The sequence below is a fragment of the Corvus hawaiiensis genome, chromosome 6, assembly GCF_020740725.1.
Source record: "Corvus hawaiiensis isolate bCorHaw1 chromosome 6, bCorHaw1.pri.cur, whole genome shotgun sequence".
NCBI classification, from domain to species: Eukaryota; Metazoa; Chordata; class Aves; order Passeriformes; family Corvidae; genus Corvus; species Corvus hawaiiensis.
Window position 1 is genome coordinate 39,705,514 of NC_063218.1, and position 60,948 is coordinate 39,766,461.

General features: G+C 48.8%; 1 protein-coding gene across 3 annotated transcripts; it reads left to right on the plus strand.

Moving 5' to 3' along the window:
• The first annotated feature begins 11,798 nt into the window (after nt 1-11,798).
• Nucleotides 11,799-57,033, plus strand: CREB3L1 (cAMP responsive element binding protein 3 like 1). Of its 3 annotated transcripts, none has more exons than XM_048308032.1 (12): nt 11,799-11,981; nt 35,922-36,150; nt 40,703-40,863; nt 42,432-42,510; nt 43,422-43,582; nt 44,225-44,374; nt 45,159-45,217; nt 47,065-47,133; nt 49,435-49,534; nt 53,550-53,664; nt 54,123-54,366; nt 54,765-57,033. In XM_048308032.1, the coding sequence occupies exons 1-12, from the start codon at nt 11,874-11,876 to the stop codon at nt 54,799-54,801; spliced, it is 1,512 nt and encodes a 503-aa protein (XP_048163989.1). In that variant the 5' UTR covers nt 11,799-11,873; the 3' UTR covers nt 54,802-57,033. The 3 variants fall into 3 exon arrangements, with proteins under 3 accessions (XP_048163989.1, XP_048163987.1, XP_048163988.1); XM_048308030.1 differs by having other exon boundaries at nt 11,800-11,981; nt 53,550-53,670; XM_048308031.1 differs by having other exon boundaries at nt 11,800-11,981; nt 43,425-43,582; nt 53,550-53,670.
• Nucleotides 57,034-60,948: the final 3,915 nt, after the last annotated feature.

Consider the following 60,948-nt stretch of genomic DNA (forward strand, 5'->3'; position numbering starts at 1 on the left):
CAGACCGGTCCTTGCTTCAGCTCATCATCCTCAAACAAGATGCTCATCTCTCCTGAAGAGATTTCATGCGTTTTATGAAGGTTTTCAAAATTTGATGGAACTGCTAGTTGAACAGCAACATGGACAGATGACACCTGTCCTACATGTGTTTCACTGTGAACACATCTTTGCAGTTGTGATTGCCTACCCCTGTCCTAGGCTTGTTTGCCTCTAGGCCCTCAGAGCACTTCTGAGTTGCTTCTCTGTCTCTTCTGTTTGTAAAATGTTTAACATCTGTGAGCATTTACAGGAAAGTTCCAAGTTTCACGCCATATTTGAAAGTTGCTGGTTTGTTGGGTTTCTGGTTTAGGTAGTGGTTCCAAGAATAAGTACTTAGTTGTAGCTCTGAGGAAGAGGGACTTTTACTGTCTCTGTAGTGAAATGACATTTGTTGATAGGAAGAACTGACCTTCCAGGAAAAGATGTTGCTGAGGAAAGAGAGGAAGCCAAGTGTCTTCTCCTTGGAGCACATGGATTTCCCCCTCCTGAGTGCACTTGTGACCCTCACAACTGTCTCCCCTACTGTTTGCTCTGTCTGCTTCTTTCTCTTTCTTCTTTTCCTCTCTCCCCAACCACACCCACTATTTAACCATTTAGATATAAAAATAAAAAATAAGAAAACCACCCAACCCACTAGACAGAGGGTTTGCTAAAGAAGGGTAATTTTAAAAGCAAGTCTTTGAGGTCAGTGTGTAATTGTACCATTGGGACTATGTGATCTGAGACAAAAATAGTCCACTGGGTATCTGGTCAAGAAGGAGAGGATGGCAGCCTGCAGCGAGGGAAGAGTGACTTACATGGGATTGACCAGGCAGCAAAAAACCAGGCAAAACTACTTGCTGGCACCAGAATTAATATTTGTGTAGAATAGTGCAAAATATTCTGTCTGTGATGGGATCATTACAGCTGCTGTTCGGGTCACAGCCTCCCTTGGTCTGTGCCACGAGGCACTGGGTATTTCATGGAAATGTAATGGTCATCCACACAAATAAAGGTATGATGTGAAGTATATTTATTATATTAACTTGCTCATGAGGAACATTTCTGGTTTGATGTGGAGTTTAGGGTGCTGAGGTTTTTTAACAGTTCTCTATTTTCAAACCCCTGCTTCAGGTACTTTATGAAAACCTGAATTCTGCAAAAGGTTCATAGGACTGTAAGCCATGCCCTTGGAATAAAGAAGGATGTTTTCACCCCTATAAATATCAGTTCCTGTCTTTGCAGTTCCTTCTCAGTTATAAGTGACAGCAGTAAGTTATGTGGGCCATTCATATAATGTATTTTACCAGTATTTCCTTTAGTGCACTTTAAAGGAAGAAGTGAGCCTGCTAAGTGCCCAAATATCTCTGCTGTCTGCTAGCCCTGAGAGTACAATACAGGGGGTAGGAGGACCACACTACAGTGCTTTGTTTTGTTTATCATTCTGGCAGAGACAGTGGCAGCCCCCATCACTTGGAAATAATGATGCTAATTCTCATACTGGGGCAAAACACCAACTATTTACAGAGAACCATGATTTTCCTGGCTTCAGAGGCAGCCTGGTGACACCAAGCAGACTTTCATCTCTGTCATTCCTAAGACTGAGTTACTTTCACACTATCCCAGATAAAAGCACCATAAAAATCAGTTTTATTGTGAAAGAAGTTAAATTTAAGAGGAGGGAGCAATCCTGTGAATTGATGCCAGTGGCTGGGGGTATAGAGCTTTACCTGAATTGATGCCATTTGTGTTTCCACTCCAAGGTGCCCAGCCATGAACTCTCCAAGATTTCACTGCAGTTCAATATTTTCCTTTCTCAAACCACTGTCTGTTCATGAAAGGATTTATTTTTAATCAGAGACCAGTGCTGGTTGCAGGGGTCTTTACTTGGTGACCTTCAATTCTGTTTCTAGGAGGAGACAGTGGGTTGCAGTACCTTCTTGCTGTGGCTGTCTCTGGGCCAGCCGTTCCCAGAACAGATGCCACTGATTCAGGAGGTCTTGCTGCCTCCCCTTTATTTAAGTCCTGATTACACAGCTCCGCCAGGATCCATTGCTGTTGTAAACCACTTTCAAGGGATAAGCAATTTAGGGTTTGGAGTCATTGTAGACCAGCCCTGGAGACCTCATGCAATTGTTTTTCATCCCTCTTATACCCACAGTTCTGCTAGATTAGAATTACTGCACAATCCAGACACTTTCTGACTTGAATTTGAGTTGGGAAAGACACACAAAACAAAGTTTGTGTTGCAAATTAGGTTTCTCAGATTTCAGTGATTTATCATGGTAATGTGGCTTAATCTATGCAATCATAGAAACATTTCACAAGTTCAAACTCTTCTGATGCTATTAACTTCCCCAGTGTGGCAGGGTGCGGTGACTGTAGGAGGTAAGGTTAATTTCAAATCATCTGTGGTAGAAAAAAGACATGGCACCCCACATGGGGAAGCATTAAAGCTACAGAATGAGGATTAAGCTAGAAAACATTCCCCAGTCCTAGTGATCTATTTGAGAAGACTGGATTCTTGGCTCAATTGTTTTGTGCCCCTGTACAAGTCCAACAGGGTATATGCTGCCTCTTAGTGCAGCTCAGGTCAGTGGGACAGCACTCAAACACCTTCCTGTGTGCGTTGTGCTTGCTCACAAGCCAAACCAAAAACTGTAATTCAGAGCTAACTCAATGGGGGTGATGTAAAAATAATATGATTAAAACCAGTAAATGATGGTTTCCTAGGTTTGCCCGCCTATGTCGGAGCCAGCGGGGTGCATTTTCAACCAGTTCCCTGCAACTGTCAGAACTCACCTAACAGCAGGGAAAGCAAGAAGCTTCCATGTTCCCAGGACTTCAGGTGCCCAGGCTTTGAGAAAACTGCTAAATCTTCTGAGATACTCGGAGAAAGAAAGATCTGGGAATACTGTTAGCCCTGGTTGCCATACAAACCAGAATCTCTCATTTCTCTAGTCCATCTTTTCCTAGAAGAACTGGCTGCTCGCAGCTTGGATGGGTGGTCTCTTCAATGAGTAAAAAACTGGCTGCATGGCCAGGCCCAGACAGTTGTGGTGAATGGAGCTAAATCCATTTGGCAGCTGGTTTCTAGTAGTGTTCCGCAGGGCTCAGTTTTCGGGCTGGTCCTGTTTAACATCTTTATTGATGACTTCAACATTGGGATTGACAGCACTCTCAGTAAATTTGTAGACGACGCTAAGTTGTGTGGGAGTGTTGATCTGCTCAAGGGTAGGAAGGCTCTGCAGAGGGATCTGGACAGGCTCAATCAATAGACTGAGGACAACTGCATGAGGTTCAATAAGGCAAAGTCCCAGGTCCTGCACTTGGGTCACAACAACCCCAGGCAGCACTACAGGCTGGGGGAAGAGGCTGGAAAACTGCCCAGCAGAAAAGGACCTGGGAGTGCTGGTCAGCAGTGGCTGAACGTGATCCAGTGTGTGCGTCCAGCTGGCCAAGGAGGCCAATGGCATCTGGCCTGTATCAAGAATAGTGTAGCCAGCAGAACAAGGGCGGTGATCACCCCCCTGTACTCGGCACTGGTGAGGTCACACCTCGAGTGCTGCATTCAGTTTTGAGCCTCTCACTTTAAAAATGATATTGAGTTGCTGGAGCATGTCCAGGTGGGGACTGATCTCTTCTACCATGCCTGCAGTGAAAGAACCAGAGGAAATGGCCTTAAATTGAGAATGAGAAGATTCAGATTAAGAATTAGAAAAAAATTTTTCACTGTTAGGGTGGTCAGACATTGGAATAGGTTGCCCAGGGAAGTGGTGAAATCACCATCCCTGAAGGTGTTTAAGAGACATCTGGATCTATGCTGGGTGATATGATTTAGTGGTTTAAGGGTTACAGTGGTACTGCTGGTTGGATGTTTGGACTTGGTGATGTTAAAGGTCTCTTCCAACTTTGATGATTGTATGATCAGTGGATGTTAGAGATGCACAGGTGCAGAGCCACGGGCAGGGAGTTCTTGAGCACTTCAAAGACCCTCTTTCTTAGTGATGCTGCCTTTGGCCATGTTTCATGCTTCATGTTTGGGGCTGCTGCTATACTCAAGGTTTTGATTAATCAAAAGCTGTTACAGGAAATGGCAGCAGCAAAGGGACCTGCTCAGTATGCCAAGGAGACACAGGTGCTCTAGGACAGAGGACCCAGGGCCTCTACTGCCTTGCCTTGCCTTGGCTAACATATCTACCCCACAGTCAGCTACAGAAACCACGTCTCCCAGTTCTGTTTCCTTGCTGGGCATCTCTCTAGCAAGCATGAGGGATTTGCTCAGTGGGGCTTATGGAAGGCAGCTGATAATTTTTATTTCTTTATTTCAGATCTCAATCCATGCATGAAGAGCATGCCACACTTGGCAGCAGCTGTATGAGACTTGTTGATCCAGGTAATCCCTCCCCTCCTTTTTGCAAGTTTAGAAAGTCACACTAGGGGCAACTTCATTCACCAGGGCTTCCCCCAAAGTAGTTCTTGCTCAGCAAGAGGGAAGTTAGTTGGCCCAGAGGCTGGGAGAGAAGCAAGGCCAGCTCCCAAGAACAACTGCATGCCCAAGTGGTGTAGACAGGTCCAGCCTCACTTGGCTTTCCTGCATCCAGCCCCAGCTCCATGCACCGCTTGGGCAGGGAGAGGAGGGCAGAGGAGTTCGCTGCCGAGAGTGACATGTCTGTGTGTGCCTGACAGCATCTGTTGCCGTGGCAATGCGTATTTGAGCCTGAGCCAAGCTGCATCTTCCCTGAAGTTGTGAATTGAGCTTAGCTTTATTTATTTAAAGGAACCATAACAAGTGAAAGAAAGACAAGAGACACATTAAAAATCCCGTTGCACAGGACGTAGCCAAATGAGTCAGAGGCACTGCAGGCTTTAATCAGCCCACCTGACGTCAAACCTCTCCATCAGAGGAAAGTGCCGCCTGGAAATGTCAACATGCCCAAATGGAAAGGCCAGAAGGTAAATCTTTTCCTGTGCTCACTCACTGAGTAGAAAAGAACAATTAAAATTCAGCCAGTTCCCTAGACACATCTTAATAGCACTCTGATTGAACATTTTTCTCCTCCCGGTCCTCTCCCATCCCTGCTGTTAGCTGCCCGGGGACAAGGCCTATTGGTTTGAAGGATCTTTCTAATGTAGCATCAAACCCCAGATCCTGCAAGAACAAGGTGTTACCACCACCAACAAAAAAGGGCTCTGTAGGAAAATTTTGTCACTGAAGTGACCTCTCCCACAAACACTGCATTTGCTATGCCATGATAGTGGTTCTCAGTTTCACACATGTGAATGCCCAGGGGTAAAAAGAGCAACCTAGCTTGGACTTATGCCACTTGCCAACAGAAAGTTGGAATGAGGAAAAAAAGCAGCAGGAATGAGACCATTTTTTTGCCAGAGGTGTCAGCCCCCTGAGGGTAGGTCAACACCAACCCTGACAGATGCACCACAGCAATAGGAAACAGTCATGGGCTGTAACAGATGCATGATCTACTGGGAAGGAAAACCCTCTTGCATCCTTTCTAACAAAACTCAAACTTCGGGCCCCTGTGATACACAAAAGGTGAAAGGAGCCCCCAGCTTTGAATACCAGGAGCCTGTTCTTGAGTGTATATCCTAAGCTAGATGCGCAAAAGGCAGAAGGGTCAGCCAAGGACACCTAAAGCTTTATCTGCCCCTTTGACAAACATCAAGCTAGGAAGCCTAGGGAAACCATCCATTCCGAGCCCAGTGGTGTTTGCCAGGGGTGACAAAGGGACACATGCAGACATCGGGGAAAACAAGCACCCAGAGAAGGAGGAAGGAAGGAAGAATGTAAATGCAAACCACACCACTTTAAAAGCAGGGCAGCATTCCAGTTCCTCCAAAGTGCTCCCCACACCCAGCACTGTACAGCAGCCAACCTGGTGGGCTTCTGATCTTCCCAAATCACTTAACACTTTTCCCTTTTATTTTTGTCCTAAATGTGTTTTGCTTTGGTGGCTGATCCTGGCTACGTGCCTGAGATGTTACACTGGGGTTGCTTTTCTCTAGGAGATGTCTGTAATGAAGGTTTCTTCCACCGTGTTCTCTTCCCCCGTAGTGAAAGTCTGTAATTACCACTGAGGGGTGAGGCAGACGGCACTGAAACAATGTCATTTGAATGGGGGTGAGACATGCCTGAATTGCTGGGTTGTGCTTTTCTCCTCACAGGACTTCTTGTGGATCTGGACCTTGCTTTTAACCCTTGGTAGTACAGGGAACATCATCCCCCCACTCCCCTGAGCAGCCTGTGTGTGCTGTATCTGCTTGGTTCTGACCAGGGCAGATTCTGTTGGATGTAGCCAAGATGAGAGTGTCCAACTTCTCCACCATGCTTGAGGGGTCAAGTGGCACAAATCCACATGGATTGCCCTCTAGTCATCGTGTGGGTAACTGGGAGTTTGGAGTTGACTCTATGTGGCACATACAGTGTGTCAAAGCAGAGTTGTTGCCGTCCCTTGCCCTGACTCATCCAGTCCTGTTCCAGCAGCTCTTCAGCTGCCTCCTGTACCAAAGCCATTTGCTTCCCACTCCTTGATGCAAGGTGCCTTCTTGGGGTAAAATTCAGTCAGAGTGTGCAGCTCTTCATCCTTCCTAGGGAAAGATTTGAGTTGTAGGAAATGGTTAGGAGAAATGTGGGAATACATCCCCCTAAGAATATATCTTCAGGTTGTCTCCTGTGAAGCCTGCTTGGGTCCCTTTTGCAAGCAGGTCTTGCAACCATGAAGGCTAGAAGCCTAGTAAATAAAAAGCAGTGCATAGGAAACAGAGGCAGCCACCCTCTTCTGCTGTCCTGCAGCTTCCCATTCACACAGTGTCTTCAAATGCTAACAAATTGCTGGAAGGAGATGCCCTCGTACTGAAGTTACTCTTCACCCAGTCAGCCTGAAAGTTGTCTGATTCCCCAGGGAGATTGCCAGCCTATGCTCTTTCTGAGGTATAGAGCAGGAAGGGGAGATTGCATGTGACAAGGCAAAGGAACATTCTTAGCCTGCCATGAAGAAGTGAAGGAATTACAAAGAGAGTTTTCCTCCTGTATCAGTTACTTCCAAAGTGGTGAGTTTTCAGTTCTCATCTTTTGTTATAGTACCCATTTACTATCTGGGGACTTCGCTTTCTGACATACTGGCAGAAAGACATACAGCCACAGGCAGCTCAGCCACATTCCCAGGAGTTTAAAGGGGTTCTGTGAAGGGATGTTCCTAGGGTCCAGTGTCTTTTATTCAAGACTTTCTTCTTCCTAGGTCTTTCCTCCTTCCTTGCCTGTCACTCGCTCCTTGTTTGCAAGGCTGATTTAAATCTATCCAAGGGCCCCAAGTTTACCTCAGAAAGAATAATAATTGCAGTGCTGAGCTCTGTGGCTTCCCTTTCATTCCCCACATAGCATTAGGGTGCTCACTGAAACCACAGCATTCATGGATCCTTGCCATATGCAAACATGCAATTAATACACTCTTCACTTTCCCCTCTACTTCCTAAGCAAGATGGAGGGAAAAAAGCACAAGTTGTGCTGCACATTTCCTTATGACACACATACGTGTGTCTGCACTTTTCTGCAGTGCTCCGGCATGGCTCACACCTACCTGGATTTGGTGGTCATTGATGAAATGTGTCTGCTTGCAGGTAGACATTTAATTTGATGTGCTATGTATCCACATACAAACCAACATGCAGAACACAATTCATTCCCTCTTTTTAGCTGTGGCAGCAGATCTATGAACACTCTGATTTCACAGGTGTTACCCCCTTCTGTTTTTAGCAGGGAGCTGCAATGGGTGTGATCTCCTCCCTGAGAGCTGGCTCTCCTCCCTGTCCCACTGCTGCTTGCTGGTGGTGGGAGCAGTGTGCTGGGTACCTGGCTGGGAGCACACACAGGATGAGGAAGGAAATGGAAAGCAGCTGAAGCTGGCTGGAGGGAGAAGTGTGTGTGCAAGAGAGAGAGTTTAAACCAGCCGCTGGAGGGAAATTGAAAGGGAGACAGATTTCCTGGATGAGGCAGGGCTGTGGATCAGAGGGCAAAGAAAAGCTCCAGCAATTGCAAGTCCTTCCTCAAAAGTTACCTTTTACTAGAGAATGTTTTGCTGTATCACTCCCTATCTTGACTTTTTCCTGGGTTTTTAATTGTCCCCATAAAAACCTAAATGAAGAAATCACAGCCCAAGGGTTAGATATGTAACTGCTTGTGCCCCCACACGACCTGATTCCTAAGAGCCTGTCTGGGGACTGTAGTACCTCTTCTCTGAACTAGGCTGAAAGTCCCATTTTCATCCTCACCGTGTTCTCAGTGGGCCTTCAGGAGCAGAGGGGACCTACAACGCAGTACTTGCTCCCTCTGTCCATGGTGCACAAAACAGTGAGCAAAACCACACCAAAGCAATATATGGAGAAGTAATCACATCCAGGAAAAATACAAAGTGAAATGAAGGCAGGACTGTTGCAAAGAGCTACTGAAGGGCCAAAGTATGGAGCCTGCTTGACTCCAGAAAACCTTCATGGCTAGGAAGATAGCTTGTGGCAGAAACTGTCTATTCCATCCACATGAACACCAACACTGGAAAAATAAACAGGACAAATGGTATCTTTCACAGACACTAAGTAAAAGCTTGTCTTTGGTGGCAGTCTTAAAGAGTCAGCCTGACCACCAAAGCAAAGCAGTTCTAACAGCATGAATCATTCCCAAACCAGCTGTCCAGGCTGCAAACACTAGGCAGATAACCCCTCCTGTAACAACAGAGCCTGCATGCAGCAGACCAAAAATCACTGACATTTCACCCTACATTCCTCAAGAAACACTCATCCTCAAAGAGCCTGTGAAACCTCCTGGCACAGTCCTGGGTTGGGGAACCAAAAGCTTCAGCTTGGCATGTTGCAGAATGGCCTGAATTGCTGTCCACATGTTCAAGCCCAGGGCCTGCTTACCTCGTCTTGTGTGTCTTGCTCACAACAATGCAGGATGAAGGCAAAGCAAATGCAAAGCAGTATGATGAGAGACTTGCAGTTCTCACTCCATGGGCATAAGGGCAAGCAGTGGAAGCAGGACCAGGCAGAATGGAGCACAGGAGAGCAGGATCCCTTTCTTATGAGAAATAGACTGATGATTCACTTCTCAGCAGTGATAAAATTAGCTTGGTTGATCATATATGTGCATTTGCAGTACCAAATATTGTGAGGCCAGGAAGCCTTACCTGTTGTCAGTTTGACTTGTTCAGCCTGAACATACTTGATTGCTATTTCAATCTCCTGCTGTAATGAGATTGCACATAAATCTAAGTATAAAATCAGAGAAAACTGGGCTGAAAAGGAATTTGAACGATCATGTAATTCAGTCCCTGGCCCAAGGCTGCTTCCTGCTCTGCTGTATCCATGTCCCAAGAGATGGCTGCAGAACCTGGTTTTAAAGATGCTCTAGTAAGGGTGATGCACTGTTCAAGTGTTGCAAGTGCTGCAGTTGCCAGGCCTCTGCTTCAGCAGTGACGCTCAGCCTGTCCTTTTCTCCCCTCACTGCAGGCACCCCTGGCCAGCTGCAGCAGCTGAATTTTCTGAATTGCAATCACCTCCCCTCACCCATCAACAATTTACCTGTTTCCAGGTCTCTTCTGGAACACAAAACTGCTTGCCTACAAAATACCTCTCCTTTTTGGCTCCAGAGGGTCAGCAGCAACACTCTCTGACTACCTAGGTGACATTTCCATTGCCTTAAGTGAACTGCGCTCATGTCTGACAAAAGCAAAGTGTCCATTTCAAAACTCTACACAAGTGCTAGGGATGGGGGTCCCCATCAGAGCTCTCCAAGATGGGACAGAGCAGCTCTCCAGTTCAACACCAAAACAGGATATTTCTTATGATTCTTTCTTGCCTGCAAAGATGCAGCAGTGATAGGCGGAGAAGCTGCATCCAGGCAGTTACGCTCAGTACTAAAAGCACTGAATAGAAGCAGCGTTTCAGACCAGGCAATTTCATTTATTTTCTGAGATATTTTAATCTTCAGAATGGATTTCACAGCTCCTGTCCAACTGTGCCAAAGCATTTTCCCTTCAGAGAACAGACAAACAAGTGAGGTTTACTTTGCTTGACCTTTTCTGATGACACTGCCACCCATGCTGTGCAAACCGTCACTGACACCATCTGAGCTTCCTCAGCCTGAGGAATAAATACAGTGTGTGTCCTGAGAAGAGGCTTCCTTGTGTTAGCTTGGGCGAGGCACTGAACCAGAAACTCTTGGTTTCACCAGCGAGTCTTCATAGTTAGGGCAGCGATATCCAGGTTTGGTTAGTGGCAGGAGGTGAAGCTACCCCTGCTGTAGCTCTGTCCATGCTCTGTGACCCTGAGCTGTCACTCCATTGCAGGACTTAGTCCATCTACTCCTTGCAGCTGAGAACCCTGCTGACTGGGATGTTAAAGGAAAGATGTCTTACCCCTTGCTTGGAGACAGGTTTACTTCTTGCTGAAGGGTCTGGACATATTTCTTCTTCCTATCTTACAGTGGCAAAGGTTTTTGTGTTTTCCCCTTTAAACCCACTGGCATCCACATTAACAGAGAGGTTTCTTTACCATTCAGGAAGTAGGAACAGCATTATTTTCTCAGCACAACTCCATCCTGGCTGAATTTATGTCTCTGACCTTTTACCCAAAGGCTCTTTACACTTGACTGAAACATAAGGTAAAAGTAAATGTAACTGAAAGAGCTCATTGTGTGTGTAAGTATAAAGGCTTTTGTGTGCAGGATGTGGCTGCTTGTGCAACCAGTAGCCAAAGAGCACCTTGGGTTGTGCTGTTAGTTCTGACACCCATGGAGAAAGTGGAGCAAGAACCTGGATGGATGAAAACCCCGTGTCCATTTCAAGCACAGGCTCCAGACAGCTCCAAATCAGCACTTTTTTGCCAGGACCCTCACAGCTGGCAACTTCCAGCCAGGTTTCCTCCAGGAGAGATGCACTGCTGTCTTTGGGGTTTTTTTCTCCAGATGCTTGTGACCAAGAAAGCCCCTCCTTGGAGCTGGGGCTCCAGTCTGTTCTCTGGGGAGCCATGAAAGCAGGGACAGATTAATAAAACACCACGACTTCTTCAACGGGATTATTATAAGTGGTTTTCCTGAGTATTGGTTGGAGTAATGATCAGAGAAGACAGGGAGATCCGTAATCCTATTTATCTTAAACCATATAATCTTCCTGAAGCCCTTAAATGGTGCCCAACTCTTTAATTACAGAGTAGCCACATGTGCTGCTGCAGACAGGCCTACCTGAAAGCCCGCTGCGGGGAGTGGGGGCAAGGAGGCCTCCCTACCGGCTGCCCTTCAGGCTCCGACCCCGCGGAATGCCCATCTTTCCCGGCGCTGCTCCCCGAGGGATGCAGAGGAGCCACCAAAGCCGGGCGGCCGGCTGCTGGAAGGAGGATTTGTTCAGTTCGTCAAACTGACACGGCTCTGCCGGGGACCAGCAGCGCCCTCGGGTCCCTCCGCAGCGCCGGGAAGAGCGAGGGAGCCCCGGGCAGCCCCGAGCAGCCGCCGACCTCGCCCCCCCCCCGCCCCCCCCCGCGCTGCGAGGGCTGCCCGGGAGGCGGGGGCGCTGCCTCGAAGGGGTGTCTGCGCGGGAAGTCCCGCCCCGGCGGCTCCCGGAGAGCGGCGGGGGCGTGCCGCGGCCGCCCGCCGGCCCCTCGGCAGCGGGGCACTGACAGCCGCCTCGAGCGGCACCGGCGCGGCGCTCCGCTCCCGTGCCCGCCCGGCGGTCGCTGCCGCCCCGCCGCCCATGGACCGCCGCCGCCGGGGGGCGGGCGGGAGCGTGCGGCCGCAGTGAGCCCGGCCGGCCGAGCGCGGGGGGCGGCCGAGCCCCGGCGCCGCGGGCACCATGGACAGTATCCTGGAGCCCTTCCCCGCCGAGCGGCTCTTCCCCGCCGCCGGCACCGGCTTCCTCGACTTCGGCGACTTCAGCGAGGCGGACTTCCTCAGCAATGTGGTAAGGGACCGCCGGCAGCACCCCAGCTCCGGCGGGCCGGCGCCTGCAGCGGGGACGGGACACGGCGGCGGGCTCTCCTCGGTCCCCGCCCCGCCCCGCCTGCCCCGGGGTGCCCCGGAGATGCTGGTGGCCGGGTGCCCGCCATCGCACACGGCCAGCGCCCCCCTGAACCGGCCCTGCCGCTGTTGCCCCGAGGAGACCCTGCCGGGGAATCTCAGGGCTGTTCTGCACTACGGTTTTATGAGCCTGATGGCTGGGGAGACGTGTGCGGTGCCAGGCGGGGACTGTAGACCTGCCGTGTGTGAGCTCGGGAAGCACCGGAGGCACGGCCGGTTGCCGTCGGGAGAGCCTTGGGCTCAGTGCCTCCACTCTCCTTTGCCTATAACTTTTCCTCTGAGTGGTATTTGGGAGATGAAGCATCTGCCGCTTGGCGCTTAGGCTGGGCTGATTTACTTTGGAGAGAAGGGTGAGGGGGAAGAGTGACTTGGGAGGAAAATGTGTTGCCAGTCTCAAGAAACCAAAGGGGCATTGTTCACCTCTAGGGAAACTGCCCAGCCTCTCCCGGGAGTCAGGCGAGTCCTCAGTCCAGCAGCTCTCCCTGAGAGCAAGCACAGACTCTTTGCTCTACAAGCCCGAGCTTTCTATGGGAGTTTGTGCTGCGGATCCTGCAGCCCCTCTGCCAGGCAGGACCCAGCCCTGAAGCTGAAGTGGGAAGGGCCCTACCCCAGAGGTGGTTTGGAGCGAGGGTATCCGGCGCTGGGCAGCGGGGCACTGCCCGAACGCGAGGCTCTGCCGGCCTCTGAGCGGCTGCAGCCGTGGGACAGTGTGCCTGCCCCGGACAGAGATCTGAACAATGGCTTGTTACTCCCCTTTCACAGTACTGGCACCTCCCGCGTTCCCGGTGTAGCATTGTGAGCGTCTCTGAGGACTACCCTTGCAGTGGGAGCATGGAACAGGGAGAGGGTGAATCCAGTTACGCTTTGCTACGCAAAAGATATCTAAAGCCTTTTATGCTGCCTCCTTTGTGAGGAAGACAGTAGAGATGCAAAATTTGCATAAATATTAAGTGCACTGCACCAAGCAGAGGCACACATAGTCTGGAAAAGAGATTATGCAGGCAGCCCCATCTCTCAGAGATCTTGCCAGCTCCTAATTTCTGAGATACCACTGTGCCTCAAGGACTGATTCCACTGGGCTCTACCAGAGGCAACAGAGTCCTGCAGTGTTCAGGCAGACCTTCCAATGGCACATCACCCCAAGACTGAGCGCTCGCCTTGCCTGCCCATATCTGGGAGACCTGTTGCTAGGAGTTTTGTGCTTTCCCTAATTCTGTACACATCCAGTGTGGATGAAGCTATGCTGGTAGGAAGTGCTTTATGCCAAGATCATTTATTCCTTTACCAAAATGAAAATAGTATGTATTGGCACCAGCCCCTTTACCCAGATGCAACATGGGCTGCAGTCAGAAGTCAGGGAACCCCTAACCTATATAGGTGATACCTTTTAATAGTTAAACACAACTTCTGCCTGCAAGCAGACCCTGTGAAAAAGAAGCTTTTATGTAAGAGTGCCATCTGGTGCCACCTGCCAGGACAGTGTGTTTAAAGTGTGTGGTGGCCATGGGCAGGCTGGCTCTGTCCTGCCTCGTTTAAATGGCTTTTCTGCTTGGAGAGCTGCTTCTGGAGGCAGCTTGCCCTTGTCTTCTCATTAACTACGTTGCAGTGACTCAGGCATCGTTGTGCTTAGCTGAGAGCAGAAAGGCTCTTTTTTAAAGGCTTTTTTTTTTTCCCTGTGGATTTTTTCCCCAACTGCCAGCACCACAAACTTCTGCTGGAGTGAGAGAGTCAAGCTGAAACCTTCTTTTCCTGCAGATGATACATATAAGAGATTCTGTAGCCACTTCTCGCCTACCAAACCTGTTGCTGGTACAAGAGCCAGAACATAATACATCAACCCTCTTTGTTCTCGCTCTGCATGACAATGGGGAGGATGGAAGAAATGCACTTGGATTTTCTTATAAAATCCAGCAAATCTCCTGGGATCTTGAAATGCGTGGAGAAGTTCGTTTTACATAGAACTGTGCAAAGCATCACCGTGCACAATAGCTCACAAAGTTGCCAGTGCCTTTGCTTCAAAGATTGGCAAACTTTTCCAGATATTGTTCAGCAGGCATTTTTCTTAAAAACAGGCCAGGAATTTTGGCCATAAAATGTCAGTATGGAACTTTTCCTGAGTATGATTTCCTCTTTTCAGAAAGGAAGGAGAAAGAAGAGATGGATGAACCTTACTGCAGGGTCTGTGCTCCTTTGGGGCAAGAATTGCCTGTGTCTACTCTCTTTTCCTCAACCTTGACAGTCCTAATGAGTCATCTTGGTCTTTAAAAAATGGTTCTCTGTATTGTTCATCTGAAGCTGTGACAAAGAATTAATTAAAGCGCATCTGTAGATGCATCTTTGTAAAGGTCTGTGTGCTTGCAACAGAAAAAAAATTGAAGTGTGGGGGCTGCCATTCAGAGACATTTGCCCAGGTTGTAGGAATAGGTTGACAGAAACCTCATGAAATTCGGCAAAAACAAATCCTGACTCCTGCCCTGGGATGGATGGATGGATGGATGGATGGATGGATGGATGGATAGATGGATGGATGTACTGAGCCACCAGGGGTCATGGGCCACTGGTGCGCCCTGGTAGCAAAGGCAGCTAGGAGCAGGAATGAGGTGGTGGATAGACACAGGGAAGTGATTATCCCCTTTTTCTTGAGAATCATAAAACTGTGTCTGAGATACAGTGTCCAGTTATGGGCTGCCTGATACCAGAAAGACATGATAAATCTGAGTGCATCAAGGGGATTGTCACCAAGGTAACTGGGAGATGGGTAATTTCTCCTGTGAGGAGTAGCTGAGGGAGTTGGACTTCCTCAGCTGGAGAAGAGGCAGCTCCAGGAGGACCTAGGAGAAGCCTACCTGCACAGCTGAGGAAGTTACTGAGAAGATGGAGCCAGGGTCTTTCATAAGTGCATGGCAGGAGGGTGAGTGGTCATAAATTGGAACGGGGGAGGTTTAGACTGGGTATAAGGAACTAATTTATCACTGTGAGGATTTGGGGGGTTTTTTGAAAATCTTACAGGAGTGGTATCTGCTTGTTGATTGGAGGGAAAATCTCCAAAGGACACAAAATGCCTCTCTTCACTTAGCTTCTGCTAACCAGGCTTACACAGGATGGCTGCTAACAGCACTGTCAGTCTCCTTTTGCTCAAGAGGCCACATACTGCTCTTGAACTTAGGCAACTTTGCTCATCTTTTTTTCCCAGAAGGACCTACCATACATGAAGCTAATCCTTCATGCAGTGCCTGTTTATCAATTTCACCCATTTGAGTCCTGCCCAGTCCACCATTTCTGATCATTTCTGCAAGCAGCCATCTACTTGCTTACGGTCTCTTACAACTACACTCAGAGAGCTCTTACTTTCTCGTTCAGCTCTTATCAGTGCTGTGAAACTCTTCAAAAGACTTATCTTTTGAGTCAGATTCACCACTGTGCTTCACTGGGTTTGTGACACTGGTGTCAGAATGAAGCCAGAATAAACCAACCAAACAGGAGTCATGTGTTTCTTTTTAACCCAGTAGCCCAGTGGGTTTGTTTCTTCCCTCTGTTTCTGTGTTTTATAGTGCAAAAAAGACCTTCAAAGATGACTTCTGATATTTACATAAACACAGCTTTATTTTGACTCTGTGCTTTTCAAAGCATATACTTCACCTCCTTCAAGAGACATGAAGGCAAGAAAATAACCCGCATGCTTGCTCAGGTCTCCACTGTTAGAAGCTGCAGAATGGCTGTTCAGGCTGCCTCAGGAGAGCTAACCCAGCTCCTCTGGGGAATGCACAGTAACACACTCTTTTACTGTGTGATCCTGTATGCCCAGGCAATATGACAGTTGGCATTTTCTGGAGCCTACAAAGGGACAGCAGAAGGGGAGAAGAACTGCTTGTCTCTGAGGTTTGCTCCTTGAGTGCAAACTGGATGTTGGGCTTACTGTGTGCTCTTTCCTTCAATATGTCCTGGCCTGCAGGAGGAAGAGAGTGGCAGAACTGTATGTAGAGAGCTGGCTGAGAGTGGTGCTGGTGAAACTCATAGGGGAAGCTTCCCCTGAAGATGAAGAGAGGCTATTTACCATGGATGACTGTCACACTCACAGGAAGCCTGTACACACTTTTATTCCTCTTATGCCTACTACAGGGACATAAATAGCACTTAAGTGGTGCTTAGGTGTTGGACTGACCTTTGGTTTGAGTGAGTTCCATGCTCTGTAAACTCCCTCTCACCATCTCAGTGCACAGTGAGGATGGAGAGCTCAGGCAGATTTGGTCACCCACTTCATATCCCTTGCAGTTGCTAGACAGGGGAGCTCTGCTGTAACGGGAGGCTGGGTCTCCAGGACTGATGGTAAATCTCTCATTGGGACACATGCAGCAAGCATTTTGGCCCTCTATTCCCATGCCTGGTAAAATTTGGTCAGTAACACATTTATGGTTAGTCTGCCAAGTACTGGATATGGAGAAGCTATTTTCTTTAAATTTTAGTTGGAACTTGCCAGCCAGATTCCTGTAGGGTCTGGAGCAGAGACCTGATAGGGCCATCAGACCTGTCCTGATGGAAATGAATCCTAAGACAGTAGTTCCCATGTCTTTCTATGTCATTAGTCTCTTTGGATCCATCTCATGGTTTCTCCACTTCATGTCCCCGCTGCTCCTTACTGTCTCATGGTGGGACTTACACTTGCAGAAGTGCTAGCAGCAGGATGAAACCAGAGCTGAACATGGGTCCATGGGTCTCTGAGTCTGGGTCTCTGAGCATCATCGCCACCAGGAAAAATGTTTCCCTTTTGGTAACAAAGAGGGAAAGAGACTTGAACTTCATTTAGAAGACTCTAGGTCAATACTTTGTCCAGAGACTGTGGATCATTTGTGTGTCTTACCTGCCAGGAAATTTATAAACATTTGGGATACTCTTCCTAAATAAACACATTCATCTGTTGGACAACTGCCTGCATGTGCTGGGAACCCATTGTCCTAAGTTATCATCTCAGCCAAAGTGGTAGAACCCGTTAACTGTGCTCTTGGGCCAGAACTAGGACAGAGGCTGCAACTTAGAGCAGGAGTGCAGGAAGGCATATGTCTAAAACAGGGTTAATCACTGGAGACAGAGCCATCATCTTGGTGGGGAGAAGCAGGAAGGTCTTTAGTGAAGTGCTTGCAGAGTAAACAAAGGGAGGGTTTGGCAGGAGATGGAAGTACATCTGTGCACACAGTCCATTCCCACCGAGGGAGGGTGTCAGCAGCACCAGCTGGGAGTGCTGGGGTTTTGTACTGCTCAGGCCATGTCTGCCAGGTGATCCTCATCCCCTCTGGCATAAGGCAGCCATTCAATGCCACCACCACTTTCAGAGAAGGACAAACCTGGGGTCTCATTTGTATAGATCAGACTGTAGAAAACCTCTAAGGTCCACTGTACCTCCTCCTGGTACCAGTACAAGTGGCCAAGCTTGTTCTGTATGGTGGCTTCAGAAGTGGTGGCTCCTGAACTTAATGAAATGTGTTGTGTTCATCAATGCAAAATGTCTTCTGCTACCCAGAAGCTCATCTGATACTGCACTGGTCCATCCCATGCTGCTCTGGTCTCATCCATGACTGGTGCTGTGCTGGTCCCATTGGTGCTGTACTGTTCTGCTAAAGCCTGAAATGGAGCTGTCTCTGGTAGAGCAGGGATTAGGAAAGAAGAGCATTTTCTGAAGCAACCCCTTAAAGGGGAATTTAGAACTAGGGATTTCATAGCCACAGTTGTAGCTGAGCTATTTAAAATATGGCCAGGCTGACACTTCTGTGACTTACTGCTGTGTTTCCTCTGAGAAACATTATTCCTGTGCTTGCTCCCTTTTTCTCTAAGCATTTCTCCATAGGTTTTAAGGTAGTATTTAATTAGCATTTATTAATTACTTATTTACTATTTAAAGAATTCTCAGTGTTAAAGGAAGCAAATGAAAATCCTTAACTCTCTGGAGCTGTCTCTGGGACAGTCACGTGGGAGATTCTCTGCGCATAACCACAGGCAGGAATGTTCTTGATACAGCAATTTGATTCTCAAGACTCACTTGTACCAGTGCATTTCAAGGAAGGGATGAGTCAACCCACTAAAGCTTATGCATCCTTGTCCAGTTGTGGACAGACTGTAAGAAACCAGATGGTTCACAAAAGCCAGTTGGTGACTGTCCTTGCTGCAGAGTTACAGGAAAACAGGTAAGGCAGCAGCAATGAAGCAAACCATTACAGCTCACCTAAGAAATGCCCAAAACCTGTCTCTTGGCCTAATTTGGCTCAGAGATTTCTCAGGGAAATTCCAGGTCTGTGCAGCAAGGTACAATGCAGTCACCTATGCTTCACAGGCAACCTTGTGGCCAGCATTGTTCTTCTTCAGGAGGAGCCAAGTGTGTTAGGTCCTCAACTTCGAGCCAGTCTTAGTCCTGGGATTACTACATCCTAACAATCCCAGCTTTCTGCCAGGGACTGTATTTACACATCTGAACTGCTGGGACTTCAAGTCTCCGCATGGGAGATGAGAAGTGAGAACAAGGGTGGAACCAAAGCCACGTTTCTCAGCTGATCCCCATGCTGGCACCATCTTTGTCCCACTGCAGCAGGTGACTTCTGTGCGAGCACCCTCAATGTAGTTTGGTATCCTCTGACTGAAATCATCGATCCAGTTTTCAGCCTGGCACTAGGACAGAGTAGGTGCTTGCATGGAGCTCTTCTCTTACTTTTTCCTCTATCTGGAGCTTAACTTGTGTTGTAAGTTGCTAGGTGTTTCCTTGGGTTGGTGTCTGCATGTTTTGCAACGTTCCTCAGAGCAGAAATAGCTGAAAGGTTGTGAAGAGCCAAGGGCATGGCCAGAGTGGCAGGGGACTGCAGGTAGCATGCTGAAAGGCAGGCTGTGTCTTTCAACCCAGTTGTTCCCTGCAGCTGCCATGCAGTATTTACATCTATCTAACTTATTTCCAGCTGCTCAAGAAAACAAATTTTACTTCTGCTTTCCTGTAGGGTTACATCATTCAAAGTTTTCCTTTCCTGTAGTTTCCTGAGCTGACGTGAACACTCCAGCCTTATCCTCTCACCCACCCCTTTATGACTTCTTTACCTACCTTCTTTTCTCTTTCTTTGTATCTCTCCTTTGACTTTTAGTTTCTTAAACCTGTCCAGGGCTATCTGCCTTTGAAATCATGTGGTGCTGCTCTGGTCTGGTCTGTGTCCAAGTGATAGATGCTTGACACTGATCTTGAGACATTGATTAGCCAGAACAAGATCTCATGAAGGTTAGAAGTGCACATATTGACAAACTCTTTCACTCCTTTCTTTCTTGTCCTATTTTATCTTCTCACTTTCTAAGACTGCTGAAATTCCCCGTACAGCACTATGCAAGGCTATTCTCCCTGAAACTAGTATGTAATCTAAACCAGTACTGGAGTAATTACTACCATCTTTAGAGCTCAAAGGTGATGCCTTATGTGAGGTCATTTATTACGATCACTGTTCAGGCTGTTCCAGAGGAAATTCACCCCTGACTACCTCAGCGAAGTTGCTTTTGGCTTCTTTACACTGTGACTTTGTCTTGATTAGGAAAAATGTTCATTTAGGTCAGTCTGGCTGACCTGATTAGCAAAGCCTGCTCAAAATGCAGTTAGCATTTTTTCTAGAATAGATGCAAAACATACTGCATTCAGCTGAGCAATCTGTGTCAGGAGTTCCCCTGCAACAGGAATGTCAGGGCTCCCTTGGGAGGAACCTGGCAGCTAAGGCTGGAGGAATACTACAACTTGGGCCTGACACCGTGTTACACAGGAGGGAACTGGATGCTACACTGGTTGTGGACATTCCTGTTGGATTGTCAGCATCCCTCCTGCAGGTGAGCTTTCTTAGACCAATGCCCAAACAACATCCCCCATGCTGACTCCCCACCAGAGTGTCATGGGGTCACTGGCTCCTCCTCTCAATGGCATGGCATGTCCAGGGGGAGCATTGTAGCTCAAGAATAACCCATCTCTGCTGTTCGAGGCACAGGGGATCCACCATGAGAACCTGCTCCTGGCTCTGCAATATTTGCAGCCCTCTTTCTACTTGGAGGAGAGCTGTCCCTTCCAGAAGAGAAAGAGGTAGAGGGAGACCAGGATGAAGAAGAGGACCCAGTTCCAGAGCCTCAAGAGTTAATTGTTGCATGCCAGAGCAGCTTGATGTTAAATGAGTCTGATAAATTCATGACAGTTGAAGGAAGGAGCTGGGCAGGTGCTTTTGGCTAAGCTTACTGCTATCCCAGGGGGAGGGACTGCAAGCCAGGCAGCTCAGGGAGGAGGAAACCAGCTCTGACATTTGTAAAGACTGTTGATGGAAGGTTTCTTTCAAAGACTTTTCAGTCTCTCAATCTGAGAGTTCTTTGCCTAGGGACTGCTGGAAATGTGGCTCGTCTTTCCAAGCAAATGTGGCAGACTCTCTGAGTTGATGAGGTGCTGTTGAGCCACAAATACTGAATTGCCAATTGAATGATGTTGGGTTTGTTTTTGTTATGTTGTTCCTGTCTTTATGGACAGTGGTGCAGTGAGGTTGTTGGGAATGGGAGAACTGTATTTTAGTCTCAGCTCTGCCAGTTTCTTAGTATGTGATCCTCAGGGTGTCACTTGCAGTGATGCAGCTTTTGCTCACTGTAAAAAACTGCACATCCTTATTCTTACTGAAAAGGAGCAGTGTCATCAATGGGTGAAGCAGATTAACAAAAACTAAGACTGGAGTGAAGTTTTGCTAGTAAGTATCTGCCAGGAAAGGTTCATAGGAGCTATTACTTTGCTTCCCTGATTGGACTCTTTTTGAATGACTTTGCAGCTATACATGATATTTGCCACATTTTCAGTTTAGCTGATCTATTCTCCACTGAAATCCCAGCTACCCTTCACCCCTCTCCTGTTCCTTATCCCTGTGGACTGCACGTGTCTCACTCTGACCTCAGATACTTCAAGCTAATCCAGAGTAATCTTTCTGTGTCAGTATGAATGACTGTTGGTCAGCAACAGGATTTAAACTAAAGTACTTTTGGCCCATGCTGTTGCTGGCTTGACCACTGTGGGCCTTACTGAAAACCAAACAATTTGTGCTTTATAAATCCAGTGAATGGGCTGTACTCATACCTCATCCTCCACTGTACAACCAAATCCTGGCTTGGGCACAAAACCCATCTTCTCCCTCAGTTTGGTGCAACTTGCTGAGAGCACCCTGTTACATTTTTGCCCCAAACTGCTGCATGGTCAGTGCTGGGCTGAGTTCCCAGGCTCCCAAACTATGTCTCTGCTGGTCTGTAAATGAGAAGGAGGTAACAAGCTGAAAATACCAGAATGTCATGGCTTTGTCAGTCACTAGCAGGACATTCAAGACCCATATCAGTCCCTCCTGCTGCTCAGTGCATGGTTTTGCACTTTCCCTTTCTTTGGAGGTGCCTTTTCTTTGCAGTAACTCTGTCTGGCCTGTTGTAAAGTTAGGATCACCATCATCCATTGGGAAGAGTGATGCAGAGGTTGCTTTTCCATCCTCTGATGCTTACCTCCTGCTCTTCAGGTTTTGTCAAATATAGTTGGCAGCAATCCAGCAGCTGGATTAGCAGTAATTAATGAGCAAATGGCCTGCAGCCCTTTTTCAGACCTGGCAAAGCACATACCTTTCTCTTTTTTCTTACATAGTTTTGAGCCCTTTTTTATCATGCTGGGAGAGAGCTGAGTAGCAGCAGATGCTGCTCTGGTCAATACTGGGGCTGAACAGACGCTGCTGCACTCCTTTCTTTGCTTATAATTAATACCAGGATGGCAGGTAGAGGCTGCTAGCTAGGACAGCAAAACTTCTTTCTCCCTCCCCTTGTAGCTGCAGCCATTGCGAGCAGTCAGTGGCAGCTGTAGGCAGCTGGGGTGAGCTGCAGCAGAGCAGGAGCAATGCTGATTTCTTAATTTTCTTGCATGCTTCAGGCTCCAGGGGAACAGCCCTTGCAGCCTCCTCCTTTGTGACCTGGAGCTGAAGTCCCAGGTGTGGTGAAGGCACACATTACTGTGTCAAGCCCAGCAGCTACACAGTGTGGTGAGGTCACCCAGCAGCCTTGATACCTACAAGTAAGTGCCAGAGACCCATGTCCAGACCAGTTGCCCATCCACTAGTCTCAGATGGTTTTCTGATATTTGATGAAATTGAATTACACAGAGTTGTCAGAGGATTTATTTACTTACTCTGGGAAAGGGAAGAGTGAAGGACGCCAGAAGGGATGGAGAATAGGGAAAGAAAGAGGGAAGAAAAACCAAAGACGAGAGAGGTAGCTATGCAGTTAGCATTCCTGAGCCATCTGGACCTGTTGGCATGGCCCCATCTGGACGGGCTCACGTGTTCATCCACTGCATGATGTAATCTTCATTGTCCAGCATTTAATTTTTCTCCTTGTGCTGGATGGCCTCATATCTAGTGCACGTCTGGAGCGGGCATTTTGATTTCCTGTTGCTATTTGTGGACTTTTCCTGGCTGATCTTCAAGAGCAGCTCAGGCGGTTTGCATTCCTCAGGCAGAAGCAGCAATGCCACCCTGCCGGTGGGAGTGGAGGCCAGCTGCAGCCAGCCTGCCAGCCTGGGAGAGGCAGCCCCACATGGGGAGCCAGCTGTGGTTTGCACCGTGCTGCAGCTGGAGAGAGAGTGACACCTCTGCCTGGTGCTTGGACCGTGGCAGCTGAGCTCCGGAGCTGGCTCAGCCTTCAACACCAGCACAGAGAGGGCTGGCAGGACCACTGTTCCCGGATGCTGGTGGGCTTCCCTGCCCTGCTGGATCTTGCAGCAGAACAGGAGGAAGGAGAGTTTTACTTGACCCAAGACCTATCCTTCCCTTTGGTAGATGTGAGTAAAAAGCAACTGATGATCTCAGTCCCTCTTCTTTACAAATGCCAGCACCAGAGAATACCAGGCCTCTCGGCTGCCCTGTGAAGCAGGCGGGCTTCCCAGCACATAGGAAGGGAGGCTGGGAAGGACCTGGTCTGACATTGCCAAGTGCCCACTCTTGATAGTGGAAGGCCTGTCATCTCCTTCCCTCCGTCACTCAGTGCCATTTGCAGTAGGCAGTGCAGTCTAGTCAGAAGGATTCAGTCAGGTTCCCACCATGTTCTGTGGGAGACAGCCATGCCTCACCAAGATGAGCCATCTCTTTTTTTCTTGTGAAAATGAAGAAATGAAGAAGATTTGTATGTCTGCCTCCATAAGAGCACACTATTTGAAGGTCTTTAAGTCACAGGAGCCACATAGGAGCCAAACAGCCTTCTTCACTACATAAACTCAATGTGTAGAGGGGCAAACAGTTGAGCCATAGGTCCCCTCCTGCTTTTAGAATCAGAGCAATTCCCATCCTCCTGCATGGTTGGGAAAGTCTGAGATGCTCAGAGGATGAAGATGGGATTTTTCTACTATGTACCACTGCTGCAAGCAAACCTCAAACCCAGCAATATGAGGCCTGCTTCAGATTATGCCATTCTCCACTCTGACTCAATATGTGGGTAGCCGTGTGATGATACATTAGGCAACAGTTTGACCTGAGCATCCAGTACTCCCTCCCTCACAATGCCTCATCCTGCCCACATGCCTGCCTCCCTTAGCTTTGTTTCCTCCAGGGGCTTGGGAATGGGGAAATTGAGTGCAGTGACCCCCAGGGAGCAAAATTATTTTCAGTGGAGAATCCTACTGCCTGGTTCAGAAGTCGTCTTGTTTGCATGCGAAGGGAGCGGGACTTTGCTTTCATAATAACCCAGGGACAGCCTGTCCACCAGGGATGGACTCCCTGGAACCACAGAGCTGAGCTTTTCCACCCAGCTCAGCTCTGTTGAGTGAGAGAGTAGCTCTGGAAAACGATGGCCTCTTTTAAAACCAATTGGCAAAACTCTTGCATCTCTCCTGGGAACTGGCCAGGGATTCTGAGTCACTGCTTGAGTGGGTTGTGGCCAAGGTAGTCGTACCCAAGATATTAAGTGAGAGAGGAGAGATCCACCCAGGAGTGCCAGCAGAAATAGTCATGACCGTAATTAATAATAATATAATGATGAAAAGATTCAGAAATGCACTGCCCACTCCAAAAATAAAGTTTGAGGACAACTCAAATGTTGTAAAGAAAAGAGAGGAAAGAGCCGAGAAAGACCGCCAAAGCCTGCATGTCAGCTGCAATGCAAGGAGTCCCGTCCAGCTGGCCTGGGTTCAAAGAGCTCCTATTGTCCAACTGCATTTCCAAGACACCATTCAAAACTTTCAGAAAATGAACCCAATATGCAGGGTGAGATTTATCACACAATAAAGGCAAGCCAGATGTGTGCACCCTTTCGGAGAGAGGAGGAAGGCGAAGGAGGAGCGAAGCAGGGGAGTATCAAGCAGCAGAGGCATGAGGGAAGGGTTGGCATGAGAAGGCCTGGTGCTGTGAGGATCCAGGCAGGAGCAGGGGACTGCATCTGTGCTGGGACACATACTGGGCACTTGTGAAGGGTTTCCTGTATATCGAGAACACCATACTTGGGAAAATTCACTTAGCATCAAGGTTAAGGGACAAAAGGGGAAGATCTCACTGACGCTTTTTTTCTTTTGTTGCACATAAAACCATGATGGATACTCAGAGGTTGGTTCTTGTCCTGAATTCTATATCTGCAAAATAAGGCCCGGTCTGAAAGGATGTCCAGAAGCCAAACCACTGTAGATTTTATCTTGATTTTCTAAGGCTCACAGTCTTCATTATCGCTTTGCAGCACTGGCCACCATGGCAGGGCTGTAACTTCTTTTCCCACAGGAATCACTCACTTCCACCTGTGATTTGATTATGTTAAAATCTATTTAACATAATCAAATAATAATAAAAGCAATTAATTACACAGAAAGATAATTTAATCTTTGAATATGCTGCTAACATGGAGTTACATGACTACAACCTCCCATCATTAGATAGCTCCTCAACTTCTCCCTGCTTGCAGAACAGCCCAGCAGTGGATGTGGTATGGCCATGCCATAACACACTCCATAGATTAAAAGGTGACTTGGATTTGTTCTCAGGAAAATCTCTGGTAGCGAGGACTTGTTCATCCAAGAGCAAAAAGCCTGAGAAAACATTTTGGAGGCTTAAGCTAGAAAGTCCCTCTTTGCAATGACTCATTTGTTTGGTGACTGTATTTCTCGTCTACAACAGTTGGTTGTTTTTTGGTTGTTTTTGGGTTTTTTTTTGAAAGGGCTGGATTTATCTGGAGCCTTTAAACTGAGCTCAGTTGCAGATGACAAATTTGAAGCAGGAGGCTCTCAGCTCTGTAAGGAACCATATTTGATTACCAGAGTGGTTCCTCTAAGCCCTAAAACCCATGAGGCCATCCATCATCTCCCTTGTCCAGGGATGTCCAGAAAATGGATTCCCAAATCCACCAGCTTCTGCAGAGACCACTCCAACGTTGGGGTGCAGATGTCTGCTTGATCTAAGACACAGGAGCTTTCACAGCAGGAGTTCAAGGCATAATAGGTTTCCTGGCTTCAAAGGAGCATGGGATCTTTGCTTCTCAGAAGCTTCTGACATTACTTGGTACATGATACCATGCATCTTCACATTTCAACTTCTTTTTACCGGTTACAGGGTCCTCGACTGCTGGGTCTTGTTGTGGAGAAGTCCAGCCTGAAGAAGGGATAGCTGGAGAGCCAGGTTTTGGGAAAGGGTTTTCATAGGCTTCCTTTTCTCCTTCAGCTGTGATTTTCATCCCATGGTTGAAGCGACTGCCTGATCTCTGACCAGTCAGATATCCATCCTTATCTTTGGAAATGCAGGCCTTTCACCCCTGGTTCACCAGCATCACATCTTCATTCTACCCCGGGATGGTGTTAATCCAGGCTACCCCAGTAGTGATGAACAGTCTGAGAGGTGTTACTGCTCTTTGCAGCCTAGGAAGGATTTCCCCATTCTCAAGAGACTCTGGTTTTTGCAGCTCCACTGCTGAGGTAAAAATGATACTCTCAGCATTGGACCTCAAGTTTAATTTCCTATCTGCTGCTTAGGGCACAGATTTTCCACTGAAATATTGGCAGAAGGTCAGAAATCTACATTCCAAGTTGAATTGCTTTGAAAACTGTCCTGGTGCAGGACCCTGTTCAGTCTGCTGCTTGCAAAACCCAACTCTTGCCCAGCCTGGCCACTGAAGAGAGTCCCAGCTCTTGCTCTCTCAAGATTTTGCATGAAAATCCCTCACATCCTTATGTAACAAATCAGCTGGCCCAGACTTAGTTGCTCTGTTAAATGCCCTTTACAAAGGCCCAGGGAATGAAAGCCACCAGTAACATTTGATATTAGCTACATGCCTCAGCTTTTGGACTTGAACAGAGTACAGCTCTTCCTCTTTCAAGGCCTGCTTTTCTTTATCAGTCTCCAGGGACCTGCCAGGGGACAAAATGTGAATTATCTCTGATTTTGCTCTCTGAGCACTAAAGAGAAACAGTTTCAATGAGACAAATGAAGATGATTGTAAAGATAATTCAGACCTTTCCTCCTTTTCTGGTTATCTCCCAAAGCAGATTTCCTCTATCTCCCAGTGTGCCTTTCTTATTTCCTTCTTGCAAGATGCAGAAAAAAAGGCCCATAATGGCATGGGGCTGACAAGCTGTGTAAGAGCAGAGATCTGCCAACTCTGGCAGCTTCAACTCCATACTTGGCAGGGCCAGAAGCTTCCAAAAAAGATGGAAGAAATGGTGGAGTGGCATTTATTCCAGTTTATTTTGGTTCTTGAATAAATGTTCCCATCCCACTGAGTGGTGACTGGCTTGAGCAGTTGCACCTCTCTAATTTATTTTTAATTGTATTGAATGTTCATGCTGCATTTCATGTCTTTTGGTGATACTGTGACATGGTTTCACATCAGCATGGCAGTATAGTTCACAGAGAGTCACAGAGTATAAACCAGTATTTTCTTTAATTTGCCCTGCCTGCTCTCACTCCGTGCATCCCTTGCCATTAAGCAGAATTTTTCTCTAAACTTCCCAGGCAGACATACCACACACAGTTAAATCCATGTAGGCTTTTCCAGGGTAGATGCACCTCTAGATTTGCAGGGCTGGGCTAGGGATGCATCCCTTGGTTGTACAGACATGGCTATGGACACCCAGTTGTGTTCTGGCTGCTGTGCCTCTGTGGGGATTGAGGAGCGGTGGATGGGCTCTGCAAAGGGCACGCCTGGGTGGAGGCGGATCAGGTTAACATAGCAGACAGGGCCTTCCCAAAAATGATGGATTATATTTTCACACATAAGGACATAAAGTTCACATGAGCTCCCACCCCCAGATGCTACAGCAGCTGAAAGCCCTGTCATGATGTGGAGTTAGGGTGTCACTGGGAGCCTGCTCAAACGCAGCTGAGGCTGCCATGTTCACACAAACAGGCAAAGCACCAATCCAGCCAAGACAGCAGAGATCTGGGGACAGAGATGACAATACAGCTTCTCTCTCTAAGGGCTACTGCTCATGTGAAGTCTCTGCCTGGAGACTGACCTTGGCTTGGGAAGGAGCAAAGAAGAGGAAGGGACCCCTGCCAGTTTGCCCAGGGATACCTGCATTCCCATGGAGAACAGCTCCTACGCATCTCTGTTTGAACACAGCCCAGCTGCCACCACAATGGCTTAGAAATAAGGGCGGCTTTGTTTTGTAGCAAGCAGGTGTCTTCAGTTCTGCAAGCTCAAAAGAAGCCTAGAAGGACAAGTTTTTTATTTACCTTTCACAGACTCCTAGAAATTTACCCCAAATCTTCTGCCAAATCAGGGTTAAGAGCAGCCGATCCAAATGTTTCATCCCGAGAGGGTTGTGTCCAGTTCTGTGTATGGTTTAAGTCCTGCTCTAATTTTTTTTTTTTATCAGAGTCAGCTGCAAGGCAGTTGTAAGCCAAAGGAAATTTGGGACATTCATTGCATATGTAGCATACACACAGCAAAAGCATGCTGAAAAGCAGAGGCATTCCTTTTTATCCTCCAGAGTGCCACTGCTTGGAGAAGAGGTGCTCCTACCTCTGCAGAGTCAGCTAGTCTCATGCCAGGCAAACCATGTACTGTAGCTGCTTTCCACCCCAGGCCAGTGCAGCCCGTTTTGCCCAAGGGGAGGGTGCTATTTCCCCCTCCTCCCTGGTACATGCGTATCTGCTCTGAACCTGGCACCCACAGGGTGGGAGGGCACACAATAGCCACACCGCTGTGGGCACGCTGCGATACCACTTGTCTTGTGAATCGCCTCAGCCTGGGTTCTGTGCTGTTTCACAGTCGTTCCCCTTGCAGGGCACTTCCAATTTCTCCTCCATCACCACTGCCCGTGGTGCTGTGTGCCGGCTGCTAATCCCATTCATGCTGAACACGCTAGTGCCAGGTGTGGAGACACCAGTGTCCATGACTTTAGCAGCACTCAAGTCCTCCGTTGGGGCCGCTGGGAAACCCAGTCACAGGCTAGCAGATTTCAACTTTCCACATACCTTTTACTCCCTTCTGTTTATTCTTTTAGGGGCAGAAGCATTGAAGTTAGACTTAACTCACGCTCTCTCCCTGCGCCTGGTGCCTCCCAAGATTCTCCCCAGTGAACGGCAGGCTTGTGAACTCTGAGCTGGATATTACATGGCTGCAATCTCGGCCACGGAATTTCCATGCGGTCTGTGTTGTGCACATGCTTTTTAACAACATCACCCGCTCCGTCAGCTGATGGCTTTGTCCCCCCTGCCGGGGTTGTAGGGCAGGACGGGGGGAAACCACGAAGCCTTGCTTGCCTGCCAGGGAGGTTGCGGCAAGCCGCGGGAGCCGTGTGTGCCGAGGGGCTGTGGCGATGTCCCCGGGGCGCTCCCCTTCACGGCATCCCGGCCCGAGCGGGACCGGCCCGCGCCGCTCCGTCCTAACCCTGCACTCCTCCCGCGCGCCGCGCCGCTGGCAGCCGCCTCCTATTGGCCGCCTCCCGGCGGCGCGGGCCAATGGGCGGCCGCGGCTGCCGGCCGTTGGCAGCGCGCCGCGGCGACCGTTAAACCGCCGCCGCCGTCCCCGCGCGGCCCGGGCAGCCCGCGCGCAGCCTGAGGGGCTACGGCTCCTCGGCCGCCGCTCCCCCGCCGCCCGCGCCGCTGCTGCGCCCGGCCTGGGCCCCGCGCCCGCCATCGCCCTCCCCCGGCTGTGCCTTGAGCCGCCGACGGTCCCTCCTAGGTCCTGTGGCGCCTAGCGCTGGAAATTGTAAATCCAGGCCCTTGGCACGGATGCGCGGTGGAAGGAGGTTTCCACAGCGAGTTGTGCCTGAGCCTTGCGGGGAGAAGAGTAGACTCAGGGGAGAGCTTATCACTCTCTACAAGTACCTGAAAGGAGGTTGTATCCTGGTGGGGGTCAGCGTCTTTTCCAAGGCAACTGGAGACGGGATGAGAGGATGTAGTCTTAAACTGCAGGTTTAGTTTGAACATTAGCAAGAATTTATTCAGAAAAAGGGTGATTGGACATTGGAATGGACTGCCCAGAGAGGTGGTGGGAGTCAGCATCCCTGGAGGTGTTTGAGGAAAGACTGGCTGTGGAGTTTTAGTGCCATGTTCTGTTCCAGTTGACGTGGTGTTCAGTCATAGCTTAGACTCGATGATCTCAGAGGTCTTTTCCCACCTAAATGATTCTGTGATTATACAATTCTACAGACAGCAGCAAATTCTGGGCCTAGTTCCAGATCAGGTTCAGTCAAACTCTGCCATCCTGGGGTGTCTGGAGTGTTTGGTCCACCATACCCCTAAGGCTGTGATGCTGAAAGAAATCACGGGTGACTTGGGTATTGATGCAGTGCCTGGGAAAGACAGGGGCACTGCTGCTCAGGATGCTGTCCTGCTGCTGGAGGGGAATGACAGTGGCATTCACAGGCAGTTTGGCCTTTGGTGCTTTGGCCATGCCATGCAGAGAAGCAGCAACAGCAAGGGGGTAGCAGGTCAGTGCCAAGCTGTCCAGGCACACCAGGGCCCTGAGCACACCAGACATGGAGCAGCAGAGACCTGTGATTTGTGAGATACAAAGGCAATACGGGTTCAGGATGGAGGAGCACCAGAGGGGTGGCAGCCGAGGGGTGGTTGGATGATCACTTGTGCCCCTTGGGGTGCACATGCACTGGCTGGCTGTGTGGAGAAGTGTGCACAGCATCTGTCCATCCTGCCTGAATCTTGTTAACACTGTTGAGAACTTCACTTTCATAAAGTCTGAAATTCACTGCATTTTAAAGAGAGGAGAAGGACTGTCTGGAGTGTATGGGCTCTTCTTTCCTGGAATGTAAAGAAAACCTCGGCTGTGCAGCTGGAGTGCAGGGGGCTTCATTCCTTAGTGAAAGCAGAGAAGGGAAATGCAGATGTCACAGCTGGGACAGGAGATTTATCTTGGCAAGCAAAGAGGAAAAAATTTTCAAAAAGAAAAGAGAAAACTCAGAAGAATCCCCTCCCCATCTTCACTGCCTGCCAGCACGAGCAGAACCTCCAACCTGCAAAGGCCTTTCGTCTCCTGGGCCTGGGCTGCTGCCCAGCTGGATTAGCCCCTCACTGCTTTCTCTTTGGAGCAAGACCATTGTGGTGGGACAAGAGAGGCTGTGAGAACCAGGCTGATCCCGACGGGAGACTGTGTCCAAACAACTCAGCTGGAGGTGGGAAGGGGAAAGTCACCAAGAATGGAAGCATGAAAGGGGAAAAGGAGGGACAGATGCAGCCAGGATGAGTACAGAGAAGTGGATCCTGGGGGAGGAAGTCATCACCTCCTCAGCCATGCATGGCACCCCTGGGCTACAAGAGTGCTATCTTAAGGCATCCCACATGCAACCGGGCAGGGGAGAAGGCTTAGTGCTTCAGTCTCTCCTTGGGGCCTCCAGAGTTCTAACACCAGCTCTGGGTGGGGGTATATGTAGAGCTTGCATTTGGATATCTGGATGCCTTACATTAGCTCCCAAGATAACTGTTGTACAACAGGAAAGGGTGTTTGAATGAGAAGTGCACGCACGCACATACAGTGTGCTATTTAGACAACCCTAAGCATGAGGTCAGGATGAAAACATGTGGTGAAAATATGTTTGGAAGAGTCAGTGCCTATGTCGATCACCAGGAGTGGGAGGGAGCAGAAGCCAGGAGCTGACAGATTCTCACTCTCTCCCCATGGCTGAGGTGGCCTCAGCCTGAGCAGATTCTGCTGTGGCACCAGAACAGGTTAAGGCTCTCTGTAGGGCCTAGAGATGCAATGGTTGTTGCCTCCCCATACGTGTGGACACTGGCTCATCCTCTTTGGGCGCTGCCTCCCTGTCCTCCTAGAATTTGAGGGGGATGGGCAGCCAGAAATCAGCCTTGGATCAGGAAATCCAGCATATCCTCGCCATTGCGTTTCTGTCCCTTGGCTGCCCCCACCCTGACCGCTCACTGGTAATACAGCTTTGGAAACACATCTCGTGCTATTTCTTGGCTTTGGAGCATAGTTAGAAGGAGAAGGAAGGAGGGTGTGAAAGGGAGGGGAAGATAACAGGAGCGAATAATGCAAAATGAGACTGTGCTGTGAGCTTTGTATCCCATCTGGAAACTGTTTTCCCTCAGTACACTGCACACCCACTCCCTCTAGGCCAGGATGGTAAGGGTCAAGTTTCCCAGTTGACTGGTCCCCCTTGCTAAAGCCAGGCCCATCTGCGTGAAAGCTACTTGAAATATCTTAAAGGAGAATCTCAACAGAGTTGCAGAGTCCTTCATTGTCACATTTAAAAACTCTTGACCAATCTTCTGAGGAGCAGGAGCTGGCTGATCTCAGCCTGGTTGGAAGGCACTCTCAAGGAGTTTTGGTCTTGAAGAGGCTGTGAGAGGATGAGGCTGTTGTGCTTGTGTATCTCTGTCCATCCCACCTTCATTCACATCCAAGTTCCATGGACTCTTTCTTGGATCTTCCCTGGTCTGCTGAGACCTTTGTTGCCATTGTGTTGGCAAAAGTCTCCCCAAAGCCCAGCACAGTCATGTCATTTCATGGCAGCACATGAAGACCTTTAGCTGTACTGGCCCCAGCCTGGGTGGGAACAGAGGGCTAGTGACCACCCAGCACTTTTTTGGCATGTTACATTCCAGCAAGGATAAAGCTACTGTCCATTTAGTCAGGTGATAAACCTGCTTCTCTTTATTGCTCAGAAGCTTGGAGCACTGACCCTGCCATGCACTGCTGTTACCTACACAACCCTAAGTCACCATATTCTAGGACATGCAGTTCCCTGAAGCCTCTCTCACACATGCAAAGGAAGAGTATGGCTGAAGCTTTCTCTGAGTTTTGCCAGATAAGTGCAGCTCCCAGAATTAGGCTGGGTGGGACAAAATTTGCATATTCTGGGTGAACAGGCTCAATCTAAACTAATTAGTAGTGGTTTTGATGGCATCTAGCCAAAATAAACGTCTGGTTGCTCCTCACTGTGTCCATCACAGTCGGATCTTGACAAGAGGACTCTCTCTCTTCTTACTATGTGGTTGCATGCACAGCTGTCCTATACTAATTAGGAATCTAAAATTAACAATACCTGTTGGCTTCAGGAAAGAACAGAGCCAACCCAAGAGACCCAGTAGTCTTCCTGAGATGTGGTGACAGCTTCCTGCTGGTCCCATAGTTTCCATTGTGGGTATAGCCAGCTACAAAGCCATGTTATTATTTTTGTTTGCTTTACCCTTCCTTCTGAAGGGCAGAGCTTTCCTCTGCCTCTTGCCTCCTTCTTTGAGTAAAATAACAATCTCCAGCTTTGTGTCAGCTCTAGGCACTCTTCCTCCTTGAGGGTGTTGGATCCTTGGTGCCCCCTTTGATAATAACCATTGTTATTGCCAATCTCATAGGCTAGTTCCCTTCTCTCCACCATCGGTGTTTGAAGATGTTGGACTGGTATATGTGTGAGTGGTGAGAGCTGAAATGGGCTGCTTTGATGAGAAGGCTTTGCCGGTATTTAGTTTTCCTGGAGGATAAGACCCAGAGAGGAAGCCCAGAGAGGGGTAGATGCCCCAGCATTTCTGGATTGCCCAGGGAGGGGTGCAAGTTTCATTCTCCGCTCATCACCCATGTTTTTCCTGTACTGTGCAGTAGGTCTCTGTCTCTTGGGAGAGAATGGTCTCTTGGGGACCTGAACTCCTGCACCTCTGGGGGAACAGTGTTGCCTTCATCCTCATTTCCAAACAGGGAGGTCTTCCAGCAGCAAGTCTGCTGTGCGGTGTCTAAAAGAACCAGAAACCTGAAATTACTCCTGCCAGTGCTGGTGCCTATGTTAAGGCTCTGATACTCAGCCCCTTGCACTCGTTACTCATCTCTCACCCCTCAGCAGCAGCTGGGGTGATTTTTTAGTTTCGGAGTAAAGCCAGAGGCGCATCTCCACCTCTTCCCTCTAGGCAGGTTTGTCCAACAATGGAGAGATTGTTGACTGACCAAGGGATTGTTGTTCTAAATGTGGGTGGGATGCTGCTAAAAGATAATCTGTGTAACTACTGCATGAATGCATTTTCTTGACTCTTCAATCTCACCTCTGCCTTTGTTAATGCACAGTTGTGAAAGAAATTGGAAGCACATGGCAGCATCACAGACAGCTCTCCCTACAGCTGTCCATCCAGCTCTGCTTCTCTTCCATGGCTACACAGTGGTTCTAGTTTTGATGGTTACAATAGTAAATATGATTTGAGCCCAGCTCTGCTGTGTCGTGATGCGTTGGCAGCCAGCACTCTGAATCCCTTCACTTTTCTGTGGTTCTCGCCCTTACCATAAGGCTATCATGTTCACATCCTGTGTTTGCTCGTGTTGTTTAGAGAACACAAGACAAAGAACAGCTGTTACATGAGCAGGCACTCTCTGGGGTTAATGCTCAGGACTCCAAACTCTTTATCCTTCTGTGCTGTAGGATAAGACAAAACCTGGTTTTCCAGTGCTTTTTAGATAGCTATCTAACCCAGTTCCATTTGCTGACTCAGCTCCCTCTGAAGTTACACTCCCCACAGATGGTAGGTGTTTTCTGTTACTTGATTCAAGTGCAAAAATGCTCCTAGGCAACTTGGAAATGGCTGGGTAGATTTTACCAAGCTACCCCACCAACTCTGCTTCTGCTGTGGGAACAAGTGGAGAAAACTTTACCCCAGACATCGCAGGGAGGGCCTCAACACTAGGATTTAGCATGAGTGTGCCTTCTCCACTCTACTTGCACATGCATTGTCTGGTCTCTTGGGAAGCCTTGGATGGTCGTGTGTTGGGCTGTCACTCCAGGCAGTTGGAGGACAAGTGGGGAGGAAGTGAATGGAGAAAAATCTCATGTCAGGCAGAATGCAGGTGGCAGGGACTCCACCCCCATTTCCAGCATGCTCTGTGAGCATCTGAGGTTTTAAGTTGAGCGGCTGAAGGATGATGTTGGAGGGTGAAAGGCACTGACATGTTGAAGATTGCTGCCACTCACCATCTCCCTCCCCCACTTGGTGGGAAGTGTGGGTCTGTTCCTACTTCACTCCCCAGCCTCACCCCAAAGCTCTGACAGCCAGTGGAATGTTGACAGAGTGGTACTGTGCTCAGGTAAAACAAATATACCTTCCAGTAGGAGCAGGAACCTACGGGCTCCAGCATCCGGGGTCCTCTGGCCACCTCCTGCCTCAGTCCTAGCACTGGGGAAAGAAAGGACTGCACACACCCCATGCGTCTCTAGAAGCCAGGCTCTCTCCTGAGCTGAGCTCTCACACTGGAATTCATTGGCATTCATGTCTCCACTCTAGGACCTATGTGCTCTCTCCCACTCTCATTCATACCCTGTTGCTCTTGGTATTTCAGTATACCGCTTTCAATGCCTTTCTGCCCACCGAGATGCTTTTCCAGGCAGGGGGTGGGGTCAGACCCAGTCTGACTCTGCTGAGCTCTCTCCAGTTCATTTAAGTTACACAGTTCTGTCTGTGTAATATAGTCACTTGAATCTATCTGTCTTTTCTTTCCTCTCCCTGAGCCAGAAGCCTCAATCTGCCAAAAAATGGGATCATTTTTCAGCTGGTGTTTGGCAGCCATCATTTTTCTCCCTGCCCAACCAATGCTTTGTTGTAGCAAATGGAAAAGTTAGTGATTTGACTTCTGAATAGGAGGATATGCCTCAAAGGAAGCAGGTTCCCTGAAGCATCAGGAGCTCAGCTCTGCAGCAGCACTGGCCAGATTTACTGACTGTTACTGGAATGATTAGTGGAATGATTGTTTGTTGTTAACAGCCCATCTGTAGTGTTTAAACTTCATCGGGCAGCTGAATTTCACAGGCATTATCTGGCTGAAGTACAACCTCATATGGTCCACAGAGGGGCTGTTAAATCCCAGAGGAAATTAAATACAACAGGGGGCCTTCCTGTTACGTTGATCCAACTGATCTTTTTTCTCTGATAGAAATCAGCAGCTGGGTTGATGTCCTCTGGGGCATCAGTGTGCCCATTGCTGCTGGCAGAGAACATGAAAAAGTGTCTGTCGCCAAGGACAGGTGCTGAAGACCATGACTTTCTGCCGCACTTATATTTTATCATCATAGGAATTTCTTTCCTTGTACTCTATTCATTTTGTTGTCACAGTGAGATGATGTTTGGAAGACACAGATAGATACTCACAAAGGAAGGGGGAGATAAGATAATGTAGAAAAGTTTCATGAGTGTTTGTGGCATAGATAAACATGCAGTGATGTACAGCACCACATCCCTTTCTATCTTAATTCAAGATGTTTTTGTCAAACTGATGCAGGCAAGGAATAGGAGCTGCTTTTTCCAAATGCAAAAAGGGCTGATGCTGAGGTTTGACTCTCAGTGCAGAGGAAGGCTCTCTGATCCCTCTTGGAGTTGACACTAATGCTCTTTCTCCCTTTGTCTTTCCTCAGCATTTCTCAGAGAACCTGGATCACTTCTCTGACAACATGGAGGATTTCTCCAACGACCTCTTCAGCAGTTTCTTCGATGACCCAGTACTGGCTGAGAAGAACCCTCTGCTGGACATGGACCTGGATCCACCCACTCCAGGCATCCAGGCAGAGCACAGCTATTCCCTCAGTGGAGACTCTGCTCCCCAGAGCCCCCTCGTGCCTGTCAAGACTGAAGATAATGCTAATGGTGAGCATGAGATGTGCACGCTGCACAGCTTTGGGCACATCTGTTACAGAGGCTCTGGCTGGCTTTCATATATAAGGACAAACTGGCTATTCCTTGGACTTGCGCACGGCTAATCCAGGGAAGAATTTGATTTGCTGTTGTCAAATACAGCCCACATTTTTCCCTTCCATTTGTGCTCTCATAGTCACATTACTCCTCTGCTGGGCTTACTGTTATTTTTGAGGATGATAATTGGCTGTGGCTCAGTGTGCTGCCAGCTTCTGGCAAGCAGTAGGCAATGTCTTTTTAGGATCCTGCAAACTTGGGTGTGGATGCCCTAGATCCAGCTCCATTTTGGCATCAGGCAGCAGGGTTTTGGCTTGCACATAGGAAGCATGAGTCTCTGGCTGCAACCAGTGCTGGTACATGTGGAAAGCTAAGTGGCTTCTTTACCAGCAGATCTTTTAGCAGGAGACAGAGAGGAACAGTCATTTTAAAACTTATTTTTAAAACAATTCATTTCAGGATAATTTATGATGGCTGGGTATTTTTAGAGCTGTCCTTACAGAGAGTCCTGTAATTTGTGGGATTGTGTGGGTGTCCCAACAGCTGATGGACACCAGGCTGCCTGAAAAAGCAGTGGCACAGACTCAGTGTACACAGAAGAAAGCTATTCCTTTGAGCAACAGTGAGACCTGGGACAGAGGCTTCCCTCTCATGACTAGGAATGATCCCAGCTTTCTGGTACAAACGCTAAGGCAGAAGGAGAGAAGGCTTGCCTCTGCTGCCTCTTTGGTCCTTGAAAAGGCACAACCATCTGCTACATTCCTTAGGGGCATCTCAGAGAGGTGCTGGGAGAGAGGCTTATGGCAGGCCAAGCAGCTCTGTCTTAGGACCAAAAAAGCTTTTGTTTTGCATTTCTTTTTCCTTAGTTTTAACCCCAGTGCAGTCTTGGAGGGGGCGACTAACAAAAAAACGCCAAACCAGCATGAACAAATAAACACAACTTTGTTTTGCCCCTGAAAATGAATAGGAGGAGAATGACTTGGGAATGAGAGAAGCAAAAAGGATTCATTTGTAGAAAGCAGTGAAATGAAGACTGCCTGCATGAAGCTATCTCAAGAACTCCTCTCTGAGACACTTAGCACCACTTCTCCTTCTCTCCACTGTGTCTGCACATGCCCTTCCTTCAGCTGTCATGTCTCAAAGGCAAGACCATGACTCTCTTGAATGGAGTGTGACACTGATGCTTGGGCAGAGGCCAGCACAGGGCGTACAGTGCGTAACCCAGGAGTTTGAGGTGGGCCTGGCACTTGCTCTCTGAGAGTGCAGATCAGTTTCATAAGGGAGTAAGGCCTAGCATTAAGGTGGCAGGTATAGGAGTATCCATGCATGTAGTCCTGCAGCTAGATAATTCAGCTCATCTTTCCAGGGCTTTCTTGGCTCATAATTGCATGTGAGTCATATTCTAGTGAAACCCTGAGTCAGGTCCAGTATTTGCAACACTGTGCAGTCCTTTTGGCACAGCTCCATCCAGTCTCAGTCCTTTTAGACATTCAGTTCAAATTAATTACCCAGAAATGGTTTTTCTTTAACATTAAGCAAGCTCTGCTCAGTCTGCTGAGCTCCTCAGGAATGCCCCTGCTCTGTCTAGGCTTGGAGCTGGCTTGCCTTTTATCAGCTTTCTCCCAGCTTTTCTGCAGATCTCCAAAACTCTTCCAAATCCTGCCCCTTCCCACATGGTTCTCACTAACACAGGTCAGCTAGGGCAAGCCACTGGGTGCATTGTGACCCTGCTTATCAGTGGAGTCTGCTTTCCAGATGGCTTGTGCATACAGGCTGGCTGCTTCATTTCCCAGTACCAGCCGTCAGTTTTGCAGGGTGTGATTTGATGCCAGGAGCAGGGGGAGCCAGGGTTGTGCAGAACAGCAGGCACTGGACCGGCCTCGGGTTAGTGCCTGCCCTCCTGTACAGGTCCTGCTTTCTCACTGCTCTTTTTGTCTCACCTCCTCAGCCCTGGGAAGCAACAGATATCTCTCAGCCATTTTTCTTCCCAATAGGTACAGAGTATCTAGAGCAGAGGATGAGTGTCTTGGCGTGCCTCATCCACCAACGTACAGTGAAATCTGCAGTGTTACAGTGTTACCTCTGAAACATCCTCTCGGGCAGCAGAATGTAGACGTGTCCATACAAGATGCCTACTCCTCAGTCCTCATTGACCCTCTGATGGCTTATTTGTTTCTGATTCTGTAACCCAATCACTCCCCAGATAAATCTCCGAGGGTGGGAAAGAGAGCAGGGTCAGAATGTAGACAGGAAATGGGAGGACTGCACATACTTATTTGGGTGTCTGCTCCTTGGCCTGTCTGGACCAACAGCACTGGGGGCTGCTCTCTCACTGGATCAAGTCTGATTGGAGAGAGCCCTTGGTGGTCTGCTTTCCCTTGTCTGGTAACTTGCTTCAGTAGCAGCCCTCACAGACAGAGGATACCCCACACATCTGAGAAAAAGAGAAATGCAGATCTTTGCAACAGAAAGGATAAGGAGGAAAAGGCTTCAAATCACAGTAAGGAACTTCAGAGTAGTCAGCAGGCAAAATGTTCCCATGGTGGGCATAGCAAAACCATAGAAGAGCTTAAATGGGGGAAGCTGAACTCTTCATCACTTTTCGAAAGGGTAGGTTCAAGTGAATCATCTGTCAGGACTGACACAGGTTTATTTGAACTTGCCTAGAGCAGTGGGATAGACTGAAAGATCTCTCAAGATCCCTCATTTCTGTGAAAGGCAGAAGTCAGTCCAAATTTTCTGGACACAAGCACTTGTGGCTGTGTGACACCTTGCCTCTTTCCATCAGAAGGGGTTTGCATACCAGGAGTAACTAGGGCTTCACTACCAGCTGCGGGTTCAGTGTCCTTAGCAGGACAGGGAAAACAACCCAATCTGTGTCTGCTCAGCAGCCTCTGCGTTGTCTCATCTGTGCAGTGCACCCCTGCCTGAGACGCTGCCTGATGACATTGGCCCTGGTGCATTGTGGGAATCTCTAGAAAGCAATCCAGCAGCACTGAGAGCAGCACACACAGCTGAGACACACGCAGCAGCCACAGGAGCTGTGTCTCTGCTTGAAGATGTCCACTCACAGAGGCAGCTGGAAGGAATGAACATCTGCTAGAGAGACCTGGCTAGGCAGAAAATAAGAGGTGCTAGGCCAAAGACAGGAAGACAACATATTCCATTGGCAAGGGCAACACTGTGTTATCATATGTAATTCTTGTTTGGGCTTTAACACCACTCTGTCCAAGCAAAGGCCAGAGGCAGGATTCAGAGCAGAGAAAGACCTTTCTCCCTCTCTCCTCTTGCCAGGACATCTTCTGGACTGAGGCCTGCACTGCAGAACTGCTAGGCAACATCCCTGGGCCTGACAGAATGCTGCATGCAGAGAGCAGTGCAGAGGGGTCAGAGTGAGTCAGACTGTGGCCTTGTGGAGGCAACTGGAGCTCTCTCTGGTGACATGCTTAGCAATAATCTGTCCTGTGTCAAGCCAAATGTATTTTTGCTTGTCAGATAAAAAAGGAAAGGGAAGGGATGAGCATTAGGAAGGAGGGCACAGGCTGCAGGCCAGCTAGGAGTAGCCTTTTGGCAGGCTGAAGTGTTTGAAGAGCAAAGACCGAAAATCTAGAGCAGAGCCCAGGCAGCTCTCCTGCCTAGCAGTCTTTTTTCCCATCTGATGTGCAGTTTTTCTGGGATCTCTACTTCCAGTGGCAAGCCAGGCTCACACCACAGATGTGCATGGGACAGAGCAGGCAGGAGGCAAGGGGAGCATGCCCCCACGTCTCCATTCAGTTCTCTTCAGACACTCCCTTTCCCTCACTGCTGCTTCTTGTCCCTGCCAGCAATGGCAGCAGGGCACGGCTGTGGACAACAGTGCCCTGAGCTGCCCAGAGCGGAGGAGAGGGTTTCAGAGGTGAGACTGAGGGGAGCAGCTGTGGAAGCAGCCTCACAAGCAGGTGCTGCAGTGAGCTTCTTCCATAGAAATGGACCTTCCTCCTCTTCTGTCATGCAGCAAAGCCCTGGTGCTTGGCACAACATCATCGGGAGGCCAAAGCAGCACTGTCAGCCTTTCAGTGTCATCATGCTTGCTTTCTCACCAGCTCTCCAGCAAAGAGATGGTGCTATTCTTGGTAACACACCTGGCAGCTCTGTGATGCTGGCCATGCTGCCTAAGGAGCAACAGCCCAGCATCCTTCTCTCACTGAGCCCGAAATATAAATAAGCTCCAGAGGATGAGACCTAGACATTACTGGGGGAAGAAACCCTGCAGCTGTCCTCCAGAGCTTGGGCTGCACAGTCAGAGCACAGCAGAGACACAATTCCTCTAGCTCTGTCCTGTGTGCTCCCCACACACTGGGGGTTCATTCCCTTTTGGACTCTGTGTTGTGGGCCTGCACATGCTTGTGTGGTAACAGTGCTAAACTTGGAAAGGCAGCCTCCTCAGTCAGGGGAAGCTGTCTGCATGGCTTTTTTTTTCTTGCCCTGTTCTTGCTAGAGTTTGACTCTCATGTTGTGCATGTTTCAGAGCTGGAGAATGGAGTGTGGTCACTGGGGCCCAAGCTCTGCTCCATCATGGTGAAACAGGAACAGAACCTGGCTCTAGACCTGCCCGAGTCCCAGCTAGCTGCCAGCTCCATACCAGTGCTGAACCTCAACCCTCTGCAGAGACTGCCAGTCCCCGAGGAGGTGAGCCCATCTAAGATCCATCGGGAACCTGGGCTCTCACACAGCAGCACCCCTGGTGATGCAGACCCAGCCACGTGACTGCAGGGTTCTGCAAAGTGATTTAGCTGCTGGACAAACAGGAGAGGGTGATACAAAGCCCAGATACTGCATTATTTGTCATTCTCCTCTTGAAATGGCAGCACGGGAGGCTTTACAATCTCGGTTAAATATAAGCATGTTCCCTTGGCACAAAAGCCAAAAGCTTTATGCTTGCACCTACTGGAGATGTGTCCCCTCCAATATGCCAGTATTTCTGCAGCCACTCTTGGCTTATTTTTGTTTTTCAGAGAAGAGTGTCAATTAATGTGATGCCAGTGACCCCACTATACCTGCATATAGACCCCTGCTCTGGCACTGTCTTTTTCATGGCCTTGGACTTGTCACATGGCCTCTCACTCTTCGTAGCTGCTCACTGGAAATGTTGGTCCCACTCCAGGTCCTGCTTGCTTTTTCCTATGAAGCAGCAGGATTTACTATTTCTGTGTAACAAGGGGCCAACTCTTTTGGTCATATCTAGGTTCTTAAGAAGCCTGTTTGTCTGAAGGAGGTTCACTTATGCCACTGGTATGTGGGTGTAAGTTGAGGGCTCAGTTCAGCTGGCCTTGAGTCCAGCTGTGTTGGATGAGAAAGTCTGACCAGTCTCACACAGACGTTGCCTATCTTGTAGCAGCTCAGTAGATAACAGTAGACCATCTCTGGGTTCACTTCCTTTTTTCACTCACGCTCAGCATCTTCCCATTTAAACAACCATCCAAAACAAATGGGTTCTTCCAGCCAAAACTGTGCACAAACTTCCTCTATTATTTACACAGCTTGAACTTGCTGTGCCCTCAGATCTCTGCTGTGTGTGCTCAGCAGTCATACCATGGTGCTCTCTCAGCTGTGTTTACAGTCTGGAGGAGTTTGCAATGTGTCTGTTTAGTGTAAAAACTCCACCCAATGGTGGGCTGGGGGCTGGCAAGGCAGGAGGCTGAGGGGCAGCATAACGCAGATGGGAGTAAATCTACTCTTTATTCAGCTCTCAGTCCCCTCCAATTGGAAACAGTTGTCCAGTGGTCCTGGTGAAAATCATGTGAACAGGATGGGGGGGTTGTTCTGTTTCTGTACAACCTCCATACTCCCCTTTATAATGAAGGCAGATCAAAGAGGGACTTCCCACGGTAACGCAGGGGTTGGTTTAAATTACACTGTCTGGGTCTATCAAAGGAAGAATTGCCAAGAATAAAAGTCATCTCCATTTTGGAGGTACTCAGCTCAGTGCATTACTTGGCAGCACATCCATCTGCCACTGCCACTTCCTCTGCAAATGTGTTTGCACTCTGTGTGCCCAGCAACTGAGACTTCAGGGGCTTATGTTTGAACTCTTGGTTTCCTTTATGTGTGGTGAGAGGCTCCTTTGGGGCAGAGCTGTGAGATGGGGCAGGACAGGCAGCAGGTTATGGCTATGTGGCTATGAACAGAACTGGTGGGATCCTTCTGGGCAGGGGAGGTAGCAGTGGCCAAGAGCTCCTTCTGCTTCTCTTCCACAGATTCCTATAGAAATGACTCCAGCACCTGTGATCAAAGCTGAACCCAAAGAGGTGAACCAGTTTCTAAATGTACCTACAGGTAAGAAGATAGAATTTCCTGGTCAGCTGTATTACTCAGATATAGATTGTTATTATACAGGGAGAAAAGACAACACCTGAGGGCAGAGCCGTTCACATAAGGTAGCACTGGGGCACAGAGCAGTAGAGGAGTGGGCACTGCACTGTTCCAACTAAGATCAGCATCTGCATCAGCAGCCACACACAAAATTGTTCAGACAGGGACTCCCAGGCAAAACAGGCTACTTCAGATCTGGAAATATGCAAGAGTGCTTTAAAATCCTCAGAGAGACTGTAGAGCTATCCAAAAATAACCATCTGAAAGTCAGGAAATTCAGGATCCAGTTTAATTTGAAAGAAACCCAAGCATCTGAAAATCTGCCGATGCACAAATGAAAGCACTATGGGAACTCCCACTGCCGCAGAGAGACATTCCTAAGGCATATTCCCACCTCCATTAAGGCCCCTAGGGCTCTCCAGTACAAAGTGGGGACAGTTTTCAAGTGCTTGGAAACCAACTGAGTGACCAGAGCCCTGTTGGATCAAGTGTGCTGGCAAGTGTGTGAGTCCTGCAGTGCTTTTGGAAGAGCTTTTCTCTCACAGAGCTTTCTGTACTCATTAACAGGCTATGGAGCAAAATATCATGGGCTTTTTACTTCATTTTGGTTGACACTGGAGTACCTTATTGCTTTGTAAATACCTTCAGTGCCTTGGCAAAGCCCCTGCCAGCTCCTCTGCAGTTCCTAGTTTAGCACATTTGAGGTCAGTCTAACCTCTGTCTTGGGCAGTGCTCAGTTCAGCCTTTTTCTCAGACTCACTCCATCTTGTGAAACTCATCACCCTCTCCTTCCAGCCCTGTGTTATAGGCAGGGCCCTATGCCTGTACCAACAGGCTGACATGAGAGCCATTGACTTGATCTCCTTATTTCTCAGTAGATGACCTGGTGCAGATGCCTCCAACTCCGCCCAGCAGCCATGGCAGTGACAGCGACGGATCTCAGAGCCCTCGGTCCCTGCCTCCCTCCAGCCCAGCCCGGCCTGCTGCTCGGTCTTCTACTGCCATCTCCTCCTCACCTCTCCTCACAGCACCACACGTAAGGAGGCAGCAGGGCATCACTGGGACACAGGGCTCCTTGCTGCTCAGAGGGTTTTGGAGGCTTTCCAAGGCTCACGTGGAGGTTCCTGCCCTTGCTAAGGTCTCCAAGCTGAAATGCTCTATCAAGGCAATGTGATGCCTTAGCACAAGGATGTGGGGACAAAAAGCGCTCGCAGGAGTGAGGAGAGGCACAATGAATCTTGCATAAAATCTACCAGCAGCTACCTTGTTTTAGCAGGTACTGTCTTTCACCCATTCTTTGGGAAGTGGCCGATGCACTAGAGGACTTTCTGAGGAGGCTAATGGGAGAGAGGAATTACTGAGAATTCCCCTATCCGAACCATTTTAACCGTCACCCAGAAGTTTGTTGGCAGGGTCCTGCAGTGTAAGTGTGTAGCCAGCCTCACTGTGAAGGAGCAGATGCCCTCCCAAGTAAAAGAGGAAAGGAGTTGCTGAGCTGTGCCCCTAGGATCGGGTTGAGAGTAGGAAAGAGCACTGCCCCGCACCTGTTTGGTGTCAGTGGGCAGTAGTGTATTCTATTCTGATGTGTACAGCCTCTGGCTGCTCTGCAAGGCTTTAAGGAGGATCACTGGAGTAGAACTTCTTGGTGACACTGATGGATGCTCTCTGTGTGTTTCAGAAGTTACAAGGAACCTCTGGCCCACTGCTCTTGACTGAAGAGGAGAAGCGCACCTTGATTGCAGAGGGCTACCCCATTCCTACCAAGCTGCCCCTCACCAAAGCAGAGGAGAAAGCACTGAAGAGGGTCAGGAGGAAAATCAAGAACAAGGTGACTGCAAAACATGTAATCATACAGTTCCCATGATTCCAGAGCATCCTCAGCTGACCAGTGCTATAGTTACCCTCACCTCCTCAGCTGCACTGCAGCTCAGAAAAGGTGGGATCCTGCCTTTGGTACACTAGCACAAGCCTCGCAAGCCACAAAATGGTGCCAAGGGGCATCTCTGCTTGGATGTTCTGCAAACAGCCATATCTGGGAAGTGTGGCTTCCAGCCCAGCTCCTGGGAGTGTGTGGCCTGGGACAGGGTCCACCAGCTAAGGTATCACAGATCAGACAAACTGGTCTGGTCAGGCCTTGTTGCAAGGGCAGGGAAACCAAAGCCATTGCATGGTGCAGGACGGGTGATGCACAGTGTTCACTAGCCAGGCAGAGGCTGTGAGACTTTAGACTGGGATTAGAAAGCATCCTGTGGGAGAAATGGTGAGACTGAACGAATCACCCAATGACTCAGAAGTGGTCTTGGGCAGAATGAACCCACATGGCCACAGCACATACCCATGTGAGTCAGAGGAGTGGAAAGATGCTCTCAGCAGCGAGGGGCATAATGCAAAAAAAGGTTGTGGGCTACAAGCCAGGGAAGGCTGCATACCTACAGCATCCATCCCTCCCAGTTTTGGCCTGGAGACCAGCAGGAATGGCAGACTGGAAGGCAACTCCCCATTTGCCTTTAGGATGCTGTGTGTGCAGGGAACAGACAAGATGCGTGAGCCACAAAGAAATGTCCAGAGGCTCATGATACTGACTCCCCTCTGATGGCTTGCCCCCCTCACAGATCTCAGCTCAGGAGAGCCGCAGGAAGAAGAAAGAGTATGTGGAATGTCTAGAGAAAAAGTAAGTTTCTTCTCAGTCTTACTTTGAGAAAAGGATTCTGTCCATGCACAGCCCCCCTTTCTAGTGTTTTGTCTCTGAATTGCTCAAAAAATACAGTTCCTTGCAAGGCTGGCTGCACAGGAGTTTGGTTTGGGATCCTGCCCCTACTCTCCTCCCTCCTAGAAATCCTCTTGCGGGATAAAGATTGGTCAAGAAATTCTGTGTTTCCAACTGCTTCGTTTGGCAGGTTCCCTGCAAAACATAGGCCATTTTGGCTGCCAACAAGGTGGGATTTTGGGTAAGAGTCATGTTTCCCCTCTAGAAGTTGCTTCTATTTTGTCTGTCCCGTAAGTGGCAGGCTGTGTGAGGGCACTGACAGTGGCTTTCTTGCCCTCTCTTCCCATGAAGGTGGACACACAAGCACTTGACAGCAAGAAAAACCTTGCATTACAGTTATTCCCCACACTCTCCCCCACTTCCACTCTCTGCATTAGCTTTGTTTTTCTCCTTGCAGCCTTGAGGTCCTGCACGCCTAGCAGGCATAAGCCTAAAGTGAAGTCACATGACACTGACAGGGCAGAAAATAATTCCTGTACTAGCAACCCTAATGCACATTCCCAGGCAAAGAAGAATGCTGAAATCCAGGCACAAATTCATGTTTCTGTATAATTACCATTTTCTTCCCAGTTACTAACACCATCTGAGATCAACAAATGGAAAAAAACAACCTCCAAACCCAACTTTAATTAACTCTTCTCCCTGATGCTATTTATCTTCTCTAGTTCCACAGAAATGCTCAATTAAAGCAGATGATTCAAGGCACCTTCAGGTTCTCATGCTGCACCTCAGTGTGCACAGGTATGTCCAGGCATCAGAGCACATCACCTCCAGCTAGTGTCCCATATGGGGACCTTCATGCCGGGGCTGGGGAGTTGGCTGACCTCGCTCAAGGGGCAGGTCCAGGGTGTTTGGTGCTGGGGCCTCCTCCCCAGATGTTGCCGTGCTGCCTGTATGTACTCAGCAGTTTGTTACGCTAGAGCATTGCTATGACAGATGGCTTTCAAACAATGCCAGGTTTAAATGTGAACCAAAAGCAGCATTCAGTGATTTTTTTTTTAATAGAACATGCCTTTGGTCAGCTTGGCTTACTAAAAGCTGATTTGTCAAAACCTGTACTTGGGCCTTCACCATTCAGTTTGACACTTTTGCTGCAAGCCCAGTTTTTGCACGGAACGCCTGGTTCAAAGGCTGTGCTGCAAACCTCCAGCAGGATAAGGCTGTGTCTCTGGTCTGCCTTTCTCCCGACCTGGAGGCACTCCCCTTCCCTTGTCCCAGCTGCAGCCTAACCACTTTCCCGTCGGAAGCTGTGGGAAGGAGCCTGCAGGTTCTCTGCTGCCCTCAAGTGCCTGCAGTCGGAGCTGGCCCAGCGTTTGAACAGAACCGTCTGGATTTCACAGCCGGGGCGCAGAGCCCAGGGCAGGTTCCCAGAATGAGTGGGAGAGGTTTGAATTTGTCCCCCTCCTCCTTTTTCATGCTTCTTAGGGGGGTTTGGAAGTGATGGAAATGTCTGCATAACTTTGTGTCTGTCCTGACTTGACCTGCCTGTAAGCAGGTGCTACTGGCTCTCCCAACCCTCAGGAGACCCTGAACTGGGAACTGTCACATTGTAACTGTCCACCTGCAGTCTCATCCCTGCTCCACTGGGGCTGACTGCAATCAGGTGGGCCAAGTAACATTTGATTCCAGGACCATATCTGTAGGTGACAGATGAAGCCACTGAGCCTCCATACCCCATGAAAAGCAAGGACTGCATTGTCTTAATCTGTCTGGCCTTTGTGACTAACTGGCTATGGCTTTTATTCCCATAGGGTCGAGACATACACAACAGAAAACAATGAACTCTGGAAAAAAGTGGAGACCTTAGAAAATGCAAACAGGTAAGAGGAGCTAGACTTGACTCTCTGTGGATAGGGCAGGGTGGGTAGGAAGGGAAGTCGGGAGCACTGGAGCAGGGGGACCGGAAGAGAAAAGCAGGCTCCCCCAGCTCCTGGATGGATGCTGCTTGGTGAGGTGCTGGTTTTCAGCCCATGACAGCAATGAGGCAGCTGGGTTTGGTTAGCAAGCCTGGAATGTTTGTGTTGGGATGCCAGGACACTCCGCAGCGAGGGGAGGGAGGGAAGGCATGTTTCCCATATCTCTTCATCCTTCTCCCTGCAATCCTTTGGGCTCGTGGTGCCTTCTCCATTCCCCTCCAGGGCTCTGTCTGTCTCCAGGGCAGATGCATTAAGGGAGGCCCCTCACAACAGCCTCTCAGACTCACTGTTTCTGCTTTTGGGCTCTTTGGAGGAATACAGGGCCCTGGGCATATTGTGGCTGTTTCAGGTTACTCTTGAGAAAACTGAACAGACTTGGTGAATACAAGGAAAGCCCATTCTTCTAAATAAAAGTAGAGATCCCAACTCCCACCAAATCCTGGGCAATTCCTCGTGCATGTGGTGTCCCAGCCCTTTCCCAGCCTCTTTTGGGCATAGCGAGCCCAGAGAATCTCTATCTCATCTGCTGCTATTGCTCACCTGAAAGGAGCAAGCTGCTCCCACAGCCCCAAAGTTCTCTCACCCAAGGCTCTGGGTTTCCTCACTCAAGGCTCTGGTGAACACTTGTGCTTCTAATATGCAGACCTGGCCAACCAATCACATGGGGAATTTGCTTCCTTGGAAGCAAATAATGAAGACTCCCACCCCTGCAGTGGGGATGGGCAGCTGGAACTGGAGAAGGGCCCGGCTCTGCCCCATCTTACGGGACACAACAGGTGTGAGCAAGGGCAGGGTAAACTGCAGGGGATGCTTGTATCTATAGCCCCATTTATATCAGCTCGACTTGAAGGGGAGAACCACAGCCAGAGAGCCAGTTCCTCACCCACTCCTCTGCTGCCATGACAGCTCATGGAGTACTCCTAGATGCTCTACTGCACACCTTCCTCCCATTGCATGACATGAGTGCAGTGGCCTTGGCTTCCAGGCCTGCCACTGGTGCTGGGACTGGGGGCTGCCAGGAACAGTCTGGCTGAGGTGTGTGAGGGCCAGAGGTCTCCTGTCTGCCAGAGATACAGCTGCACTGCTGCTCTCGTGCATGGGGCACAGCTTGCCCCCCTGGTCTCTCTGGGAGTGTGGGCAGCCCTGCTGCTGAAAAAGTGTGAGCCCCACCCTGAAAAATCAGGAGACTGGCCTAAAAGCCAAGAGATTTTTATTTTTTTCCCGAAATACACATTGTGTTCTTTCTAAGTTGGTTTGGTTTTTGAGCACTGCCAGTGGGACACTCTGTGCTTCTCTCCACATGTACAGGGAGCAAAACAGGATTTGGAAAGGGATAAAGCTGGGATTCTCCTGCAATCTCCTGGTTCCAAGACCTGGCATTTTATGAAAGTTCAAACATACTTGTGTAAAACAGTCAGTGCTCCCAGAGGGAAAGTCAGCAATAGGCTCAGTTTCAGTAATATGCAACTCTTGGGAACTGTGTGCTCTGTAGTCTCCCTCATCCCAGATTCCTTCACCAGCTCAGTGAAGGGTTCAGTAGCTCTTGGTAACACCTACCACTGTTTTGTGTTATGTGTGCAGATGCCCATGAACAGTTAAATGGGGCAGAGAGACGTTAGCATGTGTTCCAACCAGGGCAGTCAGAGTATGAATTAACTGCTGAACTCAAGATTTGGCTTTGCCTACATCCCTCTGCAGAATTTGCCAAGACTGAAGAAGCTTGAGGGGATCACAACCGTTTCTTATTTCTCTCTCCACCACAGTTTGGGGCACAGGTCAAGCTTCAGAGTGTGTGTCTCTGAGTGAACTGGGAGCAGGCAAGCCTGTTCTAAAGGCCTGACCCGTCTACGAAGTTCAGCCTCCATGCCAGAGCTTGGTTTTCATGGTATCCTGGCTCTCCACTGCTCTGGGAATTGACTGTCTGGGCTTTGAGGCACCCCGGAGTCCTAAATTAATGGGTCATTCATAATAGTGGGTAGGTGCAGTGAAGGTGGTAGTGGGCCCACTGGTAAGACCCTTTTTTGTTTCTTGTTTTCCAAGCCTGTTTGGTCAGAGGACTTAGGAAATACACAGCAAAGGGGAGATACTTGTTTTCACAAGAAGGGAAAATCAGGGTAAAATATGGAGTGGGTAGTGCTATTCTTGGCTCACTTACTGGCTTCTACCTCCTTATTAAGTTTTGATATGCGTTGTTTCCTATCACAGGACTCTGCTACAGCAGTTACAGAAGCTTCAGGCTCTGGTAGCTGGGAAAGTCTCCAGACCTTATAAAATGGCTTCCACGCAGACTGGGACCTGTCTAATGGTATAAGCTTCATTTCCATCTTCCTTATTGGCCATGCTTCTCCAGACAGCTTTGTTGATTGCCTGTCTCTGCCCTCTTCCCTGCGGCCCAGCTCTGTTGTCAGTTACATCTGCTCCTTCCTTTTGTGTTATAGTCACCAGAGCTGTGTCCTGTGTCATACGTACATACATCAGTTGTTTATGCAACAACATTAGAATAATTCCTGCATTTTCACTGCCTTGTTCTTTGGGCAAAACAGCACTTTGTTTGCTTTTCATTAGCTATTATCCATTCAGCAAAAATCTTCAATGAGCTTCCATTGTAATGGGCAGTTTTCTTTTGCTGAGCTGGTAATGCTTAATGTTTAACTCAGCAGGGCAGAGGAACAGTCCAAGTATTCATCCCAGTGGGCATTACCTTGTGTTTATCAGCAAGAAATGGCATCTGTTCTTGCTATGCCTGCACATTAGGCTTTGTTAAATCCAGCTGGAATTCTCTTTGTTTGTCCTTTTGACTAACCATAATAATTCGGAGTTGTCTGTTGTTTTGGTAATCCCTGTTTGCCTCATAGTGGAGGATCATGGTTAATAAATATTTGCTTCATTGATGAGTTTTAGGGCATGCCAGTGTGTAGCCATAAGTAGAGTCAATTGGTTGTTCTTCATCTCATTTTTTTTGCCAGGAGGAAAGTTTCTGATCCATGGTAAAAATAAAATCTTCACCCCTCTGATGTCTTTGCAGGATTGTCATAGTAGCTGCTCGTGACAAATTTGCCAGAGTTAGTTATCTATATCTGATTATCACTTCTGTACTGTTAGCAGTCACAAAATGCAAACAGATGGTGAGGTACTTGCCCCACTTTCTCAGCACCCTCAGTGTCCTGAGGGATTGTTTTCTGGTCCTGGTTCAATGAGTTTCCTTGGTTCCAGAGCCCTGGCTCTGTAATTTCAAGCACTTCCTCCTTTCAAAATCTGCTCAAACTTTTGCTACTCTTTGCTGCCCCCATGTCAGATCAGATTTTAATGACTGACTGTTTTTTTCTCTGCTCTCTGTCTTCATTCCCAAGTTCTTTCCACATTTTTGGGTGTGACCCAGCTGAGCCCAGTGACTCATTGCTCCTTAATGCAGCAGCTCATCAGAGCACCCCTGGCTCCAGCAGTTCTTCAGTGCTACTACCTGGAATAAACAAGTCTAGAAGAGGTGCCTTCCAGACATTCCCTGTGCTATAGGCTGATAAAATATCTAATTCGGCTTCCCAACAATGTCTTATGTCTCCTTGCTGCTCCCTTTGTTGCAGGCATCCCAGCCCACACACCCACTCTCTCAGACTTCCTAGCTTTGAAGCATTTCAAGAATTTGTAATTTGCTTTTCTATCTTTGACCAGTTCCTTTCATAAGCCTCTGAGTTCTCATTTTCCATTTTCAAGTACAGCATTCCTTATCATGACAGATATGTAGAATTATCGTGTCTTGCAGCATGGGAGTGGAGCAGGCTACCCTTCTTTAGCTGTGTGTCATTGCTGCTGGATTTTTGTACTGCCAGCTCTTGAAGGCCTCCAGTGGTGAGCAGTCCTCAGCCTCCTCAGGCAAACCATTCCAGTGCTATGTTATCTTTCCCAGATAAAGCTTTCTTGCTATCCGATTTCAATCTTCCTTGCAACAGCTTAAGCCTATTAGAACTTCTTCTGCTCATTGTAAGCAAGATCTGTTTATTCTCCCTTTGTGCAGCTGCATTTTACATACTTGAAAACTCTTGTTTTCAAGCAACTTCCTTCAGTCTGCTCTGCTAAATCACCATAATTTCTTCAATCTTCCCTCGAAGGCTGTTACTGAATCACTGCTTGTTCCCAGAACTCTCTACCAGACTTTCTCCAATGGCCCTGCATCTTCTTGGAAGTATAGGGCCCAAAGCTGGGCATAGTGTTCCACCTGAAGGCCAGTACAAATCCAGCCAGAAAGCCTGTTCATAATGCTTGGGCTGAGATTTGCCCTTTGCAAAGTGACACTGACTTGGACCCATCTTATGCATCAGTTTAACTCCCAGATCCTCTTCTGTAGAACAGCTGAAACATGTAGCCACTGATGTATTTCCCCTGCCCACCTCAGAGGTCTCAGCAGGTCTCCACATTGGTCTGTATAGATCTTCCCACTGTTCTCTTGGACCACTTCTTCCCAAGGTCAAGATCATTCTGAATTTGAATATTGACCAAAATCCAGTCTGCTTGTAGTCTCTCCCATCTGCAGATTTGGTACAGTCCATCATTTAAGTCAAGCTTAAAAATGTTGAATCTTGCCAGATCCATAACAGATCTCTCTGCTACTCCATCTGCTACTGCCTCACAGTTTGACAGTGAACCATTTGATAAATACACTCTCAGTATGTCTTTTTTTTTTAATTTTGCCTCCACCTTTCCAAATGGTTTTGCAGTAGTTTTCTCTAGCTTAATTTCCCTCCATTTTAAGAGGTCAAATAATGAGATGATCCAAAGCTGTGACTTGAATGTTACTCAGAATCAAGGCAAGAGTTATTGTTATGAAGTGTTGTAGAGTTTGAACTGGAAGTGAATCAGAGCATCAGACTTAACCTGAAACAAAACAGAGTAAAAACAGTGCTGTTTTGCAAAGCCTCAGTTGAAAGCCATGTTAAAGCAAGATGTTAAGTATACTGCTCTTTCTCAGCCCAAAAAGCCTGTTTTGTTTTAGAAGGAAAGAACAGACTTTACAGGGCTGGCTCACTTTTCTCCAAGTTGTGTGTTTGGCTGTGATAATTCCAAGCAACATCTATTCAGAATTTATTTTTTCCTGCTTTTGTGGAATAAGGATTCTAAATGCCTCATGTGCCATGCTTAGGCAGCATCTATGCTGTCTTCATTTAATGTCCTTACTTTAAAACCAGCCACGAAGAGTCTGGACAATTAAAATCCCTCTTTACATAATATAGTATCCCCATGTTATTATTCAATCTTCCACATCTCCTGGAATCCACTGGTGGTCAAAATTACCTTGATGTACCAGGTTCTGTGCATTACTTAGGGACAGGTATTCCAAAATAGGTGACGTCTGAAAAGCAGTCAAGCAGTTGCTGGCTGTCTCCACAGGCGTCCATCCAGGTCAGATTAGCTCGTTTATACATAGGTAGTAGAAATCACCAACAGACGCATTGCCTCTTTGGCTGCTCAGTCTGAGCACTGAGCTGGCAGCAGGTGGTTACAGACCATGCATAGTGCATGAGTGTTCAATAAATTGGTTCTGTTCCATTTCCCCTGTGTCCTTTCTTCCTCTGTACTGGCAGTTCCCTAAGCTCTATAGAGTCCCTTACGATCAGCACTGGCATTTCACTCTGAAGCTTTACTGTTACGGCAGAATTTCCAGATAGGCCCAGGCCTACCTGAGGAGGATTTCAGGGGAGATTTCACATACTTCTCTCCTGTTATCACTACCTAGTAGCTCTGACTCGTCTGCCTGATAGCAGGAGGCACTAACACATGGTCCTGCATAGCTACACGTCAAGCATAAATTTAACCCTTTCCTGCAATTTGGCATCTTTACTATCAGGTATTAGGCAACTGCAGTTCTGCTGTCATTTCTGTCCTTGCATGCATAGTAGCTTCACTTTGCTATGTGTGTGGTACCTCCCAGATTTCTCCTGTGGGTTTGTTTTCTTTACAGCCCACAACAGCTCCTGCTAAGCCAATGGTTGGGTTCCCTTTGGTCAAGGCAGAGTTTGTCTCTGTTGAGTCTCCTCTTTTTTCCAGCTTGTTTCTCAGCTATGCCTTCCACTATCTCTCCTCAATAGGATGGGCAAGTTCTCACAAAAGAGCCGGAAATACCCCAAATAAAGCAACAAGAGGAAGTTTCTGACTTCCCTTCTTGAATGTGCAACAGAGATTAGCACAGCAAGCCCCTTCCCTCTCTGGGGGACCACAGGTACCCAGCTGTCAGCCTGACCAGATCTTCTTACACAGCCTCATGTTGGTGTGCTGTGAGGGGAGTGTTTCTTCGTGGCTCGTGGCACTGACTCTTATCTCCTTTCTAGGTGCTGGCACTCTGCTTCGTTCTGATCCTGGGATCCCTGATGCCCTGTCTCCCTGAATTCTCTTCAGCATCACAGACAGTGAAAGCAACACCAGCACCAGACATTTACACAACTAGTAAGAGTGAGTCTAATGTGGTTCTTCCATGTCAACTTGTCAAACCATTTCCAGCTCTTCTCTCGACACTCCCTGATCAGGCATGGCATCCTCGCCTCTGTGCCTACGCCATATGCTGGGACTGTGGCGAGGGAAGATTCCTGATCTGTCGGTGGTACAAACTCTCACAACAGCTCCTTGTTGGGCCTGTTGTCATTCTGTGCTAACCGTTGTCCCAAAACATGACAAGTGTCAAAGGAAGGAACGTGAGGGAAAAGTCCCAGAGCAGACTGGTTGTCTTCTGAAGAAGCTGTGTGTCCAGGGGGGCATTTGCTTCCTGAAGCTGGGGGGAGGAGGGTGTCCTGCACAGTTACACATGGACAAGGCTGGGTGAGCGTGTGCTGGAACCACCATCGTGACCCACACCCATTGCAAGAGACCTTGTCCTCATTGTTAACCAATGCTCTCCTTTTTTCCAGTTCAGTCACGGAGCCTCCTTTTCTATGATGAGGGTGCTGGCTCCTTAGAAGAGAGCTATAGCTCCTTCCTAACCATGGACCATCCTGAGGGGTGGGAGGCCAAAAAAAGGCAGTCTGAGGAGGGAAGGCCTCATCTGGCCAGGACACATGAGACGACTAAATATCTGAGCAAAACCCAGGGGGGCCCTGACCAGAACCAAACTGACCCACCTCTCAGCCACCTCAAAGAGCAATTCCATGAGAGGTAAGTAGGTGGGGCCACCTTCTGAGCCCAAAGCACAGCATGGTGTCTGGGGGTAAGCAGCAGGCATGTCCGTCCCCTCTGCTGCAAGCTAAGGACAGCGGGGCCGCCCGGGACAGGTAGTCAGCTAAGAGCACTGGCTGGAGGAGGCCAGTGCTGGCAGGGAGCATAAGAACAAGTTCATTTTCTAGAGCAAAAGTTCATCCATAAAGCAGTGTCCCACTTGTATAAAGATGTGGAGGGCTGGATGACTCAAGTGGTCCCAGGTTTGCATTCCATTTAGTGCCCTGTGGAAGGAGTTCATCCTGGTCAGAGCAAGCTAGCTGGGTACACAGAGAGGTGAATTTGCATAGGAGGCTACAATGAACCTTGACTGATGCCTTGTCTTTTCTTTTCCTCAGGGAGACAAGCTCCAGTGAGACAACTGAATTCTTGTAGCAGCTGCTGGACCTCAAGGCCTCATCTGTCTGATTGCAGGATTCCCTCCTCACTAAGCAACTGAGGGGACTTGGCAGGAGAGGGCACTGCATTTAGACACTCCTAAACTGGCCTTGGGTTCAGCTCCTCCCCTTCCCCATCATCCCCATTAGTGCTGATCTCTTTGAGGGGAGTCACAGGACTGCCAGAACCAGCAATAAGTGTCTGGAGAAGCCCTGAGACTCCCTCTTCTCCTGGCCTTACCTCCTGCTTAAATGAGCACTACCCTATGGATGTGGGCTCACCTTGAGGTGGAGGGAGATCAGGGGAAGCCCACAAACTATTCAGCTCACTCCCCAAGGCCTCCAGACCAAGGGGGCTGTCCCCACATGTGTACCCCTTGGCTACATCAGATGCACCTGAAGGAGAGAGAAAGTGCTGGATTTACTGTCCTGCCTGAGGGTTTTAGGAGTGGGTGATGCTGGTGCTGGAGAGATGGCTCTGGAGAGTTTGAGCTCATTCCTTGCCCTCCATATGTTAGTATATTTCTGCTTCCATTGAGAGAAAACCTAGTTCTTTCTTGCTCTAGTTTTCTCTTGATGGACACGCCTACGTAACTTCAACACCAACTATCTGCACAGATCTGCACACAAACGGAGTGGGGGAGAGAGATCCCAGACAGATAAATCACCATAAAAATTAGCCAGCAGCTTCTGGGTGACCAGAGCTCTGAAAGAGAGAACAACTTTCCCTCACAACCCACTTTTCCCCACCCTCAGCACCCCAGTTTTGGCAGGGGTGGTATTTTTCTTTCTGTTCCCAGCTTGGGCCCTACAGTGCAGTGCTAACCAGGTCAGTGGCCTTCTCACTTTCCATTTTGCAGGCCTCCCCCTTTGAGAGTGAGTGAGAGAAACACATTCCCATAACCGAACCCCCATCCCGGCTCTCCATCCCTGATTCTGCTTCATGCCAAATGGGGTGTTCCTAGGAACCAGCAGAGAGAGCTAAGCAACCCTTTGGAGGGCTGTCAGATTAACCATCATTCCCCTCACATCCTCTGTGTGCACAATAGTGTTGTGAAAGCCACTGAGGACTTACTGGCATTTCTGGAGACAGGTACATCTGTCAGGAAAGAGGTGGCATGTTGGAATTGGCCAGGACAACCAAAGACAGTTTTAGACCTCTTCTTTCTAAATGCTGACACCAAAGGTAGCAAACTCTTGCCATACCACCTCTTGGGCCAGACTTGCCAAGCTTGGTGTTGAAGTAACCTCAAGCCTATGCCATCCTCTTTAGCACCCAGACACCCATTTCTGACCCTTCTTCCTCTCCAGCAAAAGCCCTGCGAAAAGACTGAAGTGTCTCCTCACTCCATTCCCTCAGCTGCCATTTGATGGAAGGACAATGTGGGATAAGAGTGTCGGAGATCTGGGATGTGGCAGGTTGCACTCTGCCAGGTCTCCCAGCAGGCTCCTCTTCTGCTTGTTTCTCATCAAGCACCCTGGACTCACTCTGCACTGCCCCAGCCTCTCCTCTTCCCCCAGGCCGGGAGTGGAGAATGCTCCCTGTAGAGGAAGGATGGGATGGCTCTTGCTCAAGGACTGAGAGAAGTGAAGAAAGGGCCCTCACATCCTTCTATTCTCCCTTTTGAAAATTGGTTTTGCCCCTCAAAGTCATTTAGGAAAATCTGGACACAGCTAGCTGCAGCCGTGCATGCGTGGCCAGTGGGGTGATGAAGAGGAAGGCTTTCAGCACAGCTCTGCTCTCCCCACAGGACCCGCTGGTCACCAGATACCACTGCACTCCCCATCCTCCACCTCCACCCCAGCACAAAGAACCACTGCCGGGTCCAAGCACGCCCTCCTCCACCCCAACACTTCACTGAGCATGTCCCCATGCCTCCCACTCCCACCGTTGTACAGAGATCAAGAGCAGAACTCGTTTGTACATAATGAAACTTATTTTGTATTATTGCCGATCCCTTAAGATATTGTATTTTGGAGACTCTCAGATCCTATTTTCAGTATTGTATTTTATTAAGAATTAATGCGGGCTTGGCATCTATGAACTTCTTTCTTGTAGCAGCTCACTTTCCACTTATACTCCAGCAGCTGCTTCTTCCCTCTTAGTTTTTTTTGTGGTTTTTGTTTTGTTTTGTTTTATTTTCAAGCCACCCTTTCTCCTCCTTCTATCAATTGCTCTGCATTTGCTTTATGAAGCAAAATAAAAATAAAATAAAAAGATGCAGCATCAGCCCTGGGTTGACAGGTGCTTTCATTGAGGCATGGTTGTCATGTCAGCCCACGTGCACAGCTCCTCACCTCCTGCTCCCTGTCCCGTTCCCTGGCCACATGGAAAACTGGTTCAGTACTGGGACCTCACACTCCATGTCAGGGGCTAGAAACAAACTTGCATGTTTTATTTCCAGCAGCACTGCCATTGTAATTTCTTCTGCAGTTCTGAACAAGTCAGAACTGTTCTGCCTCAGTTTCTTCTCCCGCTTTGAAACACCACTATCGTCCTCTTAGAAGGAGGAAGATCATGGAAGAAAGTATATGAGGTGCAATGGGCTATTCTGATGAAGAGGCTGTGCAGGGGTCTGTACAACAAAGACATAGCTCCTAGCACTGTGGTCCTATCCTGTCTGAAAAAATACTTAAATCTTTTCATTAACCGTAAAAGCAGAGCAGCTGCACTCAGATGGGCAGCAACCTGGGTCCTGGCTGTCTGTCAGCCTGTACCTCTGACAGTCTATTTACATCTGCGAAAACTGATAGCTTTTGTCCTGATTTTGTGTGAAACACAAAACAACAGGAGGTCTAGAAAACAAATTTTCATTTTCTAGCAAGCTCCAAGTGGATTCATTAGAATCTGACTGTTGAAACAATTCCTCGCAGTCAGCCCTTCATGTCTGGAAGGCAGCCCAAGCAGGAGCTCCTTTCAGAGATGCTATAAGGTGTCTCTATCTCCCACCTCTGGCTGGGCTGATACAGCAGGACTCTGCCACAGCAGGATGTGAGGCTCAGGGCTTGCAAAGGTCTCTTTCTGCAGATTGTAATTTCTTTGTGGAGAGGAGTAAAGCTGTTGCCTCGCTGTTTTGACTGAGCTGGCCATTGAACAGTGTCTAGGAGAGACAGGAACTCTCTTTTCTCAGCTGGGTCTGTACTTCCAAGAGGGAGTTTGATGTGGGATCCATGGCAGATTAGTCTGATGTGGGTTTTGCAGACCCTTGCAGAGCTCCCTTCCCCTGCCTACCCACCAATGCAAGGAAATGCCTGACCTTGCCCTGCAGTTTCTTCCTGGGCCAGAACTAGTTGTGAGTTGAGAATCTGATGTTTTCCCTGCAGCACCTTGTCCAAAAGCAACCTCCTAACCCTGCGTCAGTATGATGCACCTTCCCTCACTATGGAGTGGGGCTGCTCCCTGCACTCACCAGATTTAATCCAAAGGAAGGGCTCCTGCTTTGCTCAGCCCTGTGAAACTTCACACGGCTCTTTGGGAATTGCCTTCCAGAGAGATTTTGGCCTGCACCCTTCATGCACACTCCAAAACAGGTGCAAGAGGGAAGATCTTAAAAGGATGAGTTCTCAGGCTTTGGCTCCTTTAACACTGATGCAGCCAGAGCAATCAGAACCCCTTCCATCAGGAGAAAATTTCCCTTCATCTTGACAAATCCTCCTAATTCTGCAGTCTACCAGATAACTCTGAGCTGCTCAAAGCAGGCACATTAGGATCTTTTGATCCCCACTATGCCTCCCAAAATGCACCAGCCAATCATACCTACCAGTTTGGCTACAGCAACTAATTAGAGCAGATTGAGAGAATTAGCAAAGCAAGAGTCACCTTCTTTACAAGTCACCTTCAGCCTCACTCAGTTGCGCTTGTTCTGCTCCAAGTGCCCCAGCTGAGCTCTGCCACAACAAGCTGGGCTTCTGCCCATTCAGGGTCACATTTCTCAGAAGCCTCTGCACTGTCAATTCATACAAGCCCTGAACTTAAAAATGCTGGCAGAACACGGACTTTGTTTTTCAGAGACAAATTATTCCCGATTGTTCTGTTACCAGGCCAATTAGAAAAAAATAAAGAGAGAAAATAATTGGGTTTTGTGGCTTGCTGCTGCCTAGCGGGTCACTGGCAGTGCGTGGTAGCAGCCTGGTGGGTATGTTCTGTTTGTTACAGAAGGACATGTGCTGTTAAGGCTCTCAGGAGAGTATCCCTGCTCTCCAAGCCTGGTGTGGTCCCTCTTGCTGTTCTCACTTGGGAGTGTGCTAGCAGTTGTCTCACACAGCCATTATGGGATGAACAGGCTTTGGTCCTGCTACCTGGCAAGAATCCTGGGCTTTTGGACAACTTCTGGGGAAAATGGGACAGTTGCACCCCCTCACACCCCCCAGGTGCTGGGGGCTTGTTAACAGTGATGGCACCTGGATGGACACTGATCTGTCCTGCCTCAACAAATCTTGTTGATTTTCTAATCTGGTGGTTGAAATGGGGCTTAGAGGTGAGCAGGGTGGAGGTTCTTCTTGTGCCCAGGGAAGGGGACAGTACCTTCACAGAGCTTTACTCACTAGAAATGCCGCTTCCTAGAGAGCTCATGTCCTGCCTGTGCTTGCAAAAACAAGGATGAGGTCTGTATGGTAAATAGCAATATGCCTTTGCACTGTCCCACATGCCCACACAGAAGGAAATCCCTACCCAGGGCACAGGAGAGGCACACTCCTGCGTGTCCCCCAGGTAAGCAGGTAAGCACCAAGGAAGCAGATGACCTGGCTCAGCTGAAGGGCGCCGGGAGGACAGAACTGACCCAATCCTACTGTCCAGCCCCATCATCCTCAGGCAGCATCTGGCTGCTCTTCCCAAGTCCTCAGGGAGCTCCAACTGAAGGGTGACCCTATTCATGACAGAAACACAAAATATCTGGCAGAGAGGTGGGCAGAGAGAGATGCAGAAGCCTGTGCAATCCATTACATCCCTCCATGCAGGCATATCCTGTGATGTCTCATCTTCTCCAGACACACAAAATCTGGCCTGCCCTGCCTGTGTGACAGCTATACAATCTGGCATGTGGTAAGAAAGGTAGAAATCCTCTGCTGGCAGCTGCTCCCCACAAAGGGGGTTTCTGTAGAGCAGGATTAGGCCCCTTGGGAAGACAGGAGGCACCCAGTGTCCAGCCCCTTACTCTGACTTGATTGAAGGTGCTGTTAGTTCAGGGCTCTCCTGTGCCTGCAATAAAGGCCTCTGCTTCCCACCCTGAAGCTCATTTCCTATGGCATTGACACATCCACCACTGAGAAATGCTCTCCCTTCTTTCCTACCTGGAAGTCTGGACCCTCCTCTCACCCAGCTTCCTACTTGTATCTATCCCTGACTGGCCATCCACTTCCTCAGCTTGGTGGCCACAAACTTGTTTAACCATAAGGGACAAGACAGATGTTTCCCAAAATTCCCTGGGAGCAAGAGTGGACCTGCATTCTGCACCCCCTGTAGCTCCTCTGGGCAGCCCATCTTTGTCCTGCCCTGGCATCCCAGCTGGCACAGATGAAGGTGGCTCCCATAGTGATTGGCAGCAGAGGCTCCCTAGGCCAGGAAGAGCCCCAGGGCAGAAAGAGAAGCATTGCACTGTGAGTGGTGAGAAGAACAAGGTGCCACAAGTCCCTCTGCACCAGCTGGGCACCAGCTGCTTCTCCCTTTCCACAGCCTGCTCCCAGCCTCTGTGGGCAGCAGGAGGACATGGAGCAGGGCCATGCACCCATGCAGGGAGTACTGGCAAGCTCCCAAGCAGGTCTCTGTTCCCACAAGTGAGGGTGAAGGTGTTTCCCTAGGGCCAGCTGTGCTTGTCAGGGAGGGCTCACCCAGCAGCACTCCAGGTTTCAGGGAGAACAAAACCCCTGTGGGGGCTGGAAGGGCTGAGTCACACAGCGAGGAGAGTGTGGGCTCCCTGCCAGTCACGATTCTGTGGAGGAGTGGGCGTGGGGGCTGCTGTACCCCTGGGAGGCACAAATCCCCCAGGAGGCGCAGCCAGAGACAGATGTCATTGTGACTTTTAGGGTCAGACAAAGGTTCGGTAACTTGAGCTGGAGGTGCCAGTGGGCTGTGGTTACCGGAAAGAGACACAGCACTTCTTCAGCCCCTGCTGCTTCCCATGTTGGGGTCAGGAGTGGCACGGGA

Coding starts and splice junctions, on each gene's coding strand:
- CREB3L1 (XM_048308030.1), top strand. CDS start 11,874: ATGGACAGTATCCTGGAGCCCTTCCCCGCCGAGCGGCTCTTCCCCGCC. Junction 49,535..53,549: donor AGACTGGGACCTGTCTAATG/GTATAAGCTTCA, acceptor TCTCCTTTCTAG/GTGCTGGCACTCTGCTTCGT. Junction 54,367..54,764: donor AAAGAGCAATTCCATGAGAG/GTAAGTAGGTGG, acceptor TCTTTTCCTCAG/GGAGACAAGCTCCAGTGAGA.